Source organism: Meles meles, chromosome 18, assembly GCF_922984935.1.
Source record: "Meles meles chromosome 18, mMelMel3.1 paternal haplotype, whole genome shotgun sequence".
In the NCBI taxonomy this organism is placed as follows: Eukaryota; Metazoa; Chordata; class Mammalia; order Carnivora; family Mustelidae; genus Meles; species Meles meles.
Genome location: NC_060083.1, coordinates 13,923,538 through 13,984,485, shown reverse-complemented (window position 1 = coordinate 13,984,485; position 60,948 = coordinate 13,923,538). Strand labels below are relative to the sequence as shown.

Sequence of the window (60,948 nt, the reverse complement as noted above, 5' to 3'; positions counted from 1 at the left end):
AACCAAAGGAAGCCCACACCAAGACACATAGCAATTAAAAGAACAAAAAGTAGTGATTAAAAAAAATTTTTTTAAAGCAGAAAGAGAAAAGAAGACAGTTACATATAAGAGAAACTCCATACGGCTGGTAGTGGATTTTTCAGCAGAAACTCTGCAGGTGCGAAGAGAGTGGCATGATATATTCAAAGGGCGGAGTGGGAAAATTCTGTAGTCAAGAGAACTCTACCCAGCAAGGCTATCTTTCTGAATAGACACAGAGATAAAGAGTTTCCCAGACAAACAAGAACTAAAGGAATTCATTACAACTAAACCAGCCCTACAACAAATTTTTTTTGTTTTGTTTTGTTTTGTTTTGTTTTTCCTACAACAAATGTTAAAGGAGACTCTTTGAGTGGAAAGGAAAGACCATAAGTGAGAGTATAAAAAGTTGGAAGCACAAAAGCAGTAAACATAAGTATATCTGTGATGTGGAAGGGAGAGGAACAAAGATGGGTTCAAACCTAAGGAACCATCAACTTAATATATACTGCTATGTGCAGAAGATATTATATATAGATGTAATGGCAACCACAGATCAAAACCCAGTAATAGATATGTAAAGAAGGCCAACAAACCATGAAAGAGACAAGAGAAGAAAGGATCAGAGAAAATCTATAGAAACTATTATAAAACACATAGTAAAATGGCAATAAATATACATCTACCAACAATTACTTTGAAAATAAGTGAACTAAACACTCCAATCCAAAGACATAGGGTGACAGAGTGGATAAAAAAACAAGATCCATCTGTATGTCTGCCTATAAGAGACTCAAATCAGACCTAAAGACGCTTTGCAGACTGAAAGTGAGGGAATGGAGTAGCATGTATTATGCAAGTAGATGTCAAAAGAAAGCAGAGTAGCAATACTTACACCAGACAGAATGGACTTCAAAACAGACGGTAACAAAAGACAAAGAAGGACCCTACATAATAGTAAAGGGGATAATCTAACAAGAAGATATAACAATTGTAAATATTTGTACAACTAACATGAGAGCACCCAAATGCATAAAACAGTTAATAATACACATAAAGGAACTACTCAGTAGTAGGATAATAATAGTAGGGGATTTAACATCCCAAATAACATCAATGGACAGATCATCGGACAGAAAATCAATAAGAAAACAGGGACTTTAAAGGATACTCTGCACTAGAAGGACTTAATAGACATTTTCAGAACATTCCATCCTAAAACAGCAGAATACACGTTCTTCACAACTGCACATGAAACATTCTTCAGAACAGATCACATATAGGCCATGAAACAAGTTTCAACAAATTAAAAAGATCAAAGTCATACCATGCATATTTTCTGACCACAATACTATGAAACTAGAAATCAACCACCGGAAAGATCTGGAAAGAAGACAAATACATGGAGGTTAAATCATATGCTACCAATAATGAATGCATCAGTGAAGAAATAAAAAGTTACATGGAAACAAATGAAATGAAAACATAACAATCCAAAATCTGCAAGATGCAGCAAAAGCAGTTCTAGGAAGAAAGTTTATAGCAATAAACTCTGCCTCAAGAAGTAAGAAAAATATCAAATAAACAACTTAACCCTACACCTGAAGGGGCTAGAAAAAGAACAAACAATACCCAAAACCAGTAGAGGGAAGGAAATAATACAGATTAGAGCAGACATAAATGATATAGAAACTATAAAAAACAACAAAACAGACCAATGAACCCAAGAGCTGATTCTTTGAAAAGATCAGCAAAATTGATAACTCTTTAATCAGACTCGAAACAAAACTGAGGAAGACTCAAGTAAACGAAATCACAAATGAAAGAGGAGAAATAACAACCAACACTGTAAGAGAGTATTATGAAAAATTATATACCAACAGCTTGGACAACATAGGAGGAGTGGAAAGAGATAACCTTTCCTCGAAAGAGATAACCACCCAAAACTAAATCCAGAAGAAATAGAAAATTTGGACAGATTGATTATCAGTAATGAAGTTGAATTAGTCATCAAAAAATTCCTAACAGGGGCGCCTGGGTGGCTCAGTGGGTTAAAGCCTCTGCCTTTGGCTCAGGTCATGATCCCAGGGTCCTGGGATCGAGCCCCGCATTGGGCTCTCTACTCCGCGGGGAGCCTGCTTCCTCCTCTCTCTCTGCCTGCCTCTCTGCCTAGTTGTGATTTCTCTCTGTCAAATAAATAAAATATTAAAAAAAAAAATTCCTAACAGAAATAAAGTCCAGGATCAAACAGCTTCACAGGTAAAATCTAGCAAACATTTAAAGAAGAGTTAATACCTAGTCTTCTTAAACTATTCCAAAAATAGATGAGGAAAGAAAACTTCCAAATTCATTCTATGAGGCCAGCATTACCCTGGTACCAAAACTAGACAAAGACACCACAAAAAAAGAGAATTACAGACCAATATCTTTGAAGAACACAGAGGCAAAAATCCTCAACAAAATACTAGAAATGGAATCCAACAATACATTAAAGAAATCATTCACCTTTTAGTCAGAAGGGCTAAAATGAACACAAGAAACAAAGGAGTTGGAGAGGATGTAGAGAAAAAGGAACTCTCTTGCATTGTTGATGGGAATGCAAATTGGCGCAGCGACTCTGGAAAACAGTATAGAGATTCCTCAAGAAGTTGAAAATAGGGGCACCTGGGTGGCTCAGTGGGTTGAAGCCTCTGCCTTCGGCAGCTCAGGTCATGATCCTGGGGTCCTGGGATCAGGTCCTGGAATCGAGCCCCGCATCAGGCTCTTTGCTCAGCGGGGAGCCTGCTCCCTCCTCTCTCTCTGCTTGCCTCTCTGCTTACTTGTGATCTCTGTCGGTCAAATAAATAAAACCTTAAAAAAAAACCAAACAACAAGTTGAAAATAGAACTACCTTATGATCCAGTAATCACACGACTGGGTATTTACAAAAAAAAAAAATCAAAATCAAACACTAGGGACACCTGGGTGGCTCAGTCAGTTAAACATGTGCCTTTGGCTCAGTTCATGATCCCAGTATTCTGGGAACAAGTCCAACATCGGATTTCTTGCTCAGCAGGGAGTCTGCTTCTCTCTCTGCCTGCTGCTCCCCCTGCTTGTGCTCTCTCTCTCACAAATAAATAAAACCTGGAAAAAAAAAATCAAAAGCACTAATTCAAAGGGATACATGCACCCCTACATTTACTACTTTATTTATAATAGGCAAATTATGGAAGCAGCCCTAGTGTCCTTCGATAGATAAATGAATAAAGAAGATGTGGTGTATGTACAATGGAAAATTATTCAGCCACAAGAAGAATGAAATCTTGCCATTTGCAAAAACGTGGCTGGAGCTAGAGAGTAGAATGCTAAGTGAAATGTCAGAGAAAGACAAATAGCATAGGATTTCACTCATACGTGGAATTTAAGAAACAAATGAGCGAAGGAAAAGGAGAGACAGAGAGACAACAAAGAAACAGACTCTTCACTGTAGAGAACAAACTGATGGTGACCAGAGGGGAAGTGGGTGGGGGGATGGGTGAAGCAGGTGACAGGGACTGAGGACACTTAGCACAATGAGCACTGAGTAATGTAGAGAAATGCTGAATCACTATATCGTACACCCGAAACTCATGTAACGGCATGTTAACTATGCCAGAATTAAAATTAAACTTAATAAAAATAGTGTACCTTTAAAAAATAAATAAAAATAATGAAAAAATTTTTGAAAGTTTTAAGAATGAACAACAGTCATGCATTCATTCAACAAACGTTATCTAAGGTCTATGAACTAGCAGGGATAGGTGCTTTTGAACCACAGTGACATATTAAGATGATCTGAGGCGCTTAAAAAATATATGCATGCCTCTTTCTTGCCCCAGGATGACTAAAAGGAGTTTGAAGGGCACGGGGTGGGGACATGAGTCCTTCATTAAAAAGTTCCCCAGTGATCTTGAAGAGAAGCGGGAGCTGCAGACAGCTGGTCTGCACCAGGACTCCCACTCCGTGCTCTCGTATACTCACAGAAGGGGACACAGACCTTGAGAAAAGATCTGGTGCTAGGAACGAAATGAAGCGGGACACCATGCTGGGTGCCTGTTGGGGGCAGAGTGGCTTGTGCCACATGAGGTGTGACTGCTGAGTGCGCATCTGAGGGACAGTAAAAATGGAGGGGGGTGGCGAGGCGGGGTAGGGGGAGGAGCTAGTGCCGCTCCCTTGAGGCGGGAGTGAGGGAGGCAGGCAGGGGTCACCGAGGACCCCCAAAGGGCGTGGCAAGGCGTTCGGATTTTATTCCAAGGGCAAGAGAAACTAATGGAGAGATGTGATCTGATTTGTACATATCCAGGATCGCTGGTAATGGGAGCAAGAGGCTGGGTCACTAGCGGGGGAGAACTCAGGACTGGGTGTTGGATGTGGAGGGGAAGAAAATAGATTTTTCTTTGAGGGAAGAGTGAGAAGGGCTTAATGATAGACAAAAAGGAAGAGGCACATGAAAGCGCAGGGTGGGATCCTCGGGCCCAAAGAAAAGCAAGGCAGGGCCCGGAGGAGGAGGGCTCACAGGACTGGGAGAGAGGATGGAAAGGGAAGGGGTGGGCAGGCTGGCTGCTGGGCAAGTGTAGTGATCCAGGCACAAGTATTTACTGAGTGCTGGGCACCGGTTAGGTCCTGGGTACACATCAGTTTAAAAAAAAATCTTACCTGCAAGGAGCTTGCATCTTGGTACAGGGAGAGAGGAAAATCAACGTGATAAAAAAAAATGTAATATGCAAAACTATGAAACAGACTAAGAGGCATCTGAAATGTCGAGTGAGGAGATGTTTGCAATTTCAAGTAGAACAATCAAGAACTGCTCACTGACCAAGACTGGGTGAGGAAGCCAGCCATATCTGGGGAAGAACTGTCAAGAACTTCAGCAGCAGGTGCAAAGGTCCTGAGGCAAAAGTATTCCTGGTGTGTTAGAGGGCCTGGAAGGAGCTGAGGGTGGCTGGGGCGGAAGGGCAAGAAGACAGCAGGAGGAAAGAGCTGTGGAGGGATGACACGTGGAAAAGATTTAACTTGTTTTCTTGCATGTGTGGTAAAACACACAAAACATACCATTTATCACTTTAGCCACTTTTATTATCTTAATGTAACACTTTAAAAATATGGTTTATTGAGATGATACTCACGTATCATAAAAATTAACCATTTGAAGTGCACCATTCAGCAACGTGACGTGTGTGCATACTGTCATGCAATAACCATTCCCGTCTAGTTTCAGAACATTTTTGCCATGCCAAACGGAACCTCCATTCCCCAAACCCCGGGAAGCAGTCTCCCGGTTCTTCCCTCCTTGCAGCCCCTGGCAAGCACTAATCTACTTTCTAATCTACCTCTTCTGGACATTTCACAGAAATGGAATCATGTGGTCTTTTGTGTCTGGCCTTTCTCCCTTAGCATAAAACCTCAGGCTTCATGAATGTTTTAGCATGGGTTAGAATTCAGGCCTTTTTATAGCTGAGCAATAGGCTATTGGGTAGACGTACCACAATTTTTTGACTGGACCATTGCTCTGTTATTGGACTTCGGTTGTTTCAAGGACTAAGCTTTGCTTCTATGTGAGGTGTTGGCCACTGCTCTGAGCAGAGGACAGGACTCAGTTTCTGTTCTGACAGGATCCCTTTGACTGCTAGAGGAGAGCAGACAGGGAGGGACACCTGTTGGGGTTCGGAGCCGTCAACCAGGGAAGAGAGTGTGGTGGGTTGGCCCAGAGTGCTAGCAGCAGAGATGCTGCTGCACCCCCACCCCACCACCACCCAGACGGCCTTCTGGAAGCCACAAAGGGCAGGAGGATGGAGGGCAGGGCAGGCACCCTGCCGACAAGCCCTTTCACACTCTCTGTGAGGCCTCTGTCAGTGGCCAGCTTTGCTCATGCACCAGAAGGCCACCTGGGTGTGGAGGAGAGATCTTCTTCGAACAATAGGGAGCAGTGGAGGACAAATGGAGGACAGAGCCCTTTATCAATCAAGCAAGAAAACTCGGTGCCCTGAAAAGCACCTGTGCAGGAGAGAGATAAGAACCACGGGCTCCAGCCCCCATCCCAGAATCACCTGACTTGAGTGGTAAGGGGTGACCAAGGGGTGTCCCTCCTCCTTCCGGCTCCGCAGCTGCCGCCTGGACTGTGACGACCCCGAAAGCATCCATCACAGCCACCACACGGCTCGGCTTTTATCATCCTTGGGGCTCGGGCTTCCCAATGCCACAAGGACAGGCACTCCATGTAGGGCTCCGCCTTTGGGGATCCCAGCAGAAGTGAGCAGAGAGCTGTCTTCCCATCTCGTCAGCACTCCTAGGTCCTTTGAAAAAACTTACCAGCCCAGCACACAAAGGTGTCACAGGATGGCTGGATCCTGCTTCCCGCTGAGCAGCTCTTCTCTGCATCCCACTATCCAAGTGTCAAGGACACACTGAGAAGGACTGCAGGGTGGACCGGGGATTGATTTCCTGATTTCCCGCCCAGTTGCCGCTCATGCGGCTAGAGCCCAGGAAAGTGTGCGGTTTGCTGAATTTGGCCTTGATAGACACATTCTTCCTCTATTCTTAGCCCTCTGCACTTCTTGGTTGGAGAGGCAGCCACTCCTTCATCCTCCCTCTCTTGCCAGAAGCTGATGGGGTTAGCATGCTAAACGCAATCCCTATTTGTTTTATTGTAGGACAATAACGGAATTAACAGGAAGAATGAAAATAGAGGGAGACTCCACTTGTGGTCCGCTCTGTGGACAGAGCTGCAGGGCACCACGGGAAGTGAGGTGAGAATAATGAGAGGCACTAAACATTTTAACCATTTAAACTAAACATTTTAATTCGACTCAAACTGTTTTTTGGGTTGAGGAACCCCTTCCCAAACCATAAGTATGGTATAGACTGCCTAGTGCCGGCAGGTGCGGGGGGGGGGGGGGCACAACGTAATGGCGCAATAGGAGCTGGGTCCCACAATCCCCAGGGGCAGGGCATAAGTTAGGGGCTATGAAAGAATGTAACCCTCTGTCTCCCCTTTCTGCACCCGGCGATCCCCAGCCCAAAAACATCCCGCTCCTCCCTTATCCCATGACCCCTCCCTGCGTGCAAGCCTGCCGCGAGATAGTTGCCATCCCTTTGTGCTCCTTTCCCATGCTTGGAGGCATCTGTCCTTGCTTTTCTGATTAAAAACAAAAACAAAAACAGTAAAAAATGCGAAGGATTCAGCAGATGCTGCTTTCCCAGGCAACCCTGCCCGGCCGCTCAGAATGGTGTCTGAGGACTTTATTTCAGTGCGTGATGACAGGAAGAATTTCGTCTTGGGGATTGGATGGCATGTGACCTTAGGCAGGTGACCAAACCTGTCTAGTCCCAGGCCCTTCCATCCCAAAAGAGGGGTTAAGAGCACCTCCCTCACATGACCAGGATGATGCCCAGCGCACAGTAGGTATGTAATCAATGCATTAGGAATGATGTTCACTTTCTATGTAATCCCACCTGGTCTGTGTCTCTGCGCTTCCAGATGGTTGAGCCAAATGCTGGCTCAAGTTTACCACGTGCTGGGCGTGGTCCTAAATTCTTCACTCATTTATTTAACCCTCACGACAGGTCTTTGAGGTAGATGCTGTTGTCATCCCTGTGTTACAAATGAGGAAACTGAGACACGATTAATTTGCTGGAAGTCACACACCCATAAGTACTGGAGATGGGGTTGAACCTAGGTGGTCTGGCCCCAGACCTATGCCCTTACCCTCTATGCTCCACCACCTCTGCTCAGGATAGAGTGGGAAGTGGGGACAGAAAAAGGATCAGGTGAAAGCCCAGAGGGTAAGCAGCAACGTGATAGGGACAGTAAAAGGAGACAAAGATTTTCTGGCTCACGCATTCAGTGACCTGTATGTAAATGTGCCTTGGTGTGCGTGCTCGCGCGCACACACGTATCTCCTTTCTTAGCTGCAAGGCTTTATTGGTTTTCAAAAATGCCAGCCCCTCGCTTGTGAGGGACCATAGAGATGACATGGAGACAGGAGTACAGAACAGAAAGGCAGAGAGGAGAGAGAGAGCGAGAGAGAGGAGGGGCTGGCTGCCTTATGAAGGAAGAGCCATTGTCCCTCTGCCATCTCTTGGCAATGGACAAGGACACTGTTGCTAGGCGACGGGGCATCCAGCCTAGCGCGCTGCGTGTTCAGACTGGTAAAGGAGTCACAGCCCTGGGCAGAGGCAGGTCATGACACAGCATGGGGTGGTCCCATCACCAGAGCCTGGAGACCAGCCAGGAGCTACAATTTGCTTTTTAGAGTCTCTAGCAGGCTGGTGAGCGACAGAACACAGCGGTCAAAAAGAACTTCTCACTAAGGAGATAAACATTCATCAAGTTCTGAATCGGCCGCTGCAATTTCTGACACAGACTGTCATATTTTGCCCCCTTTAGAGATGTATACTTCCAGTTATTTTTTTTTAAGATTTTATTTATTTATTTGACAGAGAGAGATCACAAGTAGATAGAGAGGCAGGCAGAAAGAGAGAGAGAGAGGGAAGCAGGCTCCCTGCCGAGCAGAGAGCCCGATGCGGGACTCGATCCCAGGACCCTGAGATCATGACCTGAGCCGAAGGCAGCGGCTTAACCCACTGAGCCACCCAGACGCCCCGACCAGTTATTTTATTTTTTTTTAAAGATTTTATTTCTTTATTTGAGAGAGAGCGAGAGCATGACGGGGGGTGGGGAGAGACAGAGGGAGAGGGAGAAGCAGACCCCCCGCTGACAGCGGACTCAATCCTGAGAACCCTGGGATCAAGACCCGAGCTGAAGGCAGAGGCTTAACCGACTGAGCCACCCGTGTGCACCTACTCCCAGCTATTTTAGAAAAAAACTTTCTTCTGCCCTTTCTTCTATACGGAGGAGATTTTAATAGCCAAGGTATTTCAAGAGGTCCCAGTTTGGGAAATGAGCAAGATTTTCATTTTGTGAAACCGAATTAGCAACAACACAACAAAAATGAAAAGGGGCAATGAGGCAGCAAGGCTGTGGCCAGAGCTACATTCTCACTGACTTCAGGACTCATTCAAATTTCATTCCATGCAAATGACACACTCCGCATTCACTGTGACCTTGAGAAAGCTACTTAAGTTCCCTGAGGCTCAGGTTACTTAATCCTAAAGAAATGAGATAAGGGGCCCCTGGGTGGCTCAGTCGGTTAAAGCCTCTGCCTTCAGCTCAGGTCATGATCTCAGGGTCCTTGGATGGAGCCCCACATCGGGCTCTCTGCTCCGCAGGGAGCCTGCTTCCTCCTCTCTCTCTGCCTGCCTCTCTGCCTAGTTGTGATTTCTCTCTGTCAAATAAATAAAATATTAAAAAAAAAAGAAATGAGATAAAACCACACTATCTCATAGGCTGATGACAAAGTCAAATGAGACGATACATGTAGAAGCCCTTTGAAATCTATAAAGGGTAACACAGAAGGTTGGTAATATTTCTCTTCACTGCTTTTTTCCTGTTACTAGAAATTATTATCCCAAGTGATATAGACCAATCTCTAATTTGGCAATTTGGATGACTCATTGCAGAAGAAATGATCTAATAATACATTTGTGTGATCAGAAATATTATTCAAAGCTTAGAAACAAAGTGAAAGGGGGCACCTGGATGGCTTAGTCAGTTACGCGTCCGATTCTTGATTTCAGCGAAGGTCGTGATCTCAGGATTGTGAAATTGAGCCCTGCCTAAGAGATTCTCTCTCCCTCTCCTTCTGCCCCTAAATACCCCTGCCCTGCTCTAGCGTGCACAGATGCATGGTCTGTCTCTCTCTCAAAAAAAAAAAAGAAAAAGAAAAAGAAAGGAAGAAAAAAACAAAGTAAAAGATGACCGCATGACTTTTAATGCGCCAGACATCTGTTCTCTAAGGACATATAGCTCTGCTTCTCCCACCATTTATTCAGTTAGGAATCAGATATGTTACAATTTTCTAAGCTTAAAGATTACTGGTAGAGAGTAGTAAGGTATGATGATTTTCTTTCATGACCAGCAGAAAAGTCTACCCCAAAGCTTACAGTTGCACTTCCTTGGAGAACAGTGGTTCTCAAAACATGGCTCCCGGATCATCAGTAACAGCATTACCTGGGACCATGTTAGAAATGAATTTTCTCAGGTCTCACCCTTAGGTCTCACTCCAGACCTAACAATCACAAACTCTAGAGGAGAAGTCCAGCATCCCAAGTTTCCTCCAGTTTGAGAACAGCTGCTCTAGGACATTAACCAAGTTTTAAAGTAATAATTAGAAAACCTTATCTCATTGTTCCCTTTTCTCCCACTGACCAAAAAAATCCCATTTTCCCACGTGATCTTTTGACTTGTCTATATCTTCCTCTCGTTCCCTTGTTAGTAAGTTAAATAAAACCTTACTGTGTGCTATTTTTATTGTTGTTAAATTGACATATTTGACATATAACCTTAGTTTTCAGTGTATAATAAAATGATTTGATGTAAGTATATGTTGCAGAATGAGTATGATAATAAGTTTCATGAATATCTATCACCATAAAAATTTGTCTACCCTCCATCCCCGATTCTGGTAATTACCAATCTAATCTCTGTATCTGTGAGTTTTTTTTTTTTTAATTTTCTAGGTTTTTTTCATTCCCCATATGAGATCATATTTGTCCTTTCTGACTTATTTCACTTAGCATAATGCCCTCAGGGTCCATCCATGTTTTTGTAGATGACAGGATTTCCTTTTGAAGGGCTGAATAGTATTTGAACACGGCAAAAATGTGGCTCATCTCTACAAATATAATGGAATATTATTCGGCCATAAAAAAGAAATCCTGGGGCAGCTGGGTGGCTCAGTCAGTTAAGCATCTGGCTCTTGGCTTCAGTTCAGATCGTGATCTCACGGGTCATGGGATCCAGCCCCAGGACCCATGAGTCTCCGCGAGAGTCTCAACCTTTGCCCTCCCCAACTTGGGTGCATGCTATCTAATAAATCAATCTTTTTTAAAAAATAAAAAAATGAAATCCTGACTTTTTTAATACTTAAGTGTCTTTCGGTACTTTTTTTCCTCCCCCCCCCCCCGCCTGCCTCTCTGCCTACTTGCGATCTGTCAAATAAAATCTTTAAGAAAAACGTTATATTAGTTTCACATGTACAATCCAATTGCTCAACAATTCTATACATTTCTCAGTGCTCATCAGTTTAAGTATATTCTTATTCCCCTTTATTTATTTCACCCATGCACCCAACCCACCTTCCCTCAGGCACCCGCCAGTTTGTTCTAAGAGTCTGGGGTTTTGGGGTTTGTGGGTCCCCCCCCCCTTTATTCATTTGTTTCTTCAGTTCTGAGTGAGTGAAATCATATGGCATCCATTCTGGCTTCCTCACAGTAGGATATGGTCTTAATAATTTCCATGCCCAGCAACTCCCGGACAGGCCATGAAAACGGGAGAGGCCTGCAGAGTCCCAGATGAGGGACTGCCGTCGCCAACAAAACTGACAGCGAACCAGCGCAGCACCGCCCTCGGTGGGAAAGCCCAGGTTAGGGCTCAGCACGGATCGGGAGGCCCAAAGAGACTGCACGGATTTGCAAGGCCCGGCCCGTTGCTCCGCCTCTTTGCGGCAGAGCTCAGGCCAGTGCAAACCGGTTCAGTGCCCCGACGGACAGTCCGCGTCGCCCAATCCTCGGCTGCCCCCCGCCTCCGCAGTTCTCCGAGGGGACCGGGAAGGAGAAGTGGCCAGCTTCCCGGGTGGCCGCTCTGAACCGGGCGGCCCGTACTGACAGCTAACGACCCCGCTGGCTTAAGCGCGGGGGCGGGCTCCGGCGCGGATCGCTCCGCAGCCTGCGGGCGCCGGGGGGGGGGGGGGGGGGGGCGGCGGGGCGGGCCCGGGAGCCGCGGGAGCCTGCGCAGTGCGGCGCCCGCGGCCGGCCGGGGATGACGTAACCTCCGCCTGCGGCCTCCGCGCCCCGCCCCGCGCCGCGCTCCGCGAACCGGGCGAGTGCTGCGCGGGCGGCGCCTAGCTGGCCGCCGCCTCCCCCTGGGCGTCCGCGCAGCCGGGTCTTTGTCCGCCGGCCCCGCGGCCGCCCGCGCTTTGTTCCCGGCGCTCGTCGGCTGGGGCGCGCCGCCGAGCAGCCCCCCGCGCAGCGCTGGCGTCGTCCTCGTCCCCCTCGCCGCCCCCCGCGCGCGGCCGGGCCTTGCCCCCCATGGTCTCCCGGCCCGAGCAGGAGACCGAGGCCATGGACGCGGAGCTGGTGGTGACGCCGCCGGGCTGCTCGCACCTGAGCAGCTTCAAGGTGGACAACTGGAAGCAGAACCTGCGGGCCATCTACCAGTGCTTCGTGTGGAGCGGCACGGCGGAGGCTCGCAAGCGCAAGGTGCGACCCCCTCTCCCCCCGGGAAACTGCGGGCTGACCTAGGAGCCGGGGAGCAGCTCTTTTGCAGCGTTGCCCAGCAAGTGGGTGGGTGGGGGGGCTCCTGGGCCCTGTTGGGGGCAAGGAGAAGGAAGGGAGGGCTTGTTAGCCTCCTGCAGACCCTTCTTGGGCTGCGCTCTCGGCGGCGGGGGCGGGGGGTGGCGGAGAGGGCTCTTCTCCTTTCTTATTCCCTGCCCCCTTTCTTACCCTCCCCCTTCCTTTACCCCTCCCACTCCCCTTTGCCGCCGCCTAGGTCCTCCCGCGGCCTCTCCTCCCCTCCCCCGTCTTCCTCCCCCGCTCCACTGCGGGGGTGGGGACGGAGCAGGGGCGGGGTTTGGGGCGGGTCCAGTTCTGGGGGTGGGCAAGGGCGGCTCTAGGTAGGGGGCGGTTTTCTCCTCCAGGGTGGCGGTGGAAACCTGGTACGGAGGACGACTGTGTTCGAGGTTCCAGCGCTAGGCCTCACCCAGGAACCCTCCGGAGCGGGCAAGGGTTCGGCGGGGGGGCAGGGAATGGGGGCAAGGAGAAGACTTAGGACAGAGAAAAGGGACAAAGACTCCGGGGCATGTTGGATGGTTTGCTGTGGGTCCGTCCCCTGACACCATACTGAACACCCATGAATCTGGAGTGTGAATGAAGGCTTACTTGGGTCAGGGAAACGGAACCGTGTGTCGCGGCCGGGAGTTGGGTGAAGCTACAACTGTGTGGTGCTTCGGCAGACAGAGCACAGCACGGGCTCCGGGGTCTGCAAGAACAAATGCAGCGAGATGGCATCGCCCCGCCTCATTTCAGATCCGGACGTGGGTGGAGGGGGTGAGAGGTGCTGAGTAGTTGGAAATGGAGCAAGTCGAGCCACTGTTACACCTGTCTCTCGGAAAGCCATTTCGTTACCGGCACGATGTGTTTTTGGAGAATTGCTTGTAGCTACGGAAGAGTGGATTTTTAACCCACTGAGCTACGCAGGCGCCCCATGGAGGAGGAGTGGATCTTTAAAATATCGGTTTGATGGGAAGGTTGGACAGTGCCGTGCCTTTTCCGTTAAGAGGCTTTAGTAAGAAACTGATTACCTCCGTGAGACGTTGAGGAAATTAAATTTAGTGTTACCATTTTCAGGTAAACGTCCCATTAAGCTTATTAATGATGTGGAAATCAGAAAGTAACGGTATTATCTGAATCTTGTTACAGTGTAACGCGATTTTGCAGTTCAGTGAGGCTGGAAGGTGTGTTATGCTCTTTCTACCTTGTAGCTTTTTTAACCTTTTTTTTTTCTTTTAAACTAACATCCACTGAGATTGTAGGGATTGAGCAACCAGTTTTCTTTCTTTTTATTAGGGATGGTGTTGGGAAGCATTAGAATTAGAACCTCTTAGAATGGACTAAAATCAGAGATGATTTCTGTTAAAATCAGAGGGAGATTCTTGCTAATGGAATTGTGTGGTCCTAAAAAAATACCCTGGCTGAAGCCGGTGGTCTTCCAGCGATAATCTTGTTACTGCTCTATGTCTTTAGTGTATTGGTTTAGGTTTATATGGTGCGTTTAAGAGTCCTCGCCACATTGGATTCCTAACTTTAGGAATCCCTTGCTTTTTTCTTCTCTCTCCCCTCTCTTTCCCTTGTAAATTTTTAACAAAGCTGAGTCAAGTTTAACCCATTATTAAGTTGTCTTTGTTCCTAAAGGAAGGAATCACTTTTTTGTTTGCAATAATGTCTTGGATTAATCCTTTAATCTCAGTTACTTAGTTTGGAAGCTGTTGAAGCACATCCGTTATTCACTTGTAGGAACTTGAGCTGTTGACAGACAAGAGGTGGTGATAAATACTTCAGACTTCAGATCTGTCAGTGTTGCAAAACCTTCTAGTCGTATACCAGCCTGGAATCCTAATGCCCTTTGTCTTCTCTGCTCCGACCGGGGGTAATTTTTGTATCGCTTGGTCCTGTGTAACCGTATGTCTAGCACTCTCTAGTGGCCCAGCCAAGGAAGAGCTGGTTTGACAAACGGTTTAACCCTGATGTTCAACAACGAACAATACACGTTTCACAGCATGTAGGATTCGCAGTAGAGCTGTAGGCTTAGTGTATTTTGGTTTTAACAATATGAAGTCTCCTATAAAAATATTTCAATTTAAGTTGTAATCTCCGTAAATAAAGGTGCCTTTTGAGGTTGAAGTCTCAGCAACAATGTAACCATAGGAATGAAGCCTTGGACAACAGGAGAGCTTTCTCTAAGTAGAAATGGGTTATGGTTTTTGTATCCAGCTTTTCTTCTTTTGGAAGGCACAGAGTAAGAAGAACATGATCAGATTTGGTAACTTTCTGTCCAGTTTAGCCTTGAATTGCAGTAAGACTTGGGTACTACTGAATGTGAAAATGTTCCTATGTTCCCATGATTTAGGACTCAGTGCTGCCACAGTGGACCCTGCTTTTCTCGCATGTGTTGAATATAGCAAATACCGTATCATTTTAGGGTTTGTGTGTGAAAAAGAAACTGACAAAACATCAAGGTTTTACAGTGCTATCCGTTATTATGACATAACAAAGTCTACATTGTATTGTGAACATGGAGATACTTGAGAGGACAGGAAATATTTTTTAAATAATCATTTCTCTCTTTTTTGAACTATTTCTGTGACTCTAAAATTTTGCAGCAGCTTGTTCTCAAAGTACAGCCCTCTTGTGGGTGGCTCAGTCAGTTAAGCGTCTGCCTTTGGCTCAGGTCATGATCCCAGCGTCCTGGGATCCAGTTCCACATGGGGCTCCTTGCTCAGCGGGGAGCCTGCCTCTCCCTCTGCCTGCCCCTCCCCCTGCTATTGTGTGCGCTCTGCGCGCTCTCTCTCTCTCTCTGACAAATATAGAAAAAAAAAAAAAAAGCCACACAGTCCTTTTTGTAGCTGTGGTAAGTACTTCTCCAGATAAACTTTGACACAAATGAAGAAGAGTTGTCAAACCTCCTGTAATTTTGGATCATTGCAGATTTTGGTTTAGTTTGGTCAGTAATCTGGAGGACAGTAAACTGCCTTTGAAGGTTTCTTTCTGAGGCACAAAATTTGGGGCCTAAAGCAAACTTTCGGTTAGAAATTCTTAGGGAAATACTTTGAGAAAGGAGCTAGAAAGAAGGAAACTTAACCTGGGAAATAGTAAGTGAGAGGCCAGAGGGCTCTAAAATCCAGTAGTCATACCTTCCTTACTCTAACATTTTGTTGTTTGACCTTTGTGGTCTTTGCACCACAGTTTAAATGTGGAATTAGGTACCCTTTGGAGGAAAGTGGAATGATTGCCTGTTTGTTTGGAACTCTCATTCTCTCTTCATCCCAGAGTCCGCTCTGAACCCTGGGTTTCTGTCTTGAGGAATGGACATGATAATTGTCAAAAGGCAAATAGTAGGTGTCGCACAGCCAGATAATAAATATCTGCCTTAAAATTTAGAGTATTTGTAGATGCCAAGTGGTAATTCTTACATATAGGGTAATTAGAGCCTGAACACATAAAGGAATGTGTAAATAAGTCTAGATGCTTGTCAGTCAGTCTTACTGAGGAAGAGTAAAATGAATGAATGAATCTGTGTATTTAAAAAAAAAATTAGAGGTGACAATATGAACTTTTTTCTTAAAGATTTTATTTATTTGTCAGAGAGCGAGAGCGCACAAGCAGGCAGAGTGGCAGGCAGAGGGAGAAGCGGGCTCCCCGTCGAGCAGGGAGTGTGATGCGGGACTCCATCCCCTGAACTGGAGGCAGCTGCTCAACTGACTGAGCCACCCGGAGCTCCTAATATGAATATATTCTTAATGTGTAAAATAAAACACCTTATAGGCACATAGAATGTATACAGTGAGTCTTTTCTGACCCCACACAACCACTGTTGAGATATGTTTGCTGCCTGGGTCTTCGAGATTTCTTTAAAAATTACAGTTCACCTGGGTGGCTCAGTTGGTTAAGCATCTGCCTTGGGCTCGGGTCAGGATCCCAGCATGTGGAACCGAGCCCTGCATTAGGCTGCTTGCTCAGTGGGGAGCTGCTTCTCCCTCTCCCTTCTACTCTGCCTACTTGTGGTGTCTCTCCCTCTCTCTCTGTGAAGTAAATAAATAAATCTTTTAAAAAATTATAAATCTGCGTATAAAACAGTTACATGTTTCTATTTATGTAAACATATATGCTGTGTATCTTGTTTCCGTCTTTCACTTACTGCCCATGCATACAGATCTGTTGAGCTGTGCCGTTAATATTCCATTGGTTGCAAACAGTACTGTGTATTTTCCCCTTTCTTTCAAGCTTTCAGTTTGGAGGATTTACTAAGAATTTGTAAACTTTAGCCTGGTAACCAGTTTAAAGAAGGAATAATCTTCAGCAAGTCATTTTTATGTATGTTTTTGTTTGCCAAGGGATCGAAATGTGATTTGTCTACTTAACATCAAACCTGAGATGCCTTTAAAAAGCACTTTTTTTGTGTGTGGAAAAACATGGAGAGGGAGGTGGCCAAAAGAAGACAAGTACAAAAACTAAGTATGAAAGATAAAAGTTTATTTATTTATTTGAAAGCGAGAGAGAGCATGAGAGGGGGAAAGGTGAGAGGGAGAAGCGGACTGACCGCCTGCTCAGCAGGGAGCCTGAAGTGGGCCTCAGTCCTGGGACTCCAGGTTCATGACCTGAGCTGAAGGCAGTTGCTTAACCCACTGAGCCACCTGGGTGCCTGAAATATAAAAGTTTAAGGTATAGTTTCAGAGAGTACAAGTGTAATGCCCTTTCATTTTGAATCTTTACCAAGCGACAAACACAGATCACTAGCCAATGGATGCTTGCCTCAGATGAGAGGAGCTCACAGTCAGGTTGTGCAGGTGTGGCTCGGGTGTTTGGTTGTCCTGTGGAACCAGAAGTCATTGCAGCTGGAAAATGGTCCTACTTCTCTTGAGTCAGTCAGTGGTACTTTGCCATGTGTTTCAGAAAAAGATGTACTAGTCCAGGGTGTGCCCTGGTCATGTCTTTTTAAAGTGCTGTTTTAGCTCTGGAGTCCAAGATCTGTCCCTTCAGATGTGAATAAATCTCTTTGATTCATTTGAACTTTTTAGTAGAAATCATACTTGGGGGAAAACAGTTCTGCCATTGGTGTCTTACAGGACACACTGGGAGATCGTGAACTGAGAACCGTTAGATGTCCATGTGTTGCTGGCTTCACCGTTGAGACAGGTTGGTTAGTCCTCATTGACTCAGCCTGACACTGACTCAACTGTGACGTTGAGAACGCTGCTGAGCCCACTCTGGGTTTTTTGTTTTCTCTTTCTTTCTTTCTTTCTTTTTTTAAGTTCAGTTCATTTTTTGGATATGTCTTTTTTTTTTTTTTTTTAAGATTTTTAAAAATTGATTTGACAGAGAGAGAGATCACAAGTAGGCAGAGAGAGGGGGAAGCAGGCTCCCTGCCAAGCAGAGAGCCCGATGTGGGACTTGATCCCAGCACCCTGAGATCATAACCTGAGCCGAAGGCAGAGGCTTAACCCACTGAGCCACCCAGGCGCCCCAGTATGTCTTTTTTTTAAAGTACACTTTTTCCTTCACATGCTGTTCTCTCGAGGAGTTAACTTCTGCTTTATTTATCGATGCCTTCAATCTCTCAAATCCTTAGAGCAAGATATCATACAATTCATACTAAGCAGGGGACAGGTCATTCCAAGGTAAAGTCCAGAATGGAAAAAAAATTGTCTCTTGAGATGATCATAGATTGCCGTGCTGTTGTAAAAAATAATTCATAGAGATCCCTGTACCCTTCACACAGTTCCCCCCAATGGTAACATCTGGAAGACTGTAATAAAATATTAACAGTGTCCGTCTTTGATAACAATGCATCCATTTTATTCAGACCATCCCCGCTCCTCCAGTCTCCCTGATTGTTAATCTCTTATTGTTACCTTGGTACCTTTTGTCACAACCAATGACAAAGCTTGATACATTGTTATTAACTGAAAGTCATACTTCATTCAGATCCCATTAGTTTTTCCCTGATCTCCTTTTTCTTTCTCAGAATCCCATTCAGGGTTCCACATTACATTTCATTGTCATGTCTTGGTTGGCTCCTCTGGATTGTGACATTTTCTCACAATTTCCTTGTTTTTGATGACTTTAGAAGCTTTGAGGCATATTGCTCAGGTATTTTATAGAACGACCTTCAGTTTGGGCTTGTCCGATTTCCTCATGGTTCATAGCTGTGGTTATGGGTTTTGGGAAGACCAGAGAAGTGTTGTGCCCTTACCAAGCTCTGTCAAGGGTGATGGGGTCGATGACTTACAAATACAGGTGGTAAGCTTGACCACGTGGCTCTCACCCTGCTCGACAGTAAAGTGACTCTTTTCTCCTCCTTTCTGTAGTGTGCTTTTTGGAGCAGAGTCACTTGCACAGGTCACGCTTAAGGAGTGGCCAGTTATGCTCTACCTCCTTGAGGCCAGCTTAACTACAGAAATTATTTGGAATTTTTCTGTGGGAAATATTTGTCCTTTCTTACTCATTTAGTATTTATTCAGTGTTTTGTATTGGTATGGATTTACAGATATTTCATACTATGGGTTATAATCCAGTATTCTGTTTTGTTGCTCAGCCTGTTGCGGCTTTAGCCGATGGGAGCTCTTCCGGGTGTCTTCTCTGTCACTCTGACATACCCTTTCCAGTATTTGTTTGGTTTATTGTTACTTTTGAGGTCTTCCTTACTTTCTGGTACTGTGAGTTTCTAGGCTTATATTGTATATTTTCTGCCCTGGTGTTAGAATCTGCCACTTTTCCAAGGGGCCCTAGTTCCTTTTATTGGAGAATAGAGTTAGAATTTACGATTTGGGCCATGGCTGTACCTGTTGATACCAGTGATGTGGCTTCTCAGCCCTCAGGGGACAGAAAGAAACAAACGTGTGTATATGTGTTCATGTGCACACATGTCCGTGGTTGTTCATCCCCGGCCTTATTAAACTAGACCTGAGTTCAGAGTGATGTCTCCAACTCTAATCCAGTACTTCGTGGATCATTCTAGCCTTCTCTTGCTTATCTGTAGCTTCTTTGAAACTGCCCACCATCCATGTACTTACCTCTTTTATTTCCTTACCTGTATAGTGGTATAGGGCCAAGGGTAGTCCGCTGCCTGATGTGACACTTCTGCATATTGTCTATTCTGAATGAAAAGTTCCTTTAAAAAGGCCCATGGAGGGGCGCCGGGTGGCTCAGTGGGTTAAACCTCTGCCTTCGGCTCAGGTCATGATCCCAGGCTTCTGGGATCGAGCCCCACGTCGGACTCTCTGCTCCGCGGGGAGCCTGCTTCCTCCTCTCTCTCTGTCTGCCTCTCTGCCTAGTTGTGATTTCTCTCTGTCAAATAAATAAATAAAAATTAAAAAAAAAAAAAGGCCCATGGAAGAACGCTCTGGCACAGATAGCGATTTTAGAACCGAGAAAGCTATATAACCTTTATTACTTTTTAACCAATTTCAGGCCCAGCCCCAAATCTGTGTTTTAATTCCTTATTAATTGAAGCTCCTGAACATAAGTGTTTGTCCTGTCAGTTCCACTCAGATTTATTGTCTCTCTGCCAGCTTTTGTCATTGCTTTGGGTCTTCATGTCAGTATTGGTCTCCGTGTGCACATAATTAATTTTTTTTTTTTTTTTTTGCTTTTGTTAATCTCAGTCTCACATAGATTTAAATCTTAGGCCCCCTTGGAAGAATCTTGAAGGGTAGAGGAAAAATTTTCCCCTCTCAGCAGTGGTTTCAGAACTGTTGCCCTTTCCCTCCTTGGGGAGCAGCGTTATCACCTGGCTTACATGTGGCTCCTTTTGCCTTTCGTTTTACACCTGACACTCATTTCCATGTTACTAGGCGTGTTACCTCATACACTCTACATACATGCATTATCACATACATTTATTTCTCATACAGTCAGATTTCTGGGTCATGGCCTGCTTTGCATTCTGGCATCGTCTGACCGCCCAACCAGTTACTTACAGGTTTGCATATATTATGGTTTCCCTTTGTGTGGTGAAAGTTAAGAAGATTAAGTTAAACTCAGTTTTCAGGTACTAGAATGATCTACCTTAAACAGATATCTGAGGTTTGTTTCTTGCCGCTCACCTTATGTTGACGGATTCCTGCAGCGGAGAGTGAAATTAAGACAGAATCAGTAGCTTTTATTACTACTTATCAGCTCTGGTAAAAGACTTTGGGGAATAAAGTGGGAAAAGGAGATTAAAATGGGGGTTTAGGATAATCTGATCACTTCCTATGCACAGTTACAACTGACATTTGGGAGGTGATGTAGAATTTGAATTGAGAATAGCCCAAGGGAAAGAAAAACTAGCCCAAGCCAGTCAGTACCATGGGGATTTTGCCCTTGCTTCTGCCCCAAAGTGTGACTCATCCAGATTCCCCCAGTCTCTCTTGAGTGTCTCTCATTTCTCATTTATGATAATAGTGCTTTATATTTACAAAGCATTTTGTATTCTGTAAAGCATTTTTCACACATAATTTCACTTGATGTTGGTACTCACGATAAACATTTTAAGTTGGTGTGGCAGGTAAGTCTCCTAACCTATGTAAGGGCACTGATGGGGAACACCAGATCTGGGCCTTGAGATGAGGTTACTTTGAGTCTGCAGTTTGTGCTCCCACTGAATTATTCTGGAATGTTTTACAACATCACCAAGTAATTTCTCTAATCTCGCAGACAGCGACTGTATGTTGTATGTTGTATGTTGTACAAATTAGACTCAACTCGGACTCCGATCCAGAGCACTGCTCCTGCTTCACACACCAGTCTCAAGTCCAGACTCTCACCTGTGCTTGCAGCTGATTAGGACACCTTCCTCGGATTTGGTAGTTTGTTAAAATGGTTCACAAAACTGGGGCACCTGGGTGGCTCAGTTGTTTGAGTGTCTGCCTTTGGCTGGGGTCATGATCTCAGGGTCCTGGGATCGAGTCCCGCATCGGGCTCCCTCCTCAGTGGGGAGACTGGTTCTCCCTCTCGCTCTGCCCCTGCCTCCTCCCTGCTCGTTCTCACTCACTCGCTCACTCTCTCAAATTAAAAAAAAAAAAAAAAGGGTTCACAATACTCAGGGAAACATTTACTTTCACTTATCTAATTTACTGTAAAAGATACTATAAAGTGTAAGACGAGCAGCCAGATGAAGAGGTACATAGGAAGGGGTCTGGGAGGGCCCTGGGTAAAGTTTCCCAGCAGCTTTGTTCCAGTGGAGTCGGGATGCACCACACTCCCAGTGCATATGAGGTAGGAAAGATGCTAGGGTTTGAAGCCAGTGGCCAAGAAAGAATCCTTGAAATGTCTTTGGAACAGAAAGGTGGTTTTATTAAAGCACAGGGACAGGACAGAAAAAGTGCACTGGGGTCATGAGGAGTGGCCCATTATATACTTTCAAGGTGGGTGGCGGTTAGGGACAGTGTAAGTCTCTAAGGAATTTTGGAAGCAAGGTTTGTAGGACCTTGAGGGGGCTAGCTGTTGTTGGGAAAAGGTTATTACCGTCTAATAAAACCTTAGCTTGGAGATCCTGCAGATGTAATATCTGTGGGTCATATGCTTGAGGGATGATTGCCAATATATATTTTGGGGGTTAGAGATAAAGGAAATTTCCAAAGGAATTTTTAAAATTAATTAATTAATTAATTAATTAATTTTTTAAGATTTCATTTATTTATTTGACAGAGAGCGATCACAAGTAGACAGAGAGGCAGGCAGAGAGAGAGAGAGAGAGAGAGAGAAACAGGCTCCCTGCTGAGCAGAGAGTCAGATGCGGGACTTGAACCCAGGACCCTGAGATCATGACCTGAGCCAAAGGCAGTGGCTTAACCCACTAAGCCACCCAGGCGCCCCAATTAATTTATTTTTAAAGATTTTATTTATTCATTTGAGAGAGACAGAGACAGCACAAGCAGGAGGAGAGACTGAGGGAGAGGGAGAAGTAGACTCCCTGCCAAGCAGGGACCCCCCCCTTCTATCCCCCCCAACACCATGTGACACAGGGCTTGATCCCAAGACCTGGGGATCATGACCTGAGCCAAAGGTAGACACCTGACTGAGCCACCCAGACGCCCAAGGAAATTTTTTTCGGAGCGTGGGTGTGCACTTACACATGAGCAGAGGGGAGGGGAGGGTCAGAGGGGACAAGGGAGAAGCAGACTCCCTGCTGAGCAGGGAGCAGGACAGGGGGCTCCACTCCTGGACCCTGAGATCATGACCTGAGCTGAAGGCAGCTGCTTAACCCACTGAGCCACCCAGGCGCCCCAAAGGAATTTTTATATGTTAAAGTAGACTTAAAGGATCCTGGGGGTCAGGTGGCCCAAGAGTGCCTTTTGCCCCTAGCAGAGTACTAACATTGAGGCACCTGAGTTCCTAGAGGAGTGTCACTGTTCCAAGGATTTGGTCAGTGGAATGTGTAGTAGGAGGGAAATTTAATAATTTTTCTTCTGCCTTTGTTTCTTTCCCACATCACATGGATGCATTAACCAACCCAGAAGCCCTCTGAGCCCTGTCCTTTAGCATTGTTACGAAGGCTTCATTACATAGTTCTGATCGATTAAGCAGACACTGATTGACTGTTACAGAGGCATGATCAATTAAATAATTGGTGGCTGGTAGAGGTTGAGAGTGGGGCTGAGAGTTCCAGCTCTCGAATGGCCTGGTCAATTCCCTGGCACCCTGACCCCATCTGGAGGCTCTCCAGAAGCTTTTCAGAAATCAGCTCATTAACATAAATTTCAGCAGGGTTGGAAGGGACTTGTTTGAATAACAAAAGACACATTTATCAATAAGGCCACTTAAATTCCAAGGGTTTTAAGACCTTTGTTCTTGGAACTTGGAAGGAAAACCAAACTGTATTTCTTCCTTCGCAGTTGTCTCACTGTCCCTTTTGTACCTGAGGGAGTGGAGTGAATGGATGTATCTGAGCAGAGGTTCAGAGACCCGAGTGTGGCTTTCTGAGGTTGGGACATTTGAGGAGATTGTTTCATTTAAGTCTTTGCCTTTTAGTGCCTCAGTTCATGTGGAAAATGGAATACTTATTCCTGTCCCTTTGCTTATACCAGAGTCTGTGATGGTAGATGAGTATTTTGAGCCCTTGAAAAAGTCATTGAAGAGAATAAGAAACAATTAAACTTACCTCCTTACAGTTGTCAGATGTTAATAGACTAGTGGTGGTGGGAGGTCGTGCATTAGCTCGCAAGGTGCTGTGTTGTGGTTGTCGCTTTCTTTAAGCTGAGCTCAAAATTCACCGTACAACTGGGTCATCCCCGACTTCATAGGCCCTGTCTGCCCCCGCCCCATCCTCGGGGTGGGGAGGAGGGTATGAGAAGGAAGATCATAGAGATTAGGGTATCCAGGGAAATAGTATTAGGGCTGAATGAATGGACTTTCTGTGCATTTCTTATACTATGTAAGCTCAGAACTGTTTTCTTTTTCTTTTTCTTTTTTTTTTTTTAAAGATTTTATTTGTTTGACAGGAAGAGAGAGCACAAGTAGGCAGACCAGCAGGCAGAGAGAGAGGGAGAAGCAGGCTCTCTGTCAAGCAGGGAGCCCTATATGGGGCTGGATCCCAGGACCCCGGGACCATGACCCAAGCGGAAGGCAGAGGCTTAACCCACTGAGCCACTCAGGCACCCCATTTTTGAAGTTTTTATTTAAAATCCAGTTAACATGGGGCGCATGGGTGGCTCAGTGGGTTAAAGCCTCTGCCTTTCGCTCAGGTCATGATCCCAGGGTCCTGGGATCGAGCCCCGCATCGGGCTCACTGCTCAGCATGGAGCCTGCTTCCTCCTCTCTCTCTCTGCCTGCCTCTCTGCCTACTTGTGATCTCAGTCTGTCAGATAAATAAATAAAATCTTTAAAAAAAAAATCTAGTTAACATATACCATAATACTAATTTCAGATCTATAATACAGTGAGGCAGTCCTTCCATACAACTCCCATGCTTATCACAAGTGCCCCCTTAATCCCTATCCCCCCACCCCTGTTCCTCTGGTAACTCCTGGTTTGTTCTCTGTACTTGTCTGTTTCTTGGTTTGCCTCTCCCCCTGCCTTGTTCATTTGTTTTGTTTCTTAAATTCCACATAGGAGTAAAATCATAGGGTATTTGTCTTTTTTTGATTGACTTATTTCATTTAGCATAATCCTCTCTAGCTTTATCCACATGGATGCAAACAGAACTGTCAAATTATTGACCCCTGTCTGCTTTTCCTGTCAGTAAAATCCGAGCTGTGTTTCAGGATTTCCATGCAGGCTACTCAATCTACTTGAATTAATTTACGGGAGAAAGGGATTTAATACAGAAATCCTTGCAAGGGCTCCAGGAGCAGTAGACTCCGGGTAGAATTTCCTGGAACCCCCGCCAGCCTCTAAATTCCTCTGCCTCTCCCCATCCAGGGCAGTGGCCAGTGCCGCCTCCCCAACAGGATGAGCTGAGGGAGGAACCCTGGCACCCCATGCCTCTCCCTGGCCCACTTAGACCAGTAGTGTGTGATGCAAGGGTGTCCTAACCTTTTCAGTGTCAGGAGGAGCAGGTTAGAGTCCTACTAGCTAACCTGAACTCAGTATTCTTTCCTGCAGCTGCTTTAACAAGTGACGGCAAACTGGGCGGGTTTCGAACAAGTACTGGAGGCCAAAAGCCCACAAAAGCCCCTGGCGTTGGCAGGACCACGCTGTCCAGATTTATTTTAAGGGAGTATCAATTCTGGCCTGTACCAGCTCCAGTCCCCCACCTTCCAATGTCTGCCTCCTTCACCTGGCCTTCATTCCTTTGCCTAAGGTCTTTGTGACCTTCCCAAGGACACTCGGGCTGGCATTTAGGGCCCATCTTCATAATCAAGTGTAATCTCATCTCAGCACCCTTAACTTAATTATATATGCAGAATTTCCCACCTAAGGTAACATTCTCAGGTTCTGGAGATTAAGGCGGGGACATACCTTTTGGGGAGCCACCGTGAGCCCACTGCTAATCCCTAACACATACAGGCACTGTCCTCAGTACACTAAAAAGCATGGGATCATTCAACCATGGTGGTAGCCTGTGTGAGGTGGAAAAGTCACCACATAGAGGTGGGGAGAATCATGTAACTTGTTCGTATCTCACAGCGAGGTGGTGGAAGCTGGAAGTGAGCCGCTCCTGTGCCCTTGAACCGGTGTTGAGTGGGCCACAGCTGAATGCAAGATCTTTAAAGAATTCACTGGGAGCTGGCTATGAGGAAATAATGGACATCTACCTAATTATTTTCACTCGTACTTGGCAGGACTAAGCACTTGCCTTTATTTTATCATCCTGAGATTCGGTCAGACCTGCAAACGTGGGTACCGCATCTGCTGCTTCTCAGGGCATCCAGGGTTATGTCCAGCCGCTCTGGGTTCTGTGCTCCACCTTCGGGGTCAATGAACTTAGGACACAGATCTTATGAACTCACGTGAGTCAGTGATTAGCTTGTTGTAGGATCTGGAGCTCTGCTGTCCCGCACTCCAGGCACTAGCCACGTGTATTGTTTGTAATACTTTGCAGTAGCAGTAGAATAAAAAACCCAGTTTCCTGGTTGCCTGCGTGACTTCTACCTGTAATGGACTGTGCTGATACAAATGACAAAAGTCCGCATCAGAGACAGATTCAGACAGATTCCAGGTCTTCGTGGTTAGTGTCTGGTTGGTTGGCCGGCTTCTCGATGACTGTTGGAGAATTGGTCTCACAGCTGTTGCATCCGTCAGCTCAGTAGCAGCCCTTCAGTGGCCCGCGCTCAGCCGCCTCCAGAAGAGCTTCCTCGGTGTTCTTTAGAGGTGTTGAACCTGATCTCCCAGAGGAGGAAGTGAGGTCCGTCCTTAACACGCTTTCCTTCTTGTTCTTCGGAAGAGCAGGTCTTCCCACGTGGAGTTAGTTCTCTTCTCCAGCTGAACTGAAGTCATACCCCTTGTTAAGAAACATTTATCCTATAGAATTCCGTGGAATTTGAGAAGTTGTGCACAGACTGCTCAGAGTTCTCTAGTCCTCCTCAATCAGGTGTGGTGGTTCTCCTTTTAAATTGCACAGCATTTGGTTTACGTCTCTCAGTATGACCGCAAACCGTATCTGTTATCAGTGTGTTTGCCATTTTGTGTGAATGGCTTTTTATCCCTCCTGTTAAGGCACACTTCTGGTGAGTTTTTGTAAAGTGAACACACTCCTGTCCTTGTGGACTGCACCCAGCACTCCCCATGATGTCCCTGGCAAGCCCTTTCCTGCCGTTGCCCCCATCCAGCCTTCCATAACCAGCCGGTGACCTTTGCCTGCCTGCCTCAGTACGTCATATGACCGAAACCTGCAGTACGTGCTTCTCTGTGGCCGGCTTCCTCTGTGTTCATTTCTGGGATTCGTCCTACTGTGAGTTCCTTCACTAGTCCTGTCATTCCACTCACTGTCTATACCACAGTTTATTCTTATTGCTTCTGCCGAATGTTTTTATTTTCAGGTTTGGGTATTAACAGTTATGAAACTCCTTTGTGTGTCTTCTGGTGTCCTCAGTATACGCACTTCTCTCATGTATGTCAGTTTCTCTGGGGGACATTAAGGTTTGGATGAGGTGGTGCTTGTTGGCCAGAGTTCTCTGCTCTAAAGGTAACCTTTTCTCTTTTAATCAACAAAAGTAGCCTCTGGGATGATACTTCGAAACTAAATATCCTCTGCTCCATTGTACAGACATACAGATATATGTAGACACATACACACATGTACACATGCATATAAGAAATTTAATGTATTTTTTAATGAGGTGAAATTCACGTAAAAATTAGCTTTGAAATGAACAATTCAAAAATAAATAAAATGAACAAGTCACTGTGTTCATGATGTTGAACGATCATCACCCCACATCTGCCAAGTTTCAGATCACTTTTTTTTTTTTTTTTAAGATTTTATTTTTAACTGATCTCAGCATCCAGCATGGGGCTTGAACTCACAGCTGTGAGATCAAGAGTGTCATGGTCCTCCGACTGAGCCAGCCAGATGCCCCCAGGTCACTTCTATCTGCTCCCCACTCTGTCTCTCTCTCCAGTCCTTGGCAGCAGCCTCTGATTTCTGTTCTGTCTCTACGAAGAACTAATGTTCTTCATATATCATGTGAATGGAATCACTACATGACTTTCAGTGTCAGCTGCTTTCACTAGCTTTATGTTCTCAAGGTTCATCTGTGTTGTAGCGGTTTCAGAAGTTCATTCCTTTTTTATGGCTGAGTAATACTCCATTGTGTGGATATAGTATATTTGTATATTCATTCATCCATTATGGAAATTGGGCTTTTTCTTCTCCCTTTTAACTACTGTGAATGACCCAGTACTTTTCTCTCTGTGGTTTTAGCAGCTGGTGTTCATTGCCTGAATCCGTTATTATGGTGTTAAGAAAATGAAGATTTTGCATTTGTATTTTTGTCTTTCCTACTACATTGATTAGATGCAGTTCTCCAGGGAAGAAGACCATTAAGACACTGTGTGTTTGTGTAGTATTTGCATCAGAATGGACTTCAGAATTCTTTTTTATTTGTATGTAATCTGTTTTTGTTACTATTCATTTTTATTCTCAAATTGTACCAGAATTGTCTAGTGGGAATCCCTTAAGCGGGCTCCCATTGTTCCTCACGTGTCTCTCTTCGTGTTGGACTGAGTGGCTTATAAGAGGTGTCCATTTATGTTCACTCTTGTTTAGGAAGCACGAATTAGTTAAGAATTAATTGTTCATGGCTAGGGTATGTGGCAGATCATTGGTGTTTATGGATAATAGATTCATGACCTATATCCATGGTGAGTGTGCCAGGGGAGCTCCAGTTAGTAAAATCTGATGTGTTAACATGAGTATCGAGCATGGGCTTTATTTATTTATTTTAAAAATTAATTTATTTATTTGAGAGAGAGTGTGCGCACATGTACACACATGCAGGGGGAGAGGGAGAGAGAGAATCCCCGGCAGATTCCACACCCAGTGCAGAGCCCAAGACGGGGTCAATCTCATGAGAGATCACGAACTGACCCAAGATCTCGAGTCAGATGCTTAACCGACTGAGCCAACCAGGTGCCCTGACCATGGGATTTATTTAAATGAAAAATACCTAACTGAAGTGTATGTGTGTGCATTTATTTGTATTTGAGGCTTTCTTCCCCTGACGCGGTAACATCGGGACATGATCAATTTCTGTGTTTTCAGTTGGAGCTCTCTGCCTCCTTACAATTGCTGCAGTGTTTGTGCAGGTGAGTTCTGGAGGATCTTTTGCCTCAGGCAGGTCTCTTTTATGAAATTCTGCACAAGAACAGGTGATATATTTTTACATGGAAAGTTCAGGGCTTAATTTTTATCTTTTTAAAAAACTTGATCTGGGTTTTGGGGCGCCTGGGTGGCTCCATTGACTGAGTGTCCAGATCTTGATTTCAGCTCTTGTTGTGAGATTGAGGACCACGTCGGGCTCCATGCTCAGGAGCATGAGCTTGAGTCTGCTTGAGGATTCTCTACCTCTGCCCCTACCCCTTCCTCTCTCTCTCTCAAAAAAATTTTTTTAAGGGGCGCCTGGGTGGCTCAGCGGGTTAAAGCCTCTGCATTCGGCTCAGGTCATGATCCCAGGGTCCTGGGATCAAGCCCCGCATCGGGCTCTCTGCTTGGCTGGGAGCCTGCTTCCTCCTCTCTCTCTCTCTGCCTGCCTCTCTGCCTACTTGTAATCTCTATCTGTCAAAAAAATAAATCTTTAAAAAAAAATTTTTTTTAAGTTTTTTTTGTGTTTTAAGGCAAAATTGTGTTAGTTATGTAATTATCCAATAAACTTGTATTTTTTTAAGGTAATGGTACTCTGGAATTTTTTTTGTTATATAAATAGAATTGTATTTACTGTTTTAAGTGCATGGAGGAATTTTTTTTTAAGATTTTTTATTTATTTATTTGACAGATCACAAGCAGGCAGAGAGGCAGGCAGAGAGAGAGGGAGAAGCCGGCTCCCCGCTGAGCAGAGAGCCAGTCGTGGGGCTTGATCCCAGGACCCTGAGACTATGACCTGAGCCCAAGGCAGAGGCTTAACCCACTGAGCCACCCAGGTGCCCCTTGGAGGAATTTTAAATATCAGTTTTTTTTAAAATATCCTGAGTGATAGGATGCCCAGGTGGCTTAGTTGGTTAGTGTCTGCCTTTGGCTGGGGTCATGATCCTAGCATCCTGGGACGGAGTCCGCATGGGGCTGTTTGCTCTGCAGGGAGCCTGCCTCTCCCTCCGCCTGCTGCTCCCCCTGCTTGTGCATGTTCTCTCTTTCTCTCTGGAATATAAATAAATAAAATCTTTAAAAATAATTTAAAAAATATCCTGAGTGATAAAAATAAAGGACACCTCTTAATCTTTCCCATTCTTTTGTGTCTGTAATTGTAGTGAATAGTAAATGGATTCTCACTCATGGTTATAACAAAATCTCCAGGAATCTCTTGCTTACAGTATTTATAGCTAAAGAGAAAATTTTCCATGATGCCTGAAAGTATCATTTGCTTACATCAACTATAACTATGTGTAATTTTAAAATGTCCCCTATATTCCTAAAAGCAATTATGGTTACCTAATTTCTTTGACTTATCATTAGAAGAATCAATAGATTCTTCTAGATATCTAATGATATAACTACTATTTCTACTAATATGGCATTTTATTCATTTTTTTTGTTTTGGTCTTGAGGATTTATTTATTTGAGAGAGTGCACGAGGTTGGGATGGGCCAGGGAGAGGAGCTCGTCTAGTTTGTCTTCTGACTTTGGCCACAGGGCTCTGTGCTCGTTGAGGTGCCATCCCTGCCCAGCTGATGTGTGCTTGCTCTGCTTCCCCCAGTTTCTGCACGTGGCTTCCCTGCAGGCAGTTACCAGCTAGGTGAGAACAGTGATTCATGTTTTAGGTAAATATGGTTTGAGCCCGGTCCCCAGAGCCTCTCCTCCCTCCATGCACCCCATTCGAGGTGATTGCACAGCCTGTCACCTCGGGGCTTGGCACATGACTTGATCTTGTGTGTGCGGTGGGAAGCTTGGGGCTGCCTCCAGGCTGAGGGGCCGCCTGGGGTTAGGCATGTCCTTGTCCACATTCTAACTGTATGTGTCAACACACACACACACACACACACACACACACACACAAACACACACACTCTCTCTCTCTCTCTCTCTCTCTCTCTCTCTCAGTGGTCAAACATATATACTAGTAACTTTCTTCAGATGTCGGAAGAGCCCAGAACCATCCCCAGCGGGCAGCCGTGAGCCTTGACTGGGTGTGGCATCTTTCAGATGTGGTCGCTTTCAACCTCTGGCCCCGGTGTCTGGTGCCTTCAGCGGGTAGTGTGGAGTGTGTGTGTCGGCAGCGTGCTCTGTCTTCACCTTCCCCTTCCCGGTACCCAGTTTTTTTGCTCCTGGCCCAGCTCCCTGCCCCCCCATCACAGAGGAAAATCCGACACCAGGGTGTCCTCTCAGAGGCCAGAAATTCACTTTGATGCCTGCAGGGAGTTTGGAGTTACTACTACAGTGTCAAGGTCATATTGTGCAGGAAACAGTGGTGTTTTGGGGTGGTTTGGGTGTGTGAGAATTACCACTGCTCACATTGGCTGAGATTACAAGTTTAGGTTTTGCGGTCTAACTTTTGGCAACAGAGTTTCTTTTTCTTGTTATTCTGTATCACTTTGACTCATGTCCTCTCTACTGGTTGGTGGATGGCTGCTGAATTAGCTTTGGTGGTGGGAGCTGGAATAGCAAACGTACAGTGATGTCCACCGCAGGGGTGGCAAGGCTGGCAGTTGCTGGCCTGAAACGAGGACAGGAGCCAAGAGGGTTGGTGGCTCCCCGTTGGGGCTCAGGCGGAGACTCCTAAAGCTTCATGTGGCAAACCTCTGAGCAGCCTGCTGGGTTTGGTAGTAGAGGCTGTGGGCTGAGCTTTCTCAAAACTGGTAGTTTTGAGTTAAATGATCTGGAGTACCCTTCAGAGCCTTTGAAAGCATTACCAAGGTGACCTCTTGTTGAGTGAGGCTGAGGATACCGTGATTTCGCTTCCTCCCGTTGCCGTGTCCGTTACTGATCACTTTGCTTGGCCACTTTCTCTTTAAGGGCTCCTGGTTTCTAATTCTCTGCTCTCAATTTCAGGCGAAGTCATGCGTCTGTCACGTTTGTGGCGTCCACCTGAACCGGCTTCACTCCTGCCTGCACTGTGTCTTCTTCGGCTGCTTCACAAAGAAACACATCCACGAACATGCCAAGTCCAAGCGGCACAACCTGGGTGAGCCCCTCTCCCCCTACGCATGTCCCTGCGGAGCAGCCCCCACCAGCCCTTCTGATCCCTGCCCTGGGGCTCACGGCAGCCCTCTTCCCAGGGGCCGCTGTGAAGTCCCGGTGAAAGTCAGGGCCGCTGAAACACGTGGGACTCCCAGGGCCGATGGACCTACTAGCTTGCTTTCAGGCATCAGAGTTGAAGTTCGTATTCTGTGTAACTTGAAATGATAAACTATGAAGGCTCACTGTTCCGGCTCTTTCTTTAACGCAGCCTCAGAGCCATCCTTCCCTCTGAAAAGCATGGTTAGGTACTTGATGAGCCGAAAATTTGCAAAGAAAGATCTTGGATGTAGTGTTTGGTTATTGATGTCGGCATGGACGACAACCCGGCCGAGTGGCTTTTATTGCTTTCTGTAATGGATTCTCACTGTTCTTGATAACCCAGAGCCGTGGAAAGGCTAACAGTAGGGTGGTGTCAAGATAAACTTACGTTTCTTATACTTACAAGTTCCAACTGTCTCACATTTTAGAAGTTACATAAATCAAAGTTTTGTCCCTGGCTTTATTTCTGTGCTCCTTAAATGTTTCTCTCCTTCAGAATCATGTTTTAAGTGATGGTGAGGTTCTTAGACTGTCCTTAAGAAAATCACTTCTGAAAGGTCCAGGCCAGAGAAACTTCATGGGGGCTCAGCAACTCCAGTTAAAGCTCTTTTCTGGCCTTTTTAAATAGTACAGACGGAATGTACTAACGGAGTCCTCCCTCCGGGACAGCCCCACTTGTCACGAGAACTCACAGAAAGCACTGGTAAGAAGGCTGCTTGGAATGAGGGGCTCGAGTTACGATGAGCTGATGGTGCCAGTATTGCTCTCATGAATTATGTCCCACGGAAGAACGAGTCGCCAGTGATCTCTTAACTGGCTAACCCAATGGAAAAGACCCTGGTGTTAAAGTTGTCCAGTATTTACTGAATATACCTACGTGCTTTTACAATACAGATGAAGACTTTTCCTGCCATGTCTGATTCTCTCACTAGACCCGTTCGGGCCACGCTGCTGTTATGCCTGGGATGTGATTTCATGTGGGTAAAGAAAGGGTTACAGACGATTGCAAATACATTTGCACTTAGAGAAGCTATCTGAAGAATCTTACTGTTACCTGGAGTCATCTATAAAAGTCACTTCAGAAATTTATTCATTTCATCCTCCTGATTGATAAACCCTGCCTCTACTTTTCTAGGATGAGTAAGTTTTAGAAAGTTTGCTTTCAGAAACAAAACCTTGAAATGGGAGAAAGGTCCAGTTCTTTGCTGTATTAAGTCCATGAATTTATTAAAGACTCTGTATCTGTGTGTTTAACCAAGGTAGAAACTAGTTTTCTGTCCGGGTGGGGAGGAGGGCAGCGGGCACAGGAGAGGGAAGCTGAAGTGAGGAAGTGACCTGGGGCAGCCCGACTCCCACCTCATCCTCTGGTCTCTGTCTTTTTGACTTGTGGGAGCACCAGCCCGCCCTCCACTCTGTGCATCTCACTGCCGCTCCTGCCCGTCATCTCCTGGGCAACGTCTAGGCTGTTGACATTTTGGGTGTCATTTTATACAGAGTATTTTGTCGGATGTCCAAGGGCAGAGTAACTGAGCAGTGCTGTGAGGAACCTTGATTTCCTTGTGGTCAGGTTCTTCCCCCTCCCAGGGGACATTCAGTAGTACAGTGTTGGGACTGGAAATGGATCATTGGGAAAATTCTCAGCAGGCGTCTGGTTTTTAGTTGGAGTAGCATAAGAGGCCTAAACAGAGTCTTCTCTGAATGTTGTGTATGATGCACTTAAGAACAGTGTCAGGGGCGCCTGGGTGGCTCAGTGGGTTAAGCCGCTGCCTACGGCTCAGGTCATGCTGGGATCGAGTCCCGCATCAGGCTCTCTGCTTGGCAGGGAGCCTGCTTTCCCCTCTCTCTCTGCCTGCCTCTCTGCCTACTTGTGATCTCTCTCTGTCAAATAAATAAATAAAATCTTTAAAAAAAAAACAACAACAGTGTTAGTAGCAGTAAAGTCATTGTCAAAGGTCTTGCAGAGGGACGGATGAGTAAGGCATGGGACGAGGAGGGTCTGATGGCAGTCTGATAGAAGGTTCGACTTCTTTGTCTATCCTGCCGTATAAAGTTGCCTTAATTTGACATGATAGATCCACACTTCAGACAAGAGAGCTTCCACTCATTCGGCATAGTCCCTCCGATAGGCTGGTGTCCTTCCTGGACTGGTCCGTGTCCTCAGCCGGGTGCTGGAATTCCAGCAGACTGTGGGGCCTGCTGCGGGAGTGCGGGTGACCAGCTTGGAGCTGTTGGATTTCATACCTTCTAGTTTCTCAGTTTCTCTAGTTTCTTTTTATGGCAAGTTACACGGTACTTAGATTTTGCCACCATGAGCCACAAAGGTACAAAAGTAATGCCTTTAGCCTTGTTCCATGTGTCTTAGAAGAGTTACTGTAGTTGCCCCCAGAAGAGCACGTGCTGGTGGGGGCGGGATTTCAGCCCACTTAGCACCAGGTAGTGTCTGCCCTCCATTCCTTAGGTCACCCTGTGATGCAGGGAGAAGGCCCTCACGTGGGGCCTGCAGGCGTGATGCCTGTGTCGGCCACGGCTTCGGGCATTCCCAAGGAGGCCAGCGTACCCCCATCTTGACTATGAAATAATTTTCCAAAGGAACTACCTTGCTTGTAGGTGTTGCTTTTACATTTTATTTTGAGGTGGGATTCACATAGCGTACAGTCCAGCTGTTTTTTGTTTTTTTTTAAAGATTTTATTTATTTATTTGACAGAGATCACAAGCAGGCAGAGAGAGAGAGAGAGAGGAGGAAACAGGCTTCCCGCTGAGCAGAGAGCCCGATGCGGGGCTCGATCCCAGGACCCTGGGATCATGACCTGAGCCGAAGGCAGAGGCTTTAACCCACTGAGCCACCCAGGCGCCCCCAGTCCAGCTGTTTAAAGGGAGCGGCTCGGCAGCATTTGTTCACCCACCACATTGTGCAGCCGCCGTCTCTCTGCTTTCCATCTTAGAGAACACCCCGCCTCCAGGAATGAATTCTCCCCCCCACCCCACTGCCGGAAATCGCCAGTCTGCCTTTCGTCTCTCTGGATTTGCCTATTCTGAGTATTTTATAAAAGGAATGGTGCAGTAGGTGATCCTTTGTGTCTAGCTTCGTTTTCTTAGCATGTTTTCAGGGTGTGTCCGTGCTGCGATGGGCATCAGGAACTCGTTCCTTGGTGTGTTTGAGTAATCACTCACCGCGTGGATCTTCCGTATTCTGTTCATCTTTTTCCATTAATGGACATTCAGGGGGTTCCCACCTTTCAGCTTTTCCCAGTAATGCCGCACAAACGCTCATGTACGAGTTTCTGTGTGGACAGATGTTTGCACTTCTTTTAGGTCTGTTCCTAGGAGTGAAACAGCAGGGTCATATGGTAAGTCTGTTGAGTGTTTTGTGAGGCTGCCAGACTTTCCCACAGTGGCCGCAGGGTTTTTTCTGTTTTCTGTTCCCATCAGCCTTGTATGAAGGTTCCAGTTTCTCCACACGCTAGCCAACACTCACTTACCTTTTTTTAGAGTAACTCTGGCCACGATGATGGGTGTGAAGTGGTATCTTATTGTGGCTCTGACAGGCGTTTTCTCAATGACCGGGGATGTTAAATGTTTTTTCCATGTGCTGCTTGGTCCTTTGCGTACCTTCTTTGGAGAAACATCTATTCAAGTCATCTAGTCATGTTTTTAATTGGGTTGGGCTTTTGTTGTACTTTGAGGTAAATATGTATGTATATATATTTTTATTTTGGAAATCTGTCTGTCTCTTCACACACCCTCACACACACCTCTTGGAGATAGATATCGTTCTCTCCCGGATACTGAACTCTTAGCAGATACATGCTTTGCAGATATTTCTTCCCATTCTGTGGGGTGTTTTTTCACTTTATTAATAATGTCCTTTGAGGCACAAAGTCCACTTTTGATGAGGCCCAATTTATCACTTTTTTTTTCTTTAGTTCTCATGTTTTTGGTGTCACGTCTGAGTTCTTGCCGAATCTGAGATCATGAAGACTTAACCCCGCTGGGTTTTCTTCTAGTAGTTTTTACTTCTAGCGCTTTATTGAGGTTGCTAACCCATCCTGAGTCCGTGTTTGTATGATGGGCAGGTAAGGATTGAGTTTCCCGCTTCTGTTGGTGGGTGTCTGGTCATCCCACCACTGTTGGTGGAGGAGGTTGGTCTCCCCCCCACTGAGTGGTCTTGGTGCCCGGTTGGCTCCATTAGGCTCACACAGTGAGCAGCGACGCGTTGGGTGTGGAAAGGTGCCTTGAAGAGGAGCTTATTTAGGGGGACTTGAACACACAGTAAATGGTTACATGCCTCCCCCAGGCTGGTAGTTGTGCTGTTGGCCGTATGGCTGTATGCCTGGCTTTTTTTTTTCTTTTCTTTTGTTTTTTTGAGACTGACTGACTGACTTGAGAGAGGCAGGGAAGGGGCAGGTGGAGAGGAAAGGAGAGAGAATCTGGAGCAGACTCCCCGCGGAGTACAGAGCCCGCTGTGCTGTGCGCTCGCTTGGCGTATGAGTCAGCGAATGCATCTGCTTTCCTGAAAATAGCTGGCGTCCTCAGTGTAGGCTGCCTCGGGCTCTGCTGCCCCATGCCGGGAGCTCTCCCCTGCAAGGCCTACAGGGCCCAGGCGCAGCCGCGCTCCCTGTGACAGCTTTGATGGAGACTTTAAAGGAATCTGTAGGAATTTTGTCGGTTTGGGGTGAGAGGCGAGGGGTGGGTGTGGGAATCTTGAGCTTTAACACGGCTGCTTTAGAGGACTTTGAAGATCCATCACAGAGTGACTGAGTGTGTCCTGGCAGCTGAAGACTCGGAGTACGGCACGGGCGGTGATTGTGAAGACCGTGCACTAGGCGTGCTGTAACATCAGAAAAGCACCACACGAACCTCTGAGCTGTTAGTGCTGTGACCATTGCCACGTACCAGAAGGGAAGCTGAGGCGCAGGGAAGTGGAGTAATTGGTCACAGGTGGGATCCATCCCGGTACCCTAAATCTGTGCTCTTCCCGCTCCACTGCCTCTCAGACACCTGCCACTGCGCAGCGAATCCAGGCCAGAAAAAATTTTTATTTCTTGAATTGAGACACCATTCTTCCGGGTGCTTACATTAAAGGACTTTATCTTACTTTATAATGAAGTAACTAAAAGCCAGTTTTTATAGATGATGCAGTTGAGAAAATGCATCATAAGACCCACTCAGAGGTGGGGGAGTCACCTGTGTGGGTCAAGAAGTGAAGATTATCTGGGTAGAGGATATTTACCACTGTCCTTAGTAAGAGTAGGAAGTAGATGTTCCATTAGTTTTTGTAATCACATCAGGAATTGTAGGTGTAGTAAAACAGTTATGCATTTCAGGTGGCTAAGAATCCTTATGAGCTGATCATACTCAATGAAAAGTTTCCCTTTTTTTTTTTCCCATTACATAGCACGAACAGAAGTGGGAGATGGTGTGGGAGGGATGCTGAGCTCAAGGCAGATACTTACCTGGCTAAGCCACCCAGGTGCCCCTTCCCTTGCTTTCAGAGACTAGGCCGGGGGTCCTGATAACTTGCGATCCTTTGTAAAATATGGGTGTGGTGCCTTCTATTTGCAGTCCGATCCCTCAGCCTCCGGAAGTCCCAAGCTCCCAGAGAAAATACCACATCCCTCGCCTGCTTAGGGTAAAGATCTGAAATGAGAGAGTGGGGACGTGGTGGAAACAGTAAAATGTCCAAAACACTCAGATGTTTCATTTGTGACCTTAAGCATTACCTTCAAGTTCTTAATTCAGTGTGATCTCTCTCCCCCGCTTCTCTCTCCAGCCATAGAGCTGATGTATGGTGGCATCTACTGCTTTCTGTGCCATGACTACATATATGACAAGGACATGGAAATCATCGCCAAAGAGGAGCAGCGCAGAGCTTGGAAACTGCAAGGTTTGGTTGTGCCTAGATTTACGCATCTGCTTTGTCTCCTAGATGCCTATCAAGGGCAGAGCTTATTAGGAGAAAGGTCAACATCTAGGGAGAAGGTCAGGGTAGGGAGATAGGACAGCTTTGGGGGGTTTTTGCAGGTTGGGTCTTGCTTTGCTGGAAAGAACCCCCCCCGCCACCTGCTCACTTCCTCTTGTAGGCACCACCCAAGGATCCGGGAGAAGCAGGTGAAGTGACTGACCAGACAGGAGCTCAGGCTCCCTCTGCAGGGGCCAGAGGGTGGGGGGTGGGGGCTGGAAATGCCAAGCCTCTCTTGGCATAGTCTCTGGCAACCAGTCCCTCTCCAGGAGCGCCCCCTCTCCCCCTACCCAGGAGTCATCTCATTGGAATAAAGATGCTCCTAGTGCTCTTATCACTTAGGAAATTCTAAGGGTTTGAGGAGCTCTGTGCCAGGAACCGGGGCAGAGACCAGTGTGTGTTTTCTAACGGTTGCTCTGGTACCAGCGTGGGGCTCTCTGGTTTCCCTTCCTTGTCCTCCCATGTGCTCACGTGCTTTCTTCATCAGATGCATAGTCGGGGAGACACACAGAAATACGTGGCTGTTTTCCCTATTGTTCATTTCTTATTGTTTCCTTGATGGTTTTCTAGTTTTCATTTCCAGCAGATGCTGGAACAGTAAGAGGGTTCCAGTAGTGAGAGGTACAGTTGACCCCACTTGACCAGTGAGCATCTCTCCATGAACAGAACTTCTGCTGTTCACAGAGAGAACATAGAAACCCGGGCTCTGCTTCACAGTTTTTGTCCTTAGTTGCTCTGCTTTTAAACAGCTCCATTTTTTGAGAATGGAACAATAGGAACAGGTGCTATCCGTGATCACAGTTGTTTAACAGCTCTCTTCTGGAGAACAGTCTCTTTAACCAACTTACTGTTCTTCTCTCTCTCAAAAATTTAGTAACATTGCAACTAAGTCAATATATTATTTCTCTGGGAAGGACATTTCACTTACAGGAGCTCAGAAATGCATGACCCAGAATAAAACAACTCTTCTAAAATCATTCTATAACTCCATGTGTCAGTGAGATAGAATGTCTTTTCAAGTTCATTGAATGTTGCAGAAACGTTAAGTCACATGGAACAGTTGTACATATTAGGATGAGTTGTGACCATTAGCATCCACACCATTGTCTGTGGTGCAGATCGTTTATGGGTACAGCTGTTCATCACGAGGTGTTTTCAAACTGTGTTTCGGCAAGTGCGTTTTCTCCCCGTCACTTTCAGTCTTTTCACGGAGACCCCTCACCTCAGTGCCAAGTGTAGCTCTTTCCGCCAGTCTCTCTGCTCAAGGGTTAAAGGTTTGGCGGAAAACCCCCATCTTGGCATTAGCGCTATGGTAGTGTTAATGGGAGGTGTTGCCCTTCTCACAGGAAACCACTTATTCACCACACATTTTCCAAAAGAAACTCCCTTTAAGTGTTCTTTCCAGCCTGTTGCAATATAATATGGTCTGGAAAGACCTCGTGTTGTGGCTTTGAAATACACGCCAATCTAAGGGTTCTGTCACCGTCGCTTTTATGTATAAACACACTTGATGAAAACTGGGCTCATGGTCCTGGACCTGTCTGTCTTCCATCCGCTTAGGCGTTGGAGAGAAGTTTTCAACTTGGGAACCTACCAAACGGGAGCTCGAACTGCTGAAGCACAACCCGAAAAGGCGAAAGATCACCTCCAACTGCACCATAGGTAGGTGGGCGACAGCACCCAGAGCGGGGCTTGCTTTGTGACGACTGCCAGCAAGGCTGGCTTCTCTGGGTTTAAAAGTAGATGTAAACGGGAGGATTTCTTGGTGTGGTTCTCTTTAAGCCCTTGTATAAGGTCTTTTTGTTTGCCCTCCCCCTCCCCCCAACTACTTCTGGAGCACCTGCGGCCCCCAGGGGAGGTGTGCTAGGTTTAGGGGGCCTCGTGGTGATGGATGGAAACGGTCCTTGCCCCGGGGCTGTGACGGTCTGTCCTGTAAGCAGGACTCACGTTTATCCTGCCCAGGTCTGCGGGGGCTGATCAACCTCGGCAACACCTGCTTCATGAACTGCATCGTCCAGGCGCTCACCCACACGCCGCTGCTGCGAGACTTCTTCCTCTCTGATAGGCACAGGTGTGAGATGCAGAGCCCCAGCTCGTGTCTGGTCTGCGAGATGTCATCGCTTTTTCAGGAGGTGAGCGCTGTTGGCGTGGGCGGCGTGCCGTTTCTGTAACCGCTTGTTGTGTTTTTCCTTTAAATAAAATCAGATTGACATAGGAAAGGAAGGCAGGTTTCTGAAACCTTACACAGTGAATAATGCGTGTGTTTCTTATGGGACATTTTTCCCGAAGGGAATTGTCAGGGACTGTTGGTATCGCTTAGAGGCAGCGTGCCGACTTGGATGAGAAGAGCCCTTTGGAAGGGGACAGCCGGCGGAAGATGTTTCTCTGTGAATGCTGGGGTCTTTTCACCCTCCCCTCATTGCCTGCTGTCCTCTGCTCTTAAGGAAAGTGGCCCTTTTGCCAGGCCTCCGTGTGCTTCACTAGAACGCCTCTGTCTTTCTGGCCCTCCGCCCCAAACAGCAGGTTCTATTCTGCTTGGATCCTAGGCTGCTCTCAGGCCCTGCCTGGGCTTGTGTCTGCGTCAGGCACTCCCAGTTCATCATTTTGGCTTATCTGTAGAAAACCAGCAGTGGGAAGGGACAAAATGATTTAAAAAGTCCAGTGAGTCCACATAAAAATATGTTTTCCAAAAAAAAAAAAAAGGAAGGAGTAAAACAAAACCCTTTTTTGTCAGAGTAGCTGCAAGAAATTCTAGGTGGTGGTTAATAATTTTTTTTAATCGTGTGTGGTACTTCCTGCTGACAGTTGTTCCCCTCCCCCTCCTGTCTCTGGGAGCAGTTCTACTCGGGACACCGCTCCCCCCACATCCCCTACAAGTTGCTGCACCTGGTGTGGACTCATGCGCGGCACCTGGCGGGGTATGAGCAGCAGGACGCGCACGAGTTCCTCATCGCCGCCCTGGACGTCCTGCACCGACACTGCAAAGGTGAGGCTCCGTGCCCCCCGCTTCTACCCATCCCCCCAGGAAAGGTGGGGGCGCTCTCACACAACGCCAGGGGCAGGGAATCTTGTATATGGCACTTTTGTTCTGTGTTTTTGCTCACCATGAATACCCCAGAGAGGTTCCTCCTAGTTTGTCTTAAGTGGGGAAAGATCGGTTTGGGGGTGTCCTCTTCCAACCTTGCGGGGAGGGGAGGAGCATGGTGGTCAGTCCTGTAAATCCCGTAACAGTGCACAGAGCTCTCCATCCTTGACGGGACTGTGCCTCAAGTCCTCTGCTGCTAGCGTCCTCTCGGCCTGATTGTAAGGGAGCTGGTGTGTGGCTCCTCCGGGTTACCGTGGCCCCCGGCGGGCCCGAAACTTCCACACGTGCCCCAGGTGCTGTACTATCAGCACTGGGTCCCTCCCCTTGTGGGGTCTCCAGAAGGACTGGTCACGGCGCTGCAGTCACTGCAGAGCTGAGAATACAAAACGGGACCTGCGTGCTCGTCACTGCTTCCCTGACCCCAAGTCCTGCTCATTTTGGGGTCCAGGCCAAGGGCTTTTTAAAAGTCTCTCTGGGTCTTGGCTTCTATCCCACGACATGGCCCCCAGAGCGGGGCACCCTCCCCAGGGGTCTCAGACGTGGGTGGGTTTGGATAGTCTGGGGAAGGGGACATCGGGCAGCAGTTCGTCGGGCTCGGGGCAGGAGGTTAGGACTGAATAACAAGGCCCCGGGTCCCTCCCGCTGCCCTCCCTGTGGCGGGGCTCCCCTTCTGGAGACCCTGTGCCCAGGTGTGCTGACACAGGATCAGGTGAGGGGGATTCTCGACCTTGAGTGTGGGTGGGAGTCCCCTGGAGGGTACGTGCTGCTCTTTCTGTTCAGTGGGCGTGGAGAGGGTCAGCAGTTGTTCCTGCTGGGTCCCTGGTGATGCTCGTGTGCCGGTTCATGGAGAACACTCAGGTGTAGCTCACGTGTGTCGGGGTGACCAAGTCCCCTGCTTACCTGTGGCCTCTGGGCTGGAACAGTGGGCTTGGTGATTCTGTTGGACCACAGTTCTGTTTTCCAGGCTACCTCCTGCTCAGCCTCTGTCCAGTCGCGGGGCTGCTCTCCCAAATGCCCCGTGTGGGCATTACGTTACAACCTCGAAGCAAGCCAGACTCCAAATAAGCGGCTTGTTCTCATCAGCTGTATGGCTTTGGGTTCTGGCTTTTTGTGTTCTCTTATCCTAAAAAACACATCCTTTCAGTGCTTGCCTGAGGAACCCAGTGAACAGTGCTTAATAGTTTAGATGAGGTTTGGCTTTCTAATGGGAAGTGTAGCACGCAGACAGAAGAGAGCCACTGTGTAAGACTGTTACCATTCCAAGCCCTTGAGGATAATCACGAGACTTCTGTAACCAGCACGAATCTGTCCTAAAAATCAGCTGCTTCAGATGCATTGCTGTGCAAACGTTCATCGGACAGAAACACGATACAGTGATTGGGACCCACTCGTCTGACGTACTCTGTTCCGCAGGTCTCACGTGCGTGGCCCTTCCTGCCGGACTAGGGTGTTCTGAGTCCTTCAGCCTTGCTGGCTGACTTGGCTGGGTCATGCTGCTGTATGACTGCAAGCATTGGGGGCCTTTTGGCTTATCTTCCTTTGTGGCTTCCTATATGTATTTTCCTGTGTCCTGACATTTTCCCCTATGAATTTAGAATCTTTCTGGGTATGATTTTCTGCCTAATCTCTCTAGGCATTGTGCTGTCAAAAGACCCAGTGGGCATCCTTTATTCCTCGGTAGTAATTCCACTTTTTTTGAGAAGAAACGTACAAAGAGATAGACCCAGTCTCTCCCCTTCGTCTGGTTCAATGGAAGTTCTATAGTATGTACTTACGGTACAAATGAACACGTGTTGTGTTCCACACGTAAGCGCTGTGTTCCTGTATCTGCACCCGAAGATATAAATAAAACCCGTACTGGGCTAGAGAGGATGGGAGTGGTACTTCTCTGGGGGCAGCTTCTTGGAAAGCAGAGCTGTTGGTGAGGTTGCAGAGCGCAGGAGCTGATGGGGAAAACAACCTGGCGGGAGTCCTGCAGAGAAGCTTTCTGAATCGGGGCGCCTGCCTGTGCAGTGCAGGGGGAGAGCAGGCATTCTGTGGCGGTGTGGGGTGCCCACCATGGCAGGGCCGCTCAGTTGTCCTATGCCGGCAGAGGGGAATCCTTAACTCTCCCCCGTGACTGGGCATTAGCTATATCTTGGTACCTAGATAGGAGCCCAGCGGATGGTAGGGAGTGAAGAAAAAGGAAGAGCATTGAAAACAAGCTAGCCGGGTTGTTTCCTCCTTTCCCGCCAAGCCTCCCTGTTTGCATAAGGGTCCTTCTGCGCCCGTGTGATCGTTTTGGGCTTCATGAGCCTCTGCAGGCAAATGGCCTTGTGCCTTGGGCCCGTGGTGCTTAGAAGCCAGGGGCACAGGGGCACGTCACACAGCTGCGATCTTTCCCCAGGTGATGATAACGGGAAGAAGGCCAACAACCCCAACCACTGCAACTGCATCATCGACCAGATCTTCACGGGCGGGCTACAGTCCGACGTCACCTGCCAAGTCTGCCAGTAAGTGTGAGGCTCCCCGCATAGCCCTGAGTGTTCTTCTGGAACATAAGCGCCCGCCTGGTCTGTGCTGACCAGACCGCGATGTGGGACCCGAGGTGCTGCTTATTGAACATCCTGGGAAGTTTTCAACCAATAACACTGCTGTGTTCTGAGCAGGTTTTAAAAGTTTAACCCTTAGAGATGGAAGTTCAGTTGGTGCCCACGGCTGTGCCTCCTTGGTATGTGGGATGGACCGGGGGTGTGGCTCTTACTGAGGAGCCTCTGCAGCGGCAACCAGACAGGAAGCAGGACGAGTTGAATTTCTGCAGCCGAGCCATCAGCTGTGTTGAGATGAAAACAGCTCCGGCAGAGGAGACCCACGGGGGAGCAGGTCTCCCTGAGTGCTGCAGGTCGTCCGGAGCAGGGTCGCCCGGGCCATCTTTATTCCCATTCCCCCAATCTCTGCCCTACGGGAGCCACATAAGCGAGCCCTGCCTTTCAGAGGGACTGGCGCACATGTGGGCGATCCTTGGCGCCCATGCTCCAAAGTGTGTTGTGTTTCACATCATGGTTTCCGTTTCCATGTTCTCCAGCGTGGGCTCCCTGATTCATGACAGCTGTAGGCTTGGCTCAACATGCAAGAGCTTTGATTTCCAGGAGGCGGCGGCATTGACCAGTGAGGTTGCAGGAACCTTCCCTTCCGACCTCCACGCACGCCCCTCTGTTTTTTATTCCATCTCAGGGTTTTTAAAAACCCTGGTCACGATCCACTCAAGTTATTTCGGAACCTCTGTGGGGTTCCCCCGTGCGGTTGGTAGAGGATAGAGGAGATGGCGGCAGGGGAGCGGCTTGGCCTGGGTCGCGCACGCAGCGTTCTGTGACGGAGACACCATCGTGGGCAGTGCTCCAGTGTTTAGACTCTCCGTTTTAAAGAAGCTCCTTGTTGGCTCTGTGCTGCTGGATTCCGGCAGCAGGAGGTGGTCTCAGGTTTATGTCTGGTTTAAATATCTGGAGTGAAGCTCCCAGCCTGTCCTTCAGTTTGTCTCTAAGAGGGAATAGGTCTGTTCAGTCAAGGGCCCGTTCCTGCTTGGCATGTTCTCCACGGGCAGCGTGCCTGGAGCTCTAGATTCTTACCCGGACTCAGATGCTGCTGAGGTAGACTCAACAGTTCAGAACTAAGGGACACGGGCCCAGGTTTTCGGAAAACCCCAAAATGACCATGATGATCTTCTGGGTTCAGAAACCGTTACTTTCGGAGCAGCCTTTCAGTGAAGTGGTTTACCTCCTCTTCCTCTGTAGGGCCCCCTGGGGAGCCAGGACACGTTGGGTGGGAGCTGTCTTGCGATGTCTGACCTTCCATGTCCTTTGGGGGGCCGAGCAGAGCTGTGTCGGGCTGTGGATGCCGTGGGCCAGCTGCTGCCTCGGAGGCTGCGTGGCCTCCACTCTCACCTGCATCTTTATCTCCTCTTGCTTCTAGTGGAGTCTCTACCACCATAGACCCCTTCTGGGACATCAGTTTGGATCTGCCTGGCTCTTCCACCCCGTTCTGGCCCCTGAGCCCCGGGAGCGAGGGCAGTGTGGTGAACGGGGAGAGCCACGTAGCGGGAACCACTACGCTCACGGACTGCCTGCGAAGGTAAGAAACCGCCGGCACCTCTGGAGACGGAGAACGGTCTTTCTTGGCCAGCACTTGTCGCTCCTGCCTTCAGGCTCTTCGAGGTACTGGTTGGTCAGGGGAGAGTCCGAAGAAATTCAGGACCGTCCGGGGCCCCAGTAGAATTTTCTTTCACGTGTTGGGTATAGAAAATGAGACAGGACAGCCTGCAGGCGGCTGTAGGTAGTGCCCAGCGGCTCTGACCGTCTGTCCTGGCTCTGAAAGCCTTGCAGGGAGCCTGTGTGCATTACAGCCATGCTCTGCCCCGCCAGGTGACCGACCCGAGAGCTGAGGGGACAGCTCAGTAACGGTCACCGTGTGTGGCTGATAACCTGCCCCGGTGTCCGGCAGGGTCCTCTCTGTGGGCAACAGACGTATTATGGTGCCGTGCCTGTCCGGTCACCTTGTCTCTGCCTGACACGAGTGCTGGGGGTAGGGTACCGCTGCTGTCACCATGCTCGGGAAGCTCTCACACAATGGCAGGGAGACTAGAGACCTTCCCTAAACTGTTCTAATAGTGCTTAGTGTTTTACAGCCTTGATTTTCTTTTACATTAATTAAAGGTCACTGCAGGTGTGTCGTTGGGCAGAGGGGCAGTCTTCTGGGTCTTTATCTTGCTGTGTGTAGTCAGCAGGCTCAAAGGTGCATGCTAAGGGGGCGCCTGGGTGGCTCAGTGGGTTAAAGCCTCTGCTTTCGGCTCAGGTCATGATCCCAGCGTCCTAGGATCGAGCCCCACGTGGGGCTCTCTGCTCAGCAGGGGGCCTGCTGCTTCCTCTCTCTCTCTCTCTCTCTGCCTGCCTCTCTGCCTACTTGTAATCTCTGTCTGTCAAATAAATAAATAAAATCCTTTTTAAAAAAAAAGGTGAATGCTAAGAATTTTTACTTTAATTTTTTTTTTTCCAAAGATTTTCTTTGTTCATTTGACAGACAGAGATCACAATTAGGCAGAGAGGCAGGCAGGAGCAGGGGGGTAGCAGGCTCCCTGCTGAGCAGAGAGCCCCACATGGGGCTCGATCCCAGGACCTTGAGATCATGACCTGAGCGGAAGACCAAGGCTTTAACCCACTGAGCCACCCAGGCACCCCGCTAAGAATTTCTAAACGCATCAGCTCCGTCACACTAATAACTCCAGTTGTAAATGATGCATCAAACTTGTAATTTGGAAATTACATCGGAACTGAAAAGCCCACCATTTTCAAGAAGAGTGTTTACAGCTCCATTACACTCAGTCCTATGTTGCGGCAACCTGCAGCTTTATCCACCAAGCAGGCATGGGAAGGGGGGGGCAGCCACACTTGGCCCATGGAGCTGTCCGGTTGGGGGCCACATGGGGCTGGGTCAGCGGCCGAGTGACTGGGGAAGGGCAGAGAACGTGCATCTTGAGTTTGTGCTAACGGCAAAGGGACCCTTTCCAAGTTAGGCTGAGAGCAGATTGCAAACCCGGCAGGAGGAAGTCAAGGTAGATGGATTCTGGAGCTCCAGACCCTCGAGTCCTATAGTGTTTCCTGAGGGTAAGCGGTGGCCATCACCCTTCGGGAGCTCCTCAAGGCAGCGCTCAGCCTGTATTCCTGGAGCCCTGCGGGCAGGAGGTGGACTCAGTGGGAGACAGAAGCGGCCCTGGTGATGGGGAGCCCTCTGCCAAGCCAGTTGCTTTCTTTGGTGTCCATGCTCCTCCTGTGTTGGCCTCAGGCCGTGCCCTTGGCTCTCTCAGTATATGGCTGTCTCCGCTTTCTGTTGTCCTTGCTGTATTTCCTCAGTCCGGATCGAAATGTCGCCTCTTCGGGGCGGGAGACTGCCTCGTACTCCCTTCCTCTCCCGTCGTCACGCCTCGCATGGTGGTGGTCCTCTGCTGGACGTGTGCGTGAGGGTGCACCGGGTCAGACCGCTCGCTGGTGGCAGGAGCGGGCTCTGCTGAACTTAGGCAGGAAAAGATACTGGGTGTCACCACATCCCCAGGAAGGCTGAAGAGGCTCCAGCTCAGCAAACACGTGGTCACCACGCGAGGCTTGCCCGCCACCGGCCTGCTGCTCTCGGGTGCAGCAGAGCTGGGGCTCCGGGCTGGACCAGTTCTTGCTGCAGATGCTTCTCAAGAGCGACTTCCCCAGATACAGAGTCCTCATTAGGGGTATCCAGCTGGCCGGGCCTAGGTCGGGTACCCGAGCTTCTGTGGTCAACTTCCATGAAGGAAGGTGGGCCCTGCCTCCCACCTAGGTTTGGAAGTTCCCCAAAGGTTAGGGGTAGCCTGGACAGATAGTTGAGGAGATAATGGGGGTTGAGCTCTGCGGTCCTTCCTTTCTTTACTCACAGTTACGTGAATTCGAAGCCAAATCCTCTTTGTAGCTAATGTTGTGGGACATTGTCTTAGTGTCAGAGCAGGTTTGGTTGACCTATTTGGTGTTGGAACGTTAGCGCAGTTTGGCAGGGAGGATGAGCTTAGAGGCAGTGCACATGGGAAAAAAATGACCAAAAATCGGGAACTTTCCGAAGAATACAAAATGGGAAAGCCTCAAAAGATGACTTTGAACTCCGTATTTTAGACTGGACGGGCGTCTGTCTGTTGCAGTGTGTGTCTGCAGAAGTAGCTTGCTTACTGCTCTGCTCAGGTGCTTAATTGGTGATACTTAGCAGAGAGGTTGTAACTGGCTGATGCATGTGTATCCAGATTTGAGGCTAAGTAAAATGTCTCCACCCCCAGTCTGACTTGACAAGCCGCAGAAGGCTGTGTCTCAAGAAGCTCAAACCTGTCCCAGGGGAGAGTTCCTGTGGCTTGAGCCCCAAGTGCTTCCTTCCTCCACTGGGGAAGGTGCCTGGGGACTCCTTCATGGAAGTGTTCTTTGCAGTCCGGCTTGGTAGCTTTGTTGTCTCGGGGACTTTGCTTCCCACCATCAGACACCTGTTTTCTGACTGCTTGCTGGATGGACAGAATCCTCTGCCTGATTTCTGCTCTGGTCTGGCTTCGGGCTTCCAGTTGTAAAAGTCCCTGTTTTTCCTCAGTGCACAGTGCTCTCTCCGCCCAGTAGTGACCCACGGTCTGAGTACTTGTCCCTGCTGTTAGTGCTGACTGGAGAAGCTCGGCCAGTCGTCAGGGAAACGGTTATGGCCCCTGGTGTGTTCCTAAGCAGTTTGGGTGGGCTGGGGCCACACGGGTTTGAGTGGGAAAGCTGCATTTATGGGGTTGTGTGTGGTGAGTCACGATTTCCAGAGTCTTTACTATAGACATGGGCATGTTCTTCTCTTTTCAGTCAGGTACCCAGTGTCCAAACTGCCCTGATAGTCTTTATAAAAAAGTATTCCGTACGGTTTGTCCAAGTCAGGCTCCAGACTAGGTGTGCACCTTACCTTGGGTTGCAGATCCATGCCTTCAGCCCCCTCTTTGGTTGCCTTGCTGTTTGTGTGTTGAGAAGACAAGATTGTTTTTCGCAGAATTACCCATCCTGTGGATTTTGCCAATTGCATTTGTGGGCTAGTTCCTACGGGCTGGGGCAGACACGCTCAGATGCCTTGTCCCATGTTTCTCCCTACAAGATCTGAAGATCTGACTGCTCCCCTCGGCTTCCCTTTTCTGGGGCACCTCCTGGGGCAGGCAGGGTCAGCTGCGGGTCAGGAGGCGGCATCTTCTTGTCCTGGGAAGATGACAGAATTTCTGATGGATAAACAGATCTCTAGACCCAGTTGTGAGAAGGTGAACTTTGTTTTTTCAGCTTCAAATTTAAAAAGCTTGACATAAACCGTACTGAAACGTCTGTTCTATGGGGAGCCACCCCTGTGCCACAAATGCTTGCTGGCCTCCTCAGTGCAGCCTTGCTGTGTCGTGGTCGGACTTCATCATTCGAAAATGATCGTTTCCCCCGTTTTTGTAAGAAATAACTAGCTACCCTCTACTGAGGTCCCGACCCCCAGTGGCAACATCTCATAAAATTACAGTACAGTGTTGTCAGGATATTCCCATCGATGCAGTTGGGATGCGGGACGGTTCCATCACCGCCGTCCCTCCCCCCACCACTGCCTCGTAACCCCTGGCAGCCACGGGAGTTCTGAGAATGTCTTGTAAACGGAATCATAGAACACACGACCTCTGAAATCTCCCAGCCTTCCGGCTGTAGGTCTCTGGAGATTCTTCCAGCTTGTGTGTTTCCCTAGTTTGTCCCTGTTTGTTGCCCACGAGTACTCCAGGGGGGCCTGTAGCCACTGCTTTAACGTCCGCACACCAGAGAGCACTGAACGCTGCCGGCTGTTTTGGCTGTCACGTGCGCAGCCTCTCAGAGACTCTGTATACCGCCGTTCACATGAACGCGAGTTCTCCTTTTTCTGAAATTCAAATTGCTGGGTCTTACGGTCGTTAGAAGGTTACTACTGTTTCACCGGACTTTTAACGCAAAAGAAAAATTAAGACCGTTCTTGAAGTGTTAAGGGGAAGAGATGAAGGAAGAAATAGTTTGGTTTTCTTTTTTCATTGTGGAATTATAAACACTCCTAACTATGTGGATGTTTAGTAGGAAATTAACCCATTGAAAGTGATAAAATAATTGTTTTCTTGTTTCTCTTACCTCGCCATCTTTTTTTTCTTCTTCTAAACCTGTGCTGTCCACGTGTCCTGTAGATTCACCAGACCGGAGCACTTAGGGAGCAGTGCCAAGATCAAGTGCAGCGGCTGCCACAGCTACCAGGAGTCCACAAAGCAGCTCACCATGAAGAAACTGCCCATTGTAGCCTGTTTCCATCTCAAAGTAAGTTTTCTAGAAAGCAGACTCCTGCGGCAGACTCTGTCCTGTCTTTCGGTCCCTGGTACCACTGAGAGCCTGTCGGTTTGGTGTAGAAAAGCACATTGTACAACTGCCGTGACTCAGCGACGAGCACGGAAGGCTCAGGAGGGTTGTATGCTGTGACTCTGCCCCATCCTCTGTTGCGCTGAGGACTTTGTGGTGAACCAGACTGATTACTTCATGACAGTAGGATATGAGTTACTCTCCTGGGGGGCAGGGGTGAAGAATTTCCTCCGCTTCCTCCTTCCCAGCTTCCCGACCTTCCCCCCAACACCAGAGTTTTCTGGTTTCCTTTTACTTAAAAGCAAACGAGACCGTGAGCGTTATGCCCTAGTCCAGGAGTTGGTCAGCTTTCTCTATAAAGGGTCAGAGAGTCAATATTTCAGGCTTCATGGCCACATAGGATCTTTGTTTTATGGTCTTTATTTTATGACCCTTTCAACAAAAACCCCCAGCCATTCCTGGCTTGCTGCCTGGGTTTGGTGGCCTCAGTCTAGTCGAGGAATGTCTTTGCTGAAAGGAATAGTAGGTCCATTTTTGCTCCCGGAGCTCATGGGTGTTTGTTCTGTTTCCTTCCACCTTGCCCTTCGCTGAGTTTGTTGTAAGATCACTTTTTTGCACACTTGGCGTCAGTCACTTTGAACAACCCCATCATTTCAAGACTCCATTTTTGAACCCCATAAATTAGATTTGTATAGATTAATACTGTGTTACTGAGTCTAAGCTCTAGATGTGGCCGAAGGGCAAGTCAGAAAGGCCATGAAAAGCCCACTTTTGGGAGTGTCCAGAGAAGCACCATCAGAGGAAACCCCTATAGCTTCATCCCTTTCCTTCTCTCCCCTCTCCCCGGTTTCTGTAGCGATTCGAGCACTCGGCCAAGCTGAGGCGGAAGATCACCACGTATGTGTCCTTTCCCCTGGAACTGGACATGACCCCCTTCATGGCGTCCAGGTATGAAAGGGTTTGGGCCACTGTGTGATCAGGAGGGCTGTGGCTCCATAGAGTCCGGGATCGACTCCAGGCCCACGATCAGCCGGTGTAGAGGCTACTAGAAGCGCATTTGCTGAAACTGAATCGTTATCCTGGTCTTAACCCAGGACACAGAGAAGTTTCCTCAGCTTCGGGTTTTCCCCAGCGCTCCTTTAGCAGCCCTCAGTCGTGGCGAGCGCTCGCGGTGGGATCCCGGCAGGCAGCGCTGCCGCTGATGGGACTGATTTTGGATACACTAAGCAGTTGGTGTTGCAGTTATAGATTCAAATCTTGATATCCCAGACCACTTAAAACGTGCCCTCCGAACCACTGCAATGCTCGCTCGTATATGAAATGTGCGTTATCTCCTGCAGCCTAACAGATCACCACGAGCTTGGCTGGAAGCAGCCACGGGGAGTCCAGTTCATCTGGGCCAGCTCTGCGCCTCGTGGCTCTGTGCAGCTTGGTTCTCCAGCTCTGGCCTCCGCTTCCTCACCTTCCCCTAGAAAGCAGAGCAGCTGGAAGAATCAGAAAGCCTGTCTGCAGTGCAGCGAGTGCTTCGTCTGGCAAAGGCGGCCCCAGCGGTACTACCCAGGGGTACCGTCGTTCGAGCCAGGCATCTGCTTGGTTCATTATTTTATTTTAAGATTTTATTTATTTATTTGACAGACACATCACAAGGAGGCAGAGAGGCAGGCAGAGAGAGAGGAGGAAGCAGGTTCCCTGCTGAGCAGAGAGCCCGATGTGGGGCTCGATCCCAGGACACTGAGACCATGACCTGAGCCGAAGGCAGAGGCTTTAACTCACTGAGCCACCGAGGCGCCCCTGGTTAATTATTTTAAATGATGCTGAGGAAGTGCTGTTTTTTGTTACAGCAAAGAGAGCAGGATGAACGGACAGTACCAGCAGCCAACAGACAGTCTCAACAATGACAATAAGTAAGTGGTGCCTCGTGGGTGGGCGCGTCTCCAGCATGAGCAGGGAGCGTGGAACCACGGGTGGGCCGTTCGGGGAGGCCCCCGATGGCACAGCTCCTCTTTGTTTTGGCCGCTGGCCTGCTGCCTGTCTTGCTGCTCCTCTGCCCCTGTTGAAAACACTGAAGCCCTCTTGGGGAAGGATTTTCACAAGTGCACCGTAGAGCTGCCTGATGTAGGAGCCTGCCCCCTCTGCCCCAGCTCCTGCATGTGAACGGGTCGCACTGGCCACGGCGCTGCTAGCATGAGAGCTCTGTGTCTGGATTTGGGGCCCTTCGGCCTCTGCCTCCACCAGCGTTGCAGTAAGGCCTCTGTTCTTCCCTTCACCCCCTGCTTACCATCGCTGTGGGGGGAAGAACAAAGACTGTGGGCTTACAGCAGCCCCAGTGCGGCTTGCCGTCCCCGCTTCCATTGAATGTGGCTTCCTCAAAGCAGCTCAAGAGGTGGGTGGACTGGGCAGGCCTGTGTGCCCGCCGGGCTCCTGCTCTCGTTCCTTGGGCTACACACCGTGCAGGCTTCTGACTGCTTCTGATGGCGATCAGATTAAGTTCTCTGCTCCTTCTCTCCCCCGCTCCCCTGCTCCCAAACTAGGTACTCCTTGTTTGCTGTAGTTAACCACCAAGGGACCCTGGAGAGTGGCCACTACACCAGCTTCATCCGGCAGCACAAGGACCAGTGGTTCAAGTGTGACGATGCCATCATCACCAAGGCCAGCATTGAGGACGTGCTGGACAGTGAGGGGTACGTCCGGGTGGCAGCCGGCTCCCTGAGTGTGCATCCATTCCCATATCGAGGCTTGTTCTGGACAGGCTGACAGCCGGTGGGTGGAGGTGCTCAGTGAGCACCCTAACACCGGGAATGTGGGGGTGGTCATTTCTGTTCTCCGTAGCTTGAGCAGCCATGTGGGGTCTTGGGGAGCTCCTTTCTTCCTGACATGCTTCATTCCTCCCTGGCCTTTTGCCCTCAAGTCCTTACTCGGCTTGACACTGTCCGTGGACTGCTCTCCCCGCCCCTCAACTAGGGATGGGCTCAGATGAGGCCCAGAGCACTCCTGAGGCATGTGCACTTTGTATCGCAGCCAAACAGTGGGGCACCCCTTGAGAGCCTTATAGAACAATTTGTGTGCGAGAGGATAGCTTTGTGGGCATAGAGGCGGCCAGAGGAGCCACCCGAAGGGGCAGATTTGGACTAGAAGCCTGGCAGTAGTCTCCCCAGAGTAGCCGCGGCCACAAGCGCAGTTGAGGTGGACAGCGGGAGAATCTACAGCAACTGTGGGAGGCGGGACTGATGGACTCAGGACAGGCACTCACCGTGAGCAGCCTGCTGCCTAGCCAAGGCCCCTCCTCCTCGGGGCCAGAACCCAGCCAGGCCAGCAGTCAGGCCGCCCTGGGTTCCCAGACCCCCACGCGGGTGTCCCGGCGCGAGACGCGGTGTCGCTTCTGCCTCTGGTGACTTGGCGCGTCAGCAGGCTTCCTGTCTTTGCCTCTTCAGATACCTGCTGTTCTACCACAAACAGTTCCTGGAGTATGAGTAGCTCCACATGCAGCTGGTCCCCAGAAATGAAGGCGATGAGTTGGCCAGCCTCCCAAGGTGATCTCCGCCCTCCCCGACTTCATGAAGCCACCCCCCACACAGAAGTGCCCCCGAGAGCATCGGATTCCCCTGCAGCTTGGGCCCAGCGGCGGCCACGCGGGTGCCCAGGGTCGCGGTGTCTGCGTGCACGAGCGCTGCACTCCAAAGGAGGCTCCGGGACCTGCGCAGCGGAGGCAGCGGACGCAGCGACGTGGGGGGATGTGCCCTGCATGGGGAGGGGCCCCGGGGGTGCGTCTCTGGGCGTCTGCTCTGCTGCTCAAGACCATGTGCAGCGGGGGGTGGGGGGAGCAGCGTGTCCCGGGGCTGCGGCTCAGCTGCGTGACGGAGCAGTTTAAAAAGGCGCCGACTCGGTTTTCCGTCATGGGTCCATTGAAACAGTGAAATACAGGAGCCAAAGACGTGGTGTGAGGACAGAGGACTTGTGCGCACCTTCCTCGCTGCGGGTTTAGTATCAAACACAGATAGTGTGGAACTTAGCCTGCCTCTGGTCAGCAGATAGAGGACCGCTCCCCCCACCCCCAGCCCGAGGAGCCGAGGACTCCAGCCGGTTCCCAAGTTCGTCCGTTGCGCAGATCACTTAGCACCCAGCTGCATGTGGAGGCGTTAGCCCAGGTGGTCTCTCTTGATTTTGTTTTTTGTTTTTTTTTTTTAGAAATAGGCACTTTCATAGCTCTCTCCCCTTTTCTCTTTTTCCACAATGGTGACTTTCATCAATGTAATGGTAGTAACGTGAATGAATTATTGCATTTATACAGAAATTTAGATCATTTTCCTTTATTCTCGAGAGTGAATCTTGCTTCTTCATTGGTGCTGGTTTTGTTGCTTCCCCTCCCCCCTTCCCTTTGGAAGCATCCGCGTCCTGGTGAAGGCTGGTGGGGGCGGCGGCCGAGAGTCAGGCTGAGGCTAGTAAGTGTCTCTGTCCTGCTAATCTTTTGAGTAAGTGAAGTGTTTCCAGGGCTTCGTTGTTCCTTCCTCCTATTTTCTCCCTGGCCCCTCGTCCCACTCGCCCTCCCTGTGGCCGCGTGGGGGCTCGTGGTTCAGATGGAAGCTGGAGTGGCATCTCATGGAGCCTGCGGTTGGCGCTGCTGCCTCCGCCCTATGTCTGGGGTAGTTAGAGCCGCAGCAGGGCCAGGCGGCTGGGCCAGCAAGCTGGTGGGAAGAGGGAGGAGCTGCTGGAGGAGATGGAACAGTTTGCCTTGATCCTTGTAAGATAACCCTGCATGCACTTGTCTGTCCAAACACAAACTTCCATTGTCTGTTTCTGAGAACTTAACAACCCAGACATGTGGGAGCGGAAAAGCTGCTTTAATGTCTTTTCCGGAACGAGCAGTGCTTATCCTAGGAGCCCGGTCTGCTTTTGAGCTGTGGAATGTTTGTTCCTGGAGAAGAGAACCCTCTGTTTCAAGTTCAGCATATTTACTTTCCTTTTTTAAAAATTTCTTTTTTTAAATTTTTTAAGAAGCCAGATAGTAAATAATTTGAGGCTTTACAGGCCATGGGGTCTCTGCCGTAGATAGTACAGAAACAGATGAGCATGGCTGTTCCAGGAGGACATCTTTCGGACACTGAAATTCGCAATCTTCACCTGTTACGGAATTTATTTTTTTTCTCTATTTAAAAATGTGTGAACTAGGGGCGCCTGGGTGGCTCAGTGGGTTAAGCCTCTGCCTTCGGCTCAGGTCATGATCTCAGGGTCCTGGGATCGAGCCCCGCATCGGGCTCTCTGCTCAGCGGGGAGCCTGCTTCCTCCTCTCTCTCTCTCTACCTGCCTCTCTGCCTACTTGTGATCTCTTCCTCTCTGTCAAATAATAAATAAAATCTTTAAAAAAAAATATGTGAACTATGCTGAGCTGATAGGCCATGCAAAAACAGTGGGCTCGATCTGGCTCGTCAGCTAGTCAAGGTAGGAAGTGGGTAGGAACAGCAGCCTCTGAGTCGTTACCGCTCCATGTGGAACATGCTGGAATATGTGAAACGGCAGTCGTGCTGCAGCGGCATCCTGGATGACAAAGCCCTTAGTGGTGCCGCTCTTCAGCACTTGCTCAGTTCATGGTCAGTGTATTTCTGCTTTTTGGGAATATGTGTTCTGTGATAGTAGGAATGATCAGGAACAAGGGTGGGTGCAGATTTTCAGAAATGGCCCCACGTGCCTGGGTTGTGTGTGTGATTGTAAGAGAGAAACTGTTGAGAAGATTGCTTTGTGGGAGAGCCGTTGTCCTTTAATAAGGAGCAAGTCAAGCAAGGAACTGGCTGAAGCTGGCCTGTGGAGTTCGAGCCGTGAGCTTTGCTGCCTTGAGACCTGGCTGTACTAGATGGTCCTGGGTTTTCTGGCGGGTTCCCTGTGGTCTGGCCAGCTCTGCTTTCCACATCTGTTTCTGCTCATGTTCGGAAGAGCTCAGCTGTTCCAAGAGCATGAGGTCTGGAGATAGACGATGAGGCCACGTTTCTCTTTTGTAGACACGACTCTAAGTTTTTGTATCCAAATTAATTGTCGTTATTCCCTGTTGACACCGGTGTTGCAAGTTGTCATCTGTGTCTGCCGCTGGGAAGCTCCTGTGACTGTAGGAACCGTGGGCATTGTTGCCAGCAGGACGCCGGTCGCTGGGATTTACTTCGTTACTCACAAAATAATCCATGGTGGGCCTGGGAATGTTTCTTTTTGCTCCCAGGCCAGACGTTAAATTCAGGAATATGGCTCTCTCGTTTCCTCGTAAAGACCTCTGTATACATGTTCAGGTCATTACCAAGAGCATCTGACACTAAAGGGATCATTGGGTGATCCCCACTTGCCCCCCACATTGCCACCGGTGGTTTTAAAATAATCTGGGTTTCTGAGACGTTCGGATCGTAGGGAACCGGGCTTTCCATCTCCAGAACTGTGACATGAGCTCCGAACTGGGTCCGTGCTGGGAGAATGGGGGTCCAGCGGGCAGCCCAAGCAGCCAGGCTGCCTCCCCAGGGCGCAGGGTCGTCTTTAGGCCTCCTTCCCGCGGCAGTGCCCCTGACCCCACAACACATAGCCCCTCGCTCTTGTCCTTCGGCTTGGTGTGTATGCTTTCCCTGGGCCAGATGGCCCTTCTTTTGACAATTCAAGTGACTTGTTTCATTTACTATAACCTTGAAAACAAAAATTGTAAGAAAAAGATTCCAATGATCGTGCTGTGGATTTTATTACCAAGATGTTTACACCTCCCTTTTACCTGTCATTTTGAGGACCTGTCAAGTCTTCTCCCTTAATGGCTTGTAGTCTTTCCTATGTCATAATAAAGCTACATTTTCTTCTGAACACAGGCTGGTCTCCCCTTACTACCGACAGCAGCCAGAGAGGGCGTTGCGGAGGCGAGGCCACACTGCAGGGCTCCCAGGGTAGGACCCTGGTGCCACAGCAGCCGCCCAGAGCTCAGCGGCCAGGGCTCTGGTACCAGAAGTCCGCGCACCCCGCATTTCCTCACTTCTCTGATTGGCTCACTGCTTCCCTGACCCTCTGCTGCTCTTTCCTGCTCTTGGCATAATGATGACGCATCTGGGAGTCAGGACGACCATGCACTCTCAGAGTTGGTCGCTGTCACCGTCGTCACCTGAGGAGTTCTTGAAATGTAGGAGCCCTTGCCAGCGTTCGGCGACGAGCCCGGAGGTGTAGTATAGCAATGTTCACTTGCAGGGAGTGCCCCAGATGAGAAAAGAGCGTGTGTGAGTCAGTGCAGAGAAAATGTGCCATTAGTCCTGCCCTGGATTCTGTGATCGCTCAGTCACAATACTGTACTTGATGTTTGTGACTCCCCCTGCCACCCTCCACGCTTCCCTTGTCCCCAGAACCTCCGTTACCTGGGTTTTACCTGGCTAACCCAAACCTTCATTGCTGAAGTGTCCTTTTCTAGAAACCTTTGTTGTGAGTTACTTCCCTTTGCTTTATTTCCCTTACATGGAGACACCAGGAAGACACTGGAGAATGCCTCTGGATCTCTGGCTTAGTCCTCGGTCGCCACTGAGTAGCATTCTCCTCGGATTACCCAGAACCAGCGTTGTGTCCCTCAGGGGAAGTTACCCCTTTAGCGTCTAAGACCGCAAACCAACAAAAACCAAAGCCTGAAGGGATTCTCTGGCGGGCACACATGGATACAGATACCTTCATAGTCTGTGCCTGCCCGTTTTGAGACATCTGTCCCCAGCCAGACCATGTTTTGAATCCTGGTCCAGATGTTCAGCCATCTGGCCAAGCTGTTAGCAGCTCACCACAAATCAGCGTAAATCAGTACTTTAGACCCTGTCACATTCCAGGCAGCTGGTAACCAGGGGTACGGCCCAAGGTTCCACTCGGGATTTTCCTCCATCGCGGTTTGTCGGCGTCCTCAGTCACCTGGTGACACAAACAGAGGCCATGCAGCAGGTGTCCGTTGACAGTCTGAGCCACCTGTTCCTGCGGTTTACCTTCTGCGCACACATATGCTCGCTCTTCCATGTGCCGTTCCCGCCGCGTGATGGATGGCTGCCGCCCTTAAGGCCAAGAGGGTCACACCACTCATTTTGATGTGGGAGGCTCAGGCTGCCTGGTCAGCTCCTGTCCTGTGATTACACACCAGTCCGCTAAGTCCAAGAAACAAGCAGTAGCTGTTTCTAGAAAGGGGGATATGTATCTGGGAGGACGACAGAGCTGGGAGCTGCTCTGAACTCCTGAGGGTCTATGCTGTTTCTCTTCTACTGGCCCTTGCTGTAGGCTCTGTGAAGCATCCTTATGTGCTATGGACACTTTGAGTATCATCGGATCTTCCGGATCCCAGAATTTGAGTGGCTGTACAGCGTGTGTGACGGCCTGAACTTAGTCCTCCTTGCAGCTGGGAGCCGATTGCGGTGCCTCCGGAGGTGGGTTGAATGAACGAACTCAGACTCAGTGTCTGCCACCTCTCAAGCTTGCAAGACTGGTCTGGCACAGCGCCTCCTTCCATATAGTAGGTGGTGCGACTTGCAGCCCTCTGTCCTCACCTTGACGAAGCTCTCCTGACAGGCTTCAGATCCCTGAGCCCCCAGAAACGTCATTGAGTTGGGGGCCTGACTTCTGGGAAGCTTATTTCTCATGCTTTGGTTCACTTGTTTCATTGAAACCTTTGTAGAATTTACTGCTACCTGCTTATCAGGTCCAGTCGGCAGAACGCCCTCCATATAGTGGACCAAAGCAATGAATGATGGAATATCGAGGTAGTCAGGGCCTATGTACGCTTCTTACAGCAGAAAGAGGAATTAGTGTAGCCCCGAGTCTGCACGGGGAAGGTACACTGTGGACCCCGCCAAGTAAAAGCAAAGTACCCCGCTGGCCTTTACAAATCGGCACGGGAGAGGAATGCACTGTCAGGTCACTGACTGCATAGTTCGTGCCGGAGCCACGGTGACTTGCTGCGGTGCTGGTGGCGCTGCCTCTGTGGCAGCGGCTGTGATTGGGCGGCCCCCAACCAGCTTGTAGGGGTGCGTCGGCGCTGCTGCATCCTTTAATTCTTTGGTGGGGGTGTTACTCTTTGAAAATCCCCCAGGAGGGGCGCCTGGGTGGCTCAGTCATTGGGCATCTGCCTTCAGCTCAGGTCATGACCCCAGGATCCTGGGATCAAGCCCCACATCCGGCTCCCTGCTCACTGGGGAGTCTGCTTTTCCCTCTCCCTCTGCCTGCAGCTCTGCCGGCTTGTGCTCTCACCATCAAATAAATAAAATCTTAAAAAAAAAAAAAACAAAAAAAAAAACTATGTTCAGTTAGTTTCCATCAGCCAGACTATCCTGGGTCTGGAGATGGGCCACGGGGTGGAGAACCTATGGGTGACCTGACACACAAGAGAGCAAGAAATAATTTTTTGTTGTTAAAGAAACACTATTGTCTCAGGCTGCACCAACCAAAGAACGATTATCTAAAAACGGGGGCAGGCCACATCTCATCATGCCCACAGCACTTAATGCAGCCCCTGCTCCACAATATTCATTGAATAAACGATTCTCCTACTTAGCGTGGGCCTTTGATAACAAAAGCTGTCCAGTGGAGTGTGATGGTGAGCGGGAAGGAGCCAGGGCCTGGCCCCAAGGAACTTGCTAGAAGGGAAATACCCTTGATGTGGAACCTGAGAAATGTGGACAAACCCAGGTGCAGAGTGCTCTGGCAGGCTGACCGGCAGTTCGGGGCCGAGGATGTGACATTGAGAAGGACGGGGGCGACGGTGGTGGGGAGGTGGCCCTGTTGATGAGAGGACAGCACTCCTCCGGGGGGGCGGAGCCGGGCACTTTAGTCCTGGGGGTGCCCGGCACACACACCGCAGTGTCCACCACTCCCAGTGTGACAACACTTGATGCCCGGGACTCTGAGATTCGTGCATTCGTACCGGTGGGAGTCCCCCCGCCCCCCGCGAGGGGCACAACGACCAGTGTAATTCAGAGCCAACCTGGAGCCCCAGCCCAGACCGATCTCCCGGCCTTCCCCAGGTGCCCAGCTCCCTGTCTGCACACACGACTCCGTCAGTGAGGGAGGCGTACGCCGCCTTCTTCCTGGGGACCGATGTATCCACCTGGAACCTTACGCACTGTATCCCTTGTGGGGGAGCACATGTACGTTTGAGACAAACACTCTTCCCTCAGCAAATCAGTGAAGACGAATACGGACTGACCGGAGCGCCACGTGCCCCACTCCGTGCTGTCTTGGGCAGCAGATTGGCCTGCTCTGGCCAAGAGCAGTTTCATGGAGCAGGAAAGGCTCCTTTCAGGGGACAAGAGATGCGCCTTCTAGTTGGGGCTCTGTGCTCCCTGGCGGTGCTCCTGGGGCTGGCGATTCTCTCGAGCCCCCTCCCCCCCCCACCCCCGTCTATGAGATGAGAAGAGGCAGAGCTTAAAATGGGTGGTCAGGAAGGGGCACCTGGGTGGCTCAGTGGGTTAAGCCTCTGCCTTCAGCTCAGGTCATGATCCTAGGGTCCTGGGATTGAGCCCCACATTGGGCTCTCTGCTCAGCAGGGAGCCTGCTTCCCCCCACCCCCGCCTGCCTTTCTGCCTACTCGTGATCTCTGTCTGTCAAATGAATAAATCAAATCTTGAAAAAAAAAAGGGAGGTCAGGAAACTCGATCCCAACCCTGATGTCTGGCTGTTCTGAAGATTTTTTCTCCCGGCTTCTCCAGATGGCGACACCAATCAGTCCTGAATGCTGCCAAGGCCGGCTGCTGGGAGAGGAAGACGACACGTAACTACGTTGCATTTTTGTAGAACGTTCGAACTAGGAAAGGCTTTAGCAGTGCTGCACTTGGGCTTCTGAATGACTCCTCTGGCAACTATTTGACAACCTGTATCCTGTGGGACTTGTGCTGCTCTGGGCACTGGGGAGCGAGAGACCGCAGTCCTATTCTTACAGAGCAGACACATACATATGTCAGGTTGTAGTAAGCAGTGTGTAGACAAGAGAGGCTGGGGACCGAGCGTGACTGTGGGGGCTGTGCTGTTTATCTGTGGTTAAATGGCGCTCCAATTAGACGACTCCTGAGCAGAGATCTGAGTGAAGTAAGAGACTGAGCATGGGCTATCAGACATTCCAGATAAAGGAACATTCCAGATAAAGGAACAGCGTGTCCTTCAAGATGGGGAAATTGAGGCTCAGAGGGACACCTTAGCGAGCTCCCTTCCGGCTGCACATCCAGCCCGCACTGGTTGTTTCCCATCAATTCTAAAAGCCCCGTCTCTAAGGCTTGCAGGAGGGACATTGTGTGACCGCTGCCTCTCTGACCTGTGCTGTGGTGGGTTCTCCGG

General features: G+C 48.8%; 1 protein-coding gene across 1 annotated transcript; it reads left to right on the top strand.

The window, feature by feature from the left end:
* Positions 1–11,647: 11,647 nt before the first annotated feature.
* Positions 11,648–54,618, top strand: USP22 (ubiquitin specific peptidase 22). Its single transcript, XM_045984319.1, has 13 exons — positions 11,648–12,354; positions 31,493–31,625; positions 37,492–37,605; positions 39,241–39,342; positions 39,643–39,812; positions 40,519–40,666; positions 43,152–43,257; positions 44,714–44,872; positions 49,491–49,617; positions 50,513–50,604; positions 51,498–51,560; positions 52,188–52,337; positions 53,088–54,618. Exons 1-13 carry the CDS (start codon positions 12,184–12,186, stop codon positions 53,128–53,130), a joined length of 1,578 nt encoding a protein of 525 aa, XP_045840275.1. The 5' UTR covers positions 11,648–12,183; the 3' UTR covers positions 53,131–54,618.
* The last annotated feature ends 6,330 nt before the right edge of the window (positions 54,619–60,948 follow it).

Excerpts from the sequence above, each read along its gene's own strand:
- USP22 (XM_045984319.1), top strand. The coding sequence starts at position 12,184 with ATGGTCTCCCGGCCCGAGCAGGAGACCGAGGCCATGGACGCGGAGCTG. Across the intron at positions 44,873-49,490 it reads CTCACGGACTGCCTGCGAAG|ATTCACCAGACCGGAGCACT; the intron begins GTAAGAAACCGC and ends CGTGTCCTGTAG. Across the intron at positions 49,618-50,512 it reads TAGCCTGTTTCCATCTCAAA|CGATTCGAGCACTCGGCCAA; the intron begins GTAAGTTTTCTA and ends CGGTTTCTGTAG.